Here is a 71706-nt window from a genome sequence, read left to right on the forward strand (position 1 = left end):
CAACAGGACACCCTACTCTCATAAAACCTATGACTAGTAAAATTCAAGTACAATTAATCTAAACCCGGTAACACACAGTACAGACTTAACATGAAATCAAGTTCTGCTTTCACCTACACAATAAGAGAGCGCTCACTGCTATTTTACGATTATCTTGTCAATTTATTGATATAATTACTTAATTGGTAGACGAAACATCAGAAAACCATGAAGAATGTCCATCACAACGAACATCTATATAAAAGGTGACATCAGCAGATGTCTTGTTTTGACTACCAGGCCAAAACACAAAAATATTCAATAAAGAAGAAAATTCTCACATTTGAGAACCGATTCATTTTCTTTCTATTGAGTAATCAACTAATCCCTGCAGCCCTACAATATCTGAGAATACATAGATGATACTTGAAATATTTTGTGGCTTTACTGGTCTAACTTTTCTTATTTAACTTTTACAGGATGAAACCTTTTCCAATGAGTCAGAGTCACTGGACGATCTTTTCTAAATCCAGACTACTCCAATTTAATAATTTAATAATAGCATCCAGAGCATAATTTATTAAATACATAAGTGGTTATTGATGATGTTGACAGATGTTGGAAATGTGTAAAAGCGTCCAGGAAAACCCAGGCAGTCTTAAACCTCACAGACTGAAAGGGAAGAAAGTTCTTGAGTGCCCCCCCCCCTCCCTCTTTGTCAAACCAACGGTTGCGCTGTAGCTCTCAGTTGGAGGGAAACTGGTTGTGTTTCAGGACAACACATCACTCACTGCCACAGTTGACATGGCTACAGTGATCTGATACTCCTCTCTGTCTCAACAAAGAAATGAAAGGAAGTTCTGACAAAAAACAAGAGATAAATCAGAGGCATGGTGGTAATGTGGGTGATGGTACATTAAGCACCAGGAAAAGAATTTGGTTTAATGGGAGATAATCAAATTCAAGATCAGTCAGGGTATTTTCAATCTTCAGGATTTGTCCTGAAAAAGAAAATAATAATAAATAATTAATATCAAACACTGGACAAGTGGACACTTTCTGGTGATTTCTAGAATCTACTTACTGCCTCCCATTAGTTAGCAGCCTTCTCCACCTGAACCCCAAAGTTCATTACTAATTAATAAGGAAGACGTCACTAATGGCCTCATGTTGCCACCATCAGCCTGCACACTCAGCTGTCCCCTCCTCAGAGCCGGACCACACCACCATTCATGTCTAATTCATGAGACTGTGAGAACATCTGACCTCACACCGAGTCATCTCCCCCTGCGATGCTAAAAATGTGGCTACTCTAACAGCTGGTGTGGAGGAAACTCAGGAGCAGAAAGGGTTAAACTGTCTGCCATCGCTGCGTTTATCTCTATTTGTGTTGTTCACGATCACCCCAGCTGCTTTCAAAGGAATAGTTCAATTGTTTATTTTGCAAATTTGCTTTGACGCCACTTTATAGTAGTTGGTTAGCTCAGTTTAGCTTAGCTTAGCACAAAAACAGAAGCAGAGGGAAACAGCTAGCCTGGATCTGTAATGCTAACAAAATCAGCCTACCATCACCTCTAAAGCTCACTAATCAAGACATTATATTTTGTTTGTTTAATCTGTACAAGAAACAAAGTCTATTTGTACAAAACCACAAAAAGTTTTTTCTTCAGTTCTACACTTACAACTGCTGGTAGGTGAATTTCAATGGACATACATCAGAGTGGTGCAACTCGACTCGTAGCCAGAGATAAATGATAAATCCATTCATACAGCGCTTTTGCAATTTAGTCAATAAAACAATTGCGTGACATTTACACTTAAGTTACATTTTTATACAAAAATATTGATATTAGCCTTACAGCTAACTAGACACAACTAAGCTAGCTCCCTATCTCTCGCACTGTCTCCTCGCTTTAGCTTCGTATTTGATGGACAGAGATGACAGCGAGTATCAATTCTCATCTAAGGTTGTGTAAAAAAAAATATATTCCTTTCAATATGAAGCTACAACCAGAAAATGATAGCATTTACTCCCCTGGAGACAGGGGAGAAATGTAGCTTATCTGAGATGATTTGAAAGCACAAATTTCTAATGTAAAATCATATCACTTTTTGTCTGAATTTAGAGGTGCTGGTAGGCAGATATTTCTTACCTTCGGACAGAGCCAGGCTAGCAGGCTAGCTGTTTCCAGTTTGTAGGCTAAACTTGCTAACCTTCACTTGTGGTAGCTTCATATTTAGTGTACAGACAAGAGAGTGGTATCGATCTTCTCATCTAACCCCCAGCAAGAAAGCACAAGTACATTTCCCCAAATGTCAAACCAATCCTTTAAAACTGAAGACACACTTTGTACTGTCATCCTACAGTTTACCTATCTGCGCTGTAACTGCAGTGAAATAGGTTTCAGGGGATTATGTTTGTGCTGCACACTCCAGGTACATAATCCTGTCTCTCTGAAGAAATCGGCTTCTTCGCAGTGATTGATTTGTGGTATTTCATATTCATTTAATTACATTTCAAACTGAATGAGGGGACAAAACCAACCGACAAGGCTCTAACTGACAGTCTAACATGATTTACAGAAGAGGCCACACATCTGTCAGTAATACTATACAGAGAAGCCCTGAGGGCCAGAAAGCAGAGACACTGCTTCCAGATTTCACACATCCACCTGCTGCCATGAATGAACACAGACAGATTCATCTAAAGGTCCACCTGTTGTCGACCCCGAGGCATTCCCACTTCTATCAGGCTTCATTACTGACAGGGAATACCCCACCCTCACACATCCTAAGCCAACAAAGGTCAAAGTTAACATGAAGAAAGAAATGGTTTCCTACAGACATGGGTGTGGGACCCCTTCCAAAGGGACGCACCATAAATCATAAGCATAGGTCCTGACAGGATCACATGGGTCCTAACTGAGACCCCACCCAGGACCCAAGTCAGGGTGGGTCTGGGTATATTGCTTCATTTTAAGGCCTGACAAGTAACAATTATTGGGAACCACAGTTCTATATAATGATAATAATAATAATGTCACTGATTAAAATACCGATTAAAAGCTCCAGCAGCTTCTTTTCTGCCCTTGGGAAAACCCTTGGGGAAAAATCTCAATAAATGAGTTCAGCAATTAATGAAGATGCTTCCATACAGAGCACGAGGAGTCTTTGAATGGTTTGTTGAGGATGAAAATGATAAGAAACACAGGCAACAGATCTCAACCCAATTTAACACCTATGAGAAATCTTGGTGTACAAAAGCACCAAATGAGGGAATATCTTTTGTTCATCCCTCTAGTCGAGTCCTGGAAACCTGGAGAATCTGAGACAAAGAGCACTGAAGCTGTTCTGGCAAAACCTTTCATGTCATCCAACTGTGGTTTCATAATAGACAAAAGGTGATGCACAGAGACCTCTGACTGCAGGATTTTGTTTCCTTTCTTGTTCTATAAAAATCCTTTCTGCAAAAATGAAAAGGATTTTAACCGGAGGTAACTGTCAACAAGTTTCCAGGGAGCCATCAAGTCTAAAACAAACAAAATCCACTTTAACTCACGAATGCGTAATGCTGAAGGTCAAGGCGCCACCGCCTGCTATAATAATCCCCTGTTGCTAACTTCCAGTTCAATTTCCTGAGGGTCAGTGAAGCCCCTGCAGAGTGGAGGTCTTTCACTCAACACCGTAGGGGCAAAGAGGCGCGTTCACAGGGGATTTGGCCGATCCTGCTCCATCATCATCACCATGGGAACGCTCGTTAGCAGAGAGCGGTTTTGCGTAGGGCTCGGTGGGGTGTCGCTGTCAGACCTGTTTGTTTTTGATCCCTACGACCACCTTGATCCCGACTTGTCCAAACGGTGGTGAAGGGGCAGGTAGTGATGGGATTTCAGAGGCACTGAGACTTTTTGACTTTTTTTCCACTCATGACTCTAATAAATTCTACACACTGGGGTTGCAGCTAATGATGATTTCTGTGATTAATCATTTGGTCGACAAAACGGCATGAAATGGCCATCACAAGTTGATCCTAATGTTACATCTTCTTGTCTGACCAACAGTCCAAACCCCAAAGACATGTAGTTTACTATGACAAAAGGCAAGAATTTAGCCTCTCCCAGCTTCTCACATCTTTTTGCCTGTGTGGTGTAGTCTGTCCTCTGTCCGTGTGCAGAACTGTACGTATGACATGTATTGCATGCTTCACCCTCTCTTAGTATCTCTTTTCTGTTCTCTGTGTGGTATCCTTGAGTTTGGCCTTTGTATGTGTTCCACGTACAGAACCTTATGTGCGGCATCTATTTCCTGTCGGCCCATCCTGTGGGAGGGATCCCTCAGGGTCTTCTTCTAATCCAAGCTGAGGGTCTATGAAAAGAGGGTGTTGTATGTGGCCAAGATTGTAAAACTCTCTGAAGCAGATGTGCGATGTGTGATTTCGGGCTGTTTGAATTAAACAGACTAGACAAAACACTCACAATTGAGAAGCTGGAACCAGAGAGAGGTTTTGTTTTTATTTTTAGCCATGGCGGCAACACACACGGCTCTGGGGATGGCAATGTCAGTCGGTCCAGCTTTTCTTTTTTTTTTTTTTTTTTTTTTTCAGTGGATAAATCCCTAATAACTTTGGTGATTTTTTTCCTCAAGCTCCACCATACGATTTGTGGTTCAGAGTGAAATTCATGTATCTTGACAACTATCGGATGGACTGCCCTGAAATCTGCTGGAGACATACATGATCCCCATCAGATAAAATGTAATAACTTTGATTCCCTAGTGCAGTCATCACGTCCATATTTAATTTTATCCAATATTTTGGTTTATACAAAACTCTGGACATTCCCATCAGCTTCAGCTGTACTTTGTGTTTAGTGCTGATTAGCAAATGTTAACATGCTAACACACGAGACTAAGATGGTGAACATGGTGAATATTACACCAGCACAAGTTCAAGTTGTCATCAAACTGGAGTTTCACCTCTTGGGATTTGTTTGCTTCACCCCTCCACCGCCCCACGAATACCAATGTCAAGGTCCTGTTTATGGTTCACGAGGGGAATTTCCAAACGGCTGCTGTTTGAAGGGTTTTACATCTGGAAACTGATTGAATTGATTAAAGAGTAACTGTAAGGGCGATAAACAAACACGCTCACACTCACCGTGTGGATTACGTGTTTCTGTGTATCATGCAGCAGCTCAGTGTTTTCTGGGACTCACTGGATGAAAAGGACTTCATGTCCAATTGGGAACTCTCTTCACAGCACAGCTTATCTCTCTGATTTCCATGTCTTGTTTACAATGGAGAGGAAACACAATAGAGTTGAAAATGTTCTCAGCAAAACACACATATACACACACACAAGCACACAGACACAGACACACACACACACACACACACACACACACACACACACACACACACACACACACACATCACACGGAAGACACACACAGATATACGCTGCCCAGGCTACTACTGCCCTGACACCAAAGACAAAAGAGCTGTGCTGCCAAAAATTCTCTGTTCACACACAGGGGATATGAAATGACACCTTTTAGGTGCGTGTAGCAAACAGTGGCAAGCGTTTACAGTACAGCGGCCCTTGGCAACAGCACAGGGACTGCAGTTCATCATTCAGTAGCAGAAGGTGACAGACTGCAGCAGGATCACTAATGTATTCAAGCCATATAACTCTGGCCTGTTACATAAATCACATTAAGCCTCCAACAAAATGTACTTATGTCAAATGCAGTACATGTCAAAAACTGACAGTATCTTTTTTAACAACTTTATATAAATTGCTCCTCTCAAAGTTTGTGTTATCCAGATAAATATCTGGTGAACTGCAGGCAATTTATCACCACGTGCCACTGGTTGTGTAATACACAAATGAGCACCAAAAAGCCCTGACAAAAACATGCCGGAAAACATGGTCTCTAGTTGGGAAATGCTGTGGACAAGGAACCTATTATTCAGGAAATCCTGGATTTATCAAATATTTTCAAAGACTGAGCGCTTGGTACCTTCATGTCTGTATTTTCTGAGTGAACCCTGGCAGAACCTGACTGACTAAATTATTCATATCCACATGAATAAAGTAAACTCTCCTCCAACCGAACCGCTGCTGTCCTGAGCAGATAGCTACTCAGGGATGCCGACCCAGAGTCACCTGTGTAAACTTCTGGTTTAGTGAAATATTGGATTGGAACTGAGGGTCTATGAGAAAAAGAAAGATAACTTATAAATTCTCTCTCTGAAGTCTCTAAAGTAGACACATTTTCTGCTAGGTGGCTTTTTCACACAAAACAACTGAACTTTTTTGTTAATTTGCTCTTTGCTCTTGCTTAATTAGCTCATGTGATAATCACCTTTGCAGGAACAATGAGTTAAAACGCTCAGCGCCTTCAGCCCCACAAAGCGATCAAGATTTGGACTCCGGATGAGCAACTACATCAATGAGCATGTCAGTACTCAGCGCACAACCTGTCAAATCAGATAATCCTCATCACAAGAGTCGTCTTTATTTCCTCTAGTCACTCCAACCTCTCTCCTTATCTTTTAACTTTCGTTCAAAGGTTGTCTGAGTTCATGACACTGCTCTACTCCTCCTGTGCGTATTTATCCCTAATTCAATCCACAATAAATAAAAAGAAGCCAGAAGCCAAAATTCAGGACCAAAGATTGAACTCGGATTAAAACAGTACTGCTGGTGACACTAAACTTCAAAATACTGTTGCAGAATGAATTAGGCTACATCAACCTAATTCAAGGTGACAAATATGCTGCACGTTCAAGCCGCCAGCTTCCAAAACAAACAGCCATGCGTGATAAAGCAGGCTCTGCACTGAGGGATTAATGTGGCTCGAACAGAACTCAACAGTTTCTTCACTCTTAAATCTGCAAAATCTGTTTTAAGGAGCTTATTGCATGGTGTTATTTGTCTAGAGAGGGGAACGCATTCCTAATGAGGCCAAGGTACAGTACACAGCACCTCATGCCATGTGAAACTAAACCTGCAACACTGACGAACATCGATCTTTCCATCACAGGTTTATCTGCTGAAGGTCAGCGGAGGGTGCACTCTGCCTAATATTGTCATTGTCACCTACTCGACATCTCGTTATGCAACTTTGCTGACACTAAGAAGCAGGAAGTGGGAGGAATATTCCTTAAAACTCTCCTGCAAACTGCATCTTCTTAGCGTCCGCAGTGCACTGTCCTCTTAAACTGATCGAAAACCCGTCGACGTCTCGCTTGATCTTCACCATGGCAATTAAATCCACCTAAAAAAACTGTCCCCGATGTTCCTCTACTGTGACTCAAGATTGGCCCACAATTCACAAAACGTCACTATAAATAGACCACAATCTCCCATCCAGCTCTCTCTGCATCAAAGTCCCATTCAGTGTGAGAGGAAAGCTGTCAGCTGGAGGTGACAGTAATGTCTTTCTTAATTCATAAACTTTAAAGAGCAGCTCGATTAGCAGCCTCTCTACCCCCAGTTATCGTGTTGTTCTGTAACTGAATGAGAAATGGCAGAAAACTGTAAGATATTTGCCAACAGGTCTGTGGTCACTTTGTGCCACCAGCAAGACTGAACCTGGGATTTATCCTGAAGTTCTTATGAGAGAAATGTGGGTTTCTGGGTTATGTCGTACAGTCTGGACCATACGAAAACACTTAGTGGGTTATTTGGGGCACTTAACGTTCTGATTAATGACCGCGTCAAATAATTATGACATTGTGTTCTGCTGCTTTTCCTTCAGTCCCGTGTAATAAGTCACCAAAATTAGTTGCAATCTAATGACTGAGCTTGTTTTCCTCGAAATAATGGTGGATTTTACCAATAACATTTATGGCATCTGCTAAAATTGCTATTAGAATCTGCATTTAACACCTAATTTCTGAGTAGGAATGATGTTGCTATCATTTTATTCTTTAAAGGAAAGGCTCTCAGTTTTTTATGTCTGAAAAAAACAACTGTAAGGTGCCCATATGAATCCTGAAACAGCTTTTTCTTGCTGTAATCACTGAAATGTTTCTAGGTACTTTCAATATCAGTGATGGGGGCCAAATCCACAGTCCTTCATCCATGCAAAAAGATATTCAAAAGTTTAATATGAGGCTTCTGCCATCACAATTAGACAAATCAAGTTCATGTCTTAGATTTCAGTGTCCATACGGTCACCTGACTATTGTTTTAGGACAGACTTGAAACACTGTGAATCTCTCCTATAAAGTAAGACTGTAACTTTTCACTGAACAGCAGCAACTGTGGCCTTCAGTGACAATTATGTTTATGTAAATGGTAAAATGTAGTGTAACAGAAGCACAAGTGGAGAAGAGTCTTACAGATAGCGACCTGTCTCAGTAATATCAGTTGCATGACAATATCTATCTAAAGTTTACTGAGATTAGCTAACATTAGCCACCATACACTACAGGTCATGCTAGACCACATAAGGCTGCAGCAGCAGAACCTCTGAGTGTGCTGAATTGAGAGAGGATCTGTCTTATTGATTATGAATTAAACTTTTCATTTGTAGGAGGAAGATTGTGTTATTTTAATCTTTCAAAAGTGACATAGCGTGAGTGTGCTCTTCTACCTGGCATACCAACCTCCTCTATAGTTATATAACACACTGATCTCAACATTGCACATTAAAATCCTCCGTTTCTGTAATCTTTGCTGCACAGAGAAATAATGTGTGACATTCTGCAGACTGCTGAAGCGACAATTATGCCTAACCAAGCATTTTTTCTATAAGAAGCCTTTGGAAGTGCGAAATTACTTCCTGATAACACTACAAGGAAATTATTGATGATTCATGACATATAGGAAATAAATGCTCGAGATTGCCAAAACAGAAGCACTGCCAACGCCGTCACAAATCACACTGTAGCCCACATCAGCTCTAAATCACAGGGTTACTGTGCCATATAATAAATATTGTTCTTTCATGCTGAAGAACAGCCTGTATGACAATCTAATGGAGATCGATTTTTACAGAAATAAACAGACTGTAAAAACCCCAAACACCAAAACTGTCTTGTAACTGCAGTCCCTTTACTGTGCATCAGTTTGTAACACAAACACCTGCAGAGTCAGCGAAGGAAGGATTTTGTAAAGACCATGTGCAGATGCAGTAGCCCCCAACACAACATATCCCCCAGGCTTGGCATAAATCTGCTAATAACAGCCTGTGTCTGAAACGAGGATTTCACATTTTAAAGATTAAAGCTGTCGGTTCGCAGAGCACGCGAGCCTGCTCTGTCAATGACTGTTTGAAAAGGCGTCAGACGGGGTTCAGCTAAGACTAATATGAATGACCATCTCAACTGTAACACAGGTTATATCATGCCTGAGAGCAAACCTGTAACTGAGGAGGGAATTGCCCTAATCATATAATCTGATTCAAACAAACAAGGAATCTCTGCTTATCCTTGTAACAACTGACCGGGCAGAAAAATGCTTTGAGCGTCTCGCTCATTAAAATTTTGTTGGTAAGCAGCAGATAATTCAGTACGACATTCTGTGTGAGCATTACAGGAGGAAATCTGTATTAACATGAACTAATCTTGACATGATGACAGATCAGCCTCAAACTTCATTCAAAGTGCATTTCCAGTGCTGCTGAAATGATTAGTAGATTAATTGATTAGTTAATCAACAGATAATTAGTTGACAATAGTTATGATATGACTGTTTAATCATTTTTTCCATATACTGGGAAAAACATTGCCAAACATTTTTTTCATCCCATGTAAAGATTTTCTGCCTTTTTCTGTTCTATCAGTTTCTTTGTAAATCTAATATTTTCAGGATTTGGTCTGGGGGTTAATGATATAATCATTAGTTGAAGCCCTAATTAAGCTTTAGGACAGGGTGATGTTTTGATGAACAAACTCTGAAAAACCTACTGTTCATTACCTGCTCAGCAACCAAAGGGGCAGACAAGGTTAGCAGCTAGCTGTTGGACATAGCGGAGCTAAAAGGAGAGTGAACTTTACTACACTGATGTCAGACAATAAATAAGATGATAAAATGACATCATAGAGGATCCTATCCATCTGGCCCCTTCCTAGTAGGACCACTACTATCCCACACAGCGACACAGCAGCTTCAAACCTACTTCAGACGCACATTACACGTCACATTACAAAACAAAATTGAATCTCCTAATAAAAAATACAAAGGAGTAAAAGTAAACCAGGCGAAACGACACCCACTCAGGCTGGGTAATGATGAGAGGGAGGGATGAGATGAGACGGGATACTTGGTCTGCGGGCCTTCAGATCAAAAACAGAGCTTCGAATCTTCTCCTGTTTGTTCTTGTGATCAGTGTCTGGCCTGTAGCAGACCACTGCGACTCTATTACCTCTGCCTCCGAGCTCCAATTGTTGCTTCAGCAATCTGAGCCCGGTGCCGAGAGCAGCTTCAGGCAAATCTCACTCTACCTCCTCGGCCTCACGGTCTTTTGCCTTGTCTACTTTCAAACCAGAGTCTGCCACAGAAGCTCACATGTTAATCACCACCAGTTTGAGCATTATAACACACGTGCTGTATGATTCAGTAGAAAAGCAACAGATCCTGAGTGACGCGCAGGTGATTATCATATACAAAGGTGACAAATAAAGCAGGTGCTCAGGTCACCATGGAGACAACAGCAGGGAAACATGGAGGGAATGCAAACATGTTTACATGGCAGTGGGGAAAAGTGTTTGCCCAAGGGCACAGAGACAGAACAGGCTTCATTAGAGTAGACTTTAATACCTGCGAAACAGTACTTACAGGCAGTGCGTGCACGTGGATCACATTACAGACTCTGTGACTCTGCCTCTGAACAATGTACACAAGTCCCCAAAAAAATATTTACTATTTACCCCTGCAGAAAAAGATGTTTCATAAAATGTCTTAGCCTCGTCTTTTCTAAACTTTTTATTTTGGGCTTGTTTTCTTCATCAGTCAGTTTATAGCTGTGAGCGTTGGGTGGTAACAGGGGATGGGAGTTCAGGGCGTGACACAGGAGACAAGCAGGCAACCAAAGATGCTTTAATTTTCTTCCTCATCTCTTTCTTCTTTTGTCATCTTTTTTTTTTTTTTAATCTTTTTCCCATTTTTCATTGCAGGTTGAAATTGAATTTATAAGACAAGGACAGATTTTTAGGCAATAAAGAACACTTGAGTTGACCCAAGTTGCCAACCGCTATTCAGCCCCTCCTCGCTCCCACACAAATAAATCAAGCCCCCCGATATCTTCCTCCTCGGGATGACGTCAGAGAATTGAGTTTTCCATGTTACTCTCTGTCTCCACAGCAACCGGGGGTGACACCGCCCTCCCCCTTGACCCGACCCGGGGAGAAACTCTTTTTTTTCCACGGGGGTATTGTTCCCAACACTTGAATGGATTGCCCTCTAATTCATCTCAGCTTGGATAATAGTGTACAAAAGCCAAGGAAGCTGGGGTCTGAGGTGCAGAACAAAACCAACAGGGGCAGAGTTATAAAGCCATACATGCTGAACTAAAAGGGCTGGGGCAGTAAGTTCTGTTACGACTCCACAACAGCCACCACAACAACTAACACTGATTCTTACTCCAGTAATCACTTTAACGTAAAATGAAAATGTCCATCAAAGTATAGGGCTATGTCGAACCTCAATACTTTTGTGGTTGCAACTGAAATCCATCCGTAGCACCAGATATTGAGAAATTTAAGGACAAAAGTTGGGATTTAACATCTGGTCACATCCATAGATGTGTTTGCTTATAATCTGATCAGGTATTTCCTGATTTAAATCAAAAATGTCTCCAGTTTTCAACAGTTTCATTCAGATAGAGTTCTTGTGTGGTTGCTTGCAGTGTAAATTTGAGAACTTTGGATACCTTTGTTGAATAAAACAAAGGTTGAAAATAACAAATTAGTTTGTTATTGAACACTGAAACAAAGCATCAGCGTGAACAGGACAATTTCAAACTATATCCAGCTCAAATACAATATTAATGGATCATGCAAGTAGGTAAACTGCCAATTCATCAAAACTTCTAGGCTACAGTCATGTGCAAAAAGAGACTTGACTGTTGGCAAGTGCCAATTATAAGGAAATAAAAGGTTATGTGTGGGTTATTGTAGTTCTGAAAAACAAACAAAAAGATGAAATTACTTTGATTCTATACTATAAAACACAAAATATGAAAACTTTTTATAGATACCGTATGATTACTACTTATACTATTAAATTAGAACGTGACTGCTTGACTGATAAGTGCCATAATATTTCAAAAACACTCACATTTATATCTATTTTACACCTTAGATTACAAAATCCTTCATTTAATCTGTAGTAATGCATATTTGGAGGTGTCTTGCAGCCATATTAAATGGCTATGGCTAAATAAATCTTGAAAGTACTGAGAACAAGCTGATGTTTCCTTTGTTTTTACACTGCCAACATACAGTAAATCAACAGATTCAGGCCTCAAACTACACTAAATCTTTATAATGATGTAATTTTGGACGTGAGCTGCATTGCAGGACACATTGTGTAGTCACCTTCCAGGCTCAGAGAGAGGTAACAGCCACAGGAGAGGCTTTACTGCTTTGCTAAAATGTACATACAGACTCCACTCTCACAGCACAGGGACTTTTCACAGCAGAGTTACAGCAGGTCGTTACATATCGCACATCCACACACAGCATGATGCGGCGGTACCGTCCTGCTTGACTTACCGGAGGGATGAGCAGGCTCGTCGGGACACGTAATCCGCTCCGACGCCGTTGGATAGTTAGTAGGAGATACTTTTCAGAGGAGAAAATCTGTGTTGCGTTTCAAGTTATCAGCCCGTCAGGTGAGCCGCTGCCGCCTGTCCTGACCGAGCCGCAGCACAAACACCGACACACACACGCACACACACACACATTCACTCACACAACACCACCAGCAGCAGCAGCAGCAGCAGCAGCAGCAGCAGGAAGGGCAGGCGGTGGCGGTGTTTGGAGCTTCCTCGTACGTGATTGGGCCAGGTGGAACAGGCGCGTTCACGTGTCCCATTGCGCGCGACACACGCAGCTTGTGACCACTGGTGCAATCACAAGGCTGCAACCAGTGGTGAGCTGGCGAAGGTGAGTCCATGCCACTAGGTACATTTAATCAGGTTTGTGCTGGCAGGCACCCAAGTGGGGATTGATGCTTCTTGTTGTACATGATAGTAAACTGAACATCTTCAAACTGATGGTCAGACAAAACCGGACATGTCAAGATATCACCCTAGGCGTGGGAAAATATAATAGGCATGTTTTAAAAACTGTTTTCTGACATCTTAGATAATTAGGAAAATAATGGGTAGATTAATCGTAATTAAAATAATCATTAATTACATTTCTAAGATATAGTACTTTTTACAATCTGACAGCTGTAGTTACTTTGCAGATTAAGATTTTGTATAGAGATAGAATCAGCCAGGAGTAGCTCCCTGTCCACCAGCCACAACAGTAAAATGCTGCCTGTACCTTAATTCATCTGTAATATTAATCCAATAAGTAAACTATATAAACACTCTGAATGGGGCTTTTTTTTACAAAATGCACAATTTTACTTTTGACACTTTGATGGTAATGTACTGTTACTTATGAAAAGAAATCTGAATTAGGACAGTGGAGTAAATGTGCACTGTGTGAGTAAAGGATCTGACTTCAGAGGGAATCTGTAGAATCTGACTTTTACCACCACATTTTTCTGACAGCTGTCAGGACTTAACATTCATCCCAAAATGTATCAACTGTTCAGGAAAAAACTGCCATTTCACCTTGAGGACACACTGGACTTTACACATTTTAAGAGCTTTACTTTGCTTTCCTTATTTTGGCTGTTCTATAACAAAAAAACAAAGTTTTAATCTGAACACTGAATATTTCAGTATATTTTACTGCATTTGTCATGAGTCAGAGATGTAGACCTACTGGACAGTGACACTAAGCAGTAACAAAAGGCCTGATTTGTAAGAAGAGGACTTATCAGCTAGTTTGTTGGTTGTTTGGTGAGCCCTGTGTAAAGGTAATAATTTACTCAACCTTTAGTTTCCCTGCCCACTGATTCTGCCTTTCAATGAGCATCATTCTGACATATCTGAGCCAGATAACACAATCAGGATCACAACTCAAAGTGTTGTAGTTGTTCTATTGTCTTAAACAGACTTTGTATTTGAATTAAATGGTGTTAGAAATAAGGAACTAGATTACCAAAAAAAGATTACTAGATTAAAAATGCTAAAGGCAATTTCCCTTTTATCTTCACCCACTTTTTTCAAAAGACAGACTTCTTTTGTAGGTCTAACTAGACGGGACATTTTCTTCACATCTGTCATATCACTATTTTTCAGTGCTATGAAAACCCATCCAGTTTTTCTACAATAGCTACAAAATGTTTCTCATACAATTATTGTCATTGAATAAAGTGCATTTAGTATAATAAAGTGGTTTCTATTTTGATCTCACACATTAACATGGTGCCATAAAATCTCTTTTGTGCATTCTCTCCAATTATCTGAATTTCTTCAATTATTCTTTAGTAATTCCTGTACGCAAACTGTGCATGACTGTTCTTGGTTCATTACATTGAAAAACTGCTGTTTTAGGTGTTCTTATGCTATAATCCTTTTTGCCCTAGCGTGGTGATCTGAAGAGCCAGATTTGATTGACAACGTACAGATAAACATGACACTGAGGCTGCGACCGACATCCTCAAGGCTTTTCTGAGGATCAACCAGATCCTGTCAAATGTATACATGTGGATGTGGTGGGTCTGCAATTATGAAAACTCAGAAGCGTTGAGTAAACAAAAGTCCCTCCGTTGGCCACAGTTTATCTGGAAAGGAACACTGATGAAAAAACAGGATGAGGCAGAACAAGTCTACTTGAAAAAACATTCTGCAAATCATTGTAAATTCTCATTTGGCCATGTAATGAGCTTTTTGTGTCCCATCTGTGACACTGTCTGTATCTTTTCTGCTGTAGCCCATTGTCAACAACAAGCCAGAGGTAGTATAGGGCTTCACCGTGATTCATGTTTCTTTGCTGACCCCTGGATGTGACTTTCCAAACAAGCTACAACCACAAAACCTCAACAAAAGAGACACTTAAAGAAAAGAAACTTTTATTTTCCCAAAGCGGTTACACAACTTTCTGGATCCTTTTTAACTCAACATTTGTTAATGTTTCATTATTACAAAAGGTAGAGATCAACTAGTACATACTAGTACTAGCATATCATTCTGTAGGTCTTCAGGAAAAAAAAAAAAAAAAAAAAAAAAAAAAAAAAAATCAAAAGCCAAATGGCTGCATTGGTCATAAACTACATACTCGTGGTAAAATAGAGAAAATTACAAATATATATCCACCTATTTCAGGGAAACAATAGATTGTTGTACAAGATTCACACTCTCAAACTGCTACAGTGAGCCATAGGAAAAGTACAAATCAACAAAGTGAGGACATGAGAGCTGGTTAGAAATACCAGAGCACAGAAGCCCCCCTTTGAAAAAAATACTTTTATATAGCCCAGTGACGGAAACTGTTAGCAGCTCAGGTAAAGAATGCTGGTCTTTTAAATTTACAAAAGACAAAAAGTTTCTCAAGTTAATTGTATTTTGGTTCACACCTTACATATCATACAGTTCTTACAGTTCTTTTTGTAATTAGTCTGAAATGCATAAATGTGCATATGTGCAATATGGATAAATACCTTTGAGAACAGCATGTCTTCAAATAGATTTACACTTTCTGAAGTTGATGGAGCTTTTTTTTCCTTTCAAACACAGCTATCATTTGTGTTGTATAGAGTGTTTAGATGTGATATAGGCTATCTGTCTATATCCCTGGAGTGTGTGTTTGTGTGTGTTCGTGCATGTGCTTGGTCCTTTCTCTTCCATTGAGAGTTGGTCCCGAAAACTGGTAGTGTTTCCAATAATAAGACCAGTTAGCATGAAGGGGAAAGACAGGAGCAAATTTGTGAAATCAAGGCACATTTAGTCGCATAAGGCTGCTCCTTCATCTTCTCTGGAATTTAAGAGAATCGACACACTCATTCAGTCATGTGCCATGGATTTGGACAAAATAGGGAAATGCTAAAAAAAAAAAAAAAACCAGACGGTAAATATTGATTAAAAAGCATGATGTCAACATAATCGTATCATAATGTGGCATTTGTTGTGAACAGCCATCACTATGAATTTTAAATCTGTTTTAAAAAGGACCAGTTTGACATTTTGGGAAATACTTGTTTGTTTTCTTTCTCAGAGTTATATGAAAAGATCCAAACCATACACCATACTCTCATGTCTGTCTGTTTAATATGAGGCTAGAGCCAGCAGCTCTTAGCTTAGCTTAGCATAAAGACTAGAAACAGGGGGATATTGCTTGCCTGGCTTTGTCCTAAGGTACTCAACCTCCCCATAAAACCTCAACTTGATTTTTTTTTTTACACTTTGGTTTTTATATTAGCGACATTTACAGGTGTTGGCAGGGAGAACTTTTTACTGTCAGACAGAGCAAGGCTAGCTGTGTCCCCTTGTTTCTGGTCTTTATGCTAAGCTAACCTAAACAGCTGCTAGCTATAATCAAATTGACAGATAGGAGAGTGGTGTTGCTCTTTTCATTAAACTCTCAAGAAAGCAATTAAAAATATTTCCCAAAATGTCGAAAACACTACTTTAATTAGAGTTTGCTGGTAAAAGTGATCAATTAGCATTTGCATGATTCAGAAACCTGAAAGCAATTTTGCCCCATTCATCACAGCAGGTGTCAAGTCAAATCCTCAAAGAGTATAAGTCGAAAAAGAATCTTCCTGATTAGACTTTCATAAAGCATTCATCCTCATCTCAGTCAGCTCATAAGAGTGATGTCAATAATGTGAGTGAAATGGCAGTCGTTTTGATCCCAGACGCTGCCCTTACACAGCCAGCATGTCCACCGTGCTGGGATACAACATTCATATGCTGGAATACAAAAGGCCATTTACAGTTTCCAAATGTGTTTACTGCAGCAACTCCTGTTCAACATTTTCGTCAAACAGTATAAAAGTGCGTTTCCTATGATTTGAAATAACTGCAAAAATGAATAGCATTCTTTAAGCTCAAGAGTAAAACAGATTCTGGGTTTTTTTTTTTTTCTTCCTTTTACCGCATTTCGTTAAAAGATTTACAATTCAGAGATTTCGAAAGGCAGTGACTGAAGAGTTGATGTGAGAAGAGGGTTTCCTGTAGTATTTTGTAGAATTTGACATCTCCTGTCAAAACCCCAAACTGTGCCACTATGGCTCTGAAAGGAGTGATTAGTGCTCTTCCAGCCAAGATGGACTGTCCCCACCTGGCATTTTCAACTTGATGTGGAACTGCTTGAGTGTCTGTTCCAGCTGCTGTTGGTTTCCAGCGTAGTATGCAGCTATGGCATTGTGGAACAGGATCAGCTGGTTATGCAATACCTTCACCTGATTGGGAGAAGAAGAGAAGAGGGAAAAAAAAAAAAAGAAAAAAAAGAGACGATGAGCACATTGAACCTGATTGCTGATAAGATGGCGCAGGTATGTAGAGCAGAGCTACACTCTAGATGACCTTGTTCTCCTCCAGGAACTTCAGCTTGACAGAAACATCGTTGCGCATCCTCTCGTACTTCTCACGGTGGATCTGGAACTGCTGCTGGGACAGCTCGATCTTGGGCATGGTGGTGGCGTCACGTGGCCCCAGATTCAACTCCTCCAAATCTGTGCGGTATGCATCATATTCCACCCTTGGGATGAGACATTATTTAAACACCATCAGAACTGTATAACGTGTGTGTATGCATCACAATATGCAAGGACACGCACATTGCAGTACATTACTAAGGGCAAGGTTACCAGAAATGAACCAATGACAAGAGTAACCCCTGAACCCCAGCTCCGGTCCACAAGTTACATTTAATCAACAAAAGGAGACATTTATCACCTGGCTCTGCTGTTCCTCTCTATGTTACGGAGCATTTTAGCACCTTTCAGCTCATTGGTTTGGTTTTACGGCCTGCAATTTTACTGCTGTTGTTCAGTGTCATGGCTCTCATCGGCGTGATTAGTCATCATGTAACTAGTAAAAACATTTTGAGCATGGAGCATTTGGAAGTTAAAGAGCCAGATATTTTTCTGGTGGAGACCAAAGTGAATACTGAACTTATTTTAATCAGGTGGAGAAAAACACTAACATGTAAACATGCTTGCAAAGTTTAAGTTTGACAGGTAAGGTTATTCAACCCAGCACCAAGCACTGACCAAAACATCCAGACAGGATAAAAATGTTTTCTCCAACTATTTGTATAGATTTTGTGGATTGGAGCTGGTGCACAGGCAGAACAAACATATTTTTTACCTGGCTATTTCATACTGTTTGATATTAATCATGGTGTCTTCGATTGTTTTGTCCACAAGTGTGTTCACACTGGAGATGAAGAAGTTGATGGCACCCAGCAGTGTCTCTCCATTTTTGGACAAAAGCTTTTGGGTGTCAGCGTTGTAACCAAACTCCTCCTGAAGAACACAATTGAACACACATACAGGAGTATTAGTGGTTACCGAAACTGTATGAGTGAATTTTGTTAGTACCACCCTTACAGATTAACCCGTGGGGAGGCCAATATTTCCACAGATTGAGCCGACCTACATGTAAAATAAATATCCAGTTAGAATAACAATTCAAACAACAAAGATACAGTACTACATATAGTATATGTATCACTGTCATGTGATGCTTCATTAAAATCAAAATGCACAGTAACAATAAACAGCGATAATAAGCAGTGATCTATGGTAGCTAGTCCTAGTAGCTTCTAGGAAAACAAAACTGTCCAGCACATGGCCCACAAGTCAATGCATATGCTTCACATTCTCTCAGACTCTCTGCTGGGACAATAAGTAACTAAGTTACACGACGATGATTGACTGTTCACTGTGTTCTACCTAATCTGATTTATTTCAATGTATCTAAATATATGGACTCACATGGAGTTCTGGCGACTTGAGGCTGAGGTCGGCGAAAGCGTCGCCCAGCTGCCTCTGCGTCTGCATCATCTGGGACAGCTGACTGGCCAGCGTCTGAGCCAGCTTTATCACATTCTGGTACTTTCTCTTGTTGTCACGCAGGACTTCAATTTGAGCCTCCAGCTCCAGGTCCACGGTCCTCGAGCCCCGACCCAGCTTCTCTGACAGGATCTGCCTGGTACACTGCAGTGGAAATCAGGCTTATTAACGAACAAACTTGTAAGAGGCAAACTGCATTTTAAAATACTATGGATGACTGTGGGGAGTTTGTGCTTTTATCAAGAGAGAAAGAGGAAATGGATTCTGAAAGAGAAAATTAAAAGGGAGTGGAGCCAAACAACAAAGTCTAAAGCAAGAAAAGTTATCAGTTATTGTAGTTGTCAGTTTGGGGTATAGTTCACATTTTCTGCCAACATCCTAATTAACTGAGAGAAGACAAAGAGTGATGCAAAGGCTGAGAGATGTAGCAGACAGGACATGAAAATAAATGAAGGACAGAGAGGATTACTTTATATGTGTTGATGCTCCACTTTCTCACGAGGTCCAGTTTTTCCATGGCTGGGTTCTTTAAGTCATCTGAAAGGACCAACGCTCCACTGTTTGGCTGTGCTTTCATTTCGCCTGGACAATTAAAAGTCATTCACTTAGTGAGTGATTAAGTTATTGGCTTTGCAGGCTAGAAAGCTATGGTGAAAATTAAGAAGGTACATTTCAAGTGTTATAATTATCAAACAGTGTAATTAGATTGTCGTGAAGACACTGAAACTTCAACAAAAACCACATGCTGAATTAAAAGGCATTAGAGGACACTGATGACATCAATGATTATTCAGTTCAAAATGAAAATACAATTAGTCATGATTAACCCCCCTAACAATCACAGTAAAAGTGATGAATAGTGCTTCATTGTGTTTTGGGCACAGAAAGGAAATACTGAAAGATATCCCAAAAAACAGACAAAATGTACAAGTCAAAAATAGATCTGACTACATCAATAAATAATATTGTTAAATAATTAGAATGTAGTGTAAAAAGATATGGCGCTATATACTTTTAGCCGAAAAGCTAATGCTAATAAAGTAGCTAGCTAACTACCTTTCATCTTCAGGTGTGTGTTTCTTGTCTTCATTGAGTTGGACCAGATTTAAAATTCGTCATGGATTTTAATTTCCCTTTTCTCATAATGACAAGCTAGCTAAACTAAAAACTTAGCCATAGCTTGCTAACTTTGTTAGCATTTGCTTGTTAAAATTATACACTCTGTAATAGCTAAAGCTTAAATGTTTGACATTATGTACATTGTAGCTTTATAAAGATTGGTAGCTTCAGTGAACTAACATTAACTGAATGCTCACTGTTTAGTGACCACAGTTTACACTTAAGGTTTGTGTTATGGTGGTAAAAATAAATAAATTAAAACATTTTTTTTACCTAAAGGCAAATTTATATTTATTTTCACACTGCATAGTAATTATTTGACTAACAATAGTATTCATTCACATACATTTCTCTTGCCTTACATTTACTACATTTTGTCAGTTTTGGGGCTCCACAGAGTGAGACTATGGGTGCCAACTTTTGCAAGGACAAAGGTTGCAAGCAGGGAAACCCACTGAGATTAAATGTGAAAGCAGTTTTCTTTCAGGAGAAGCAAATGCTTTAGGCATCAAGACATTGCATCAGATCTAGAAATCTTGAGCTCTAGATCTTAGGAAAATGACCCTAAAGGACTATATAAACACTTAGCCACTGCAAAGCATAAAACTACATCAGTTAGCCCGGACTTATGCAAAGGCAAAGTTTGGAGAGCCAATAAACAAGAAAGGAGAAGAAGAAAGGTTTGATTCTGAATGGAGCACAGCCTGTGGGAACAAGGAGAGGGTAAGAAACTGATGAAAACCAAGAAGGGTACAGTAGATTGTGGTTAATTTAGTGTGCAAATGGTGATGATTCAGTATCATCTTGTTCATGCTCCATCGCTGCGGGTACCTTTCTCAGCCTGACTATCGCTGGAAGAGCGCGCCAGGCGGCTAGCAACAGCCGAGCTGGGAGCTACAGGTGCCACGGGAGACGTGGGCAGGCTTGCTGACCCTGGGAGATATTCAGAGTTATGGTTCGTTAGTATGTCATGCTCCCACCTACACAAGTAAGGGGAATTTCTCATTGATGTTGATTTCCTGTGTGTTTTTTTTTTTTTTTTTTTTAAATTACGCTGGCTGTCCCCATGTTGCAGGATGAATGTTTTAATGAACAAAAGCCTACCTCATCCAGTGTAAATAACACGGAAAATAGCCATGGCAACATTGTGGTAAACGGGCTACAACAGCTTGCTGCTCTATGGGGAGATTTTTATTTGCATTTGTAACAAGGGTGTGATGATGAAAAGGAAAGGAGGGTTACAACCTGGAGATCAGAAGAAACTCATTAAATTCAATTGGATGTCCACCTTTACAAATTCAAATGTCTGCCTTTCAAATTTCACAGAGATTAAAAAACCAAAAGTGCAGCCACTGGAGATAAAGACGGTTTGTAAATACAGAATGCTGCAACACAATCAAATGATGTATGAAGCTGACAAGGTCTGAGATTGAGTTTTTGACATGCTGCTGCATCACAAAACTCAGAGTTGAGGATTGGAGTGTTTACCTTTGTATGGTCCTGATTCAATGATGCCCTCTGTTGTTGAAGCAAAGTTGCTGGAGGTGACACAGGACTCTGAGAGGTTCAGGGCTCCAGGGCCACTGGGGTAAGCGTCCTGTGGAAACATTCAAACAGGGTTTAGTGGTTCCCTGCAGACAGGCAGCAATTGCATGTAGAAGGTTTGGTGTACTTTCTGTATTTGTGTTGGTGGTTCGTGGTTGAGGTATCTAACCTTGGTTGAGATATTCAAGCTACTGTTTGGGTAAACAATTCCTGAACCTACTTCACGATTAAAGCCATTTTATTGTAAATCAGGTGAAAGACATGTTAACATAAACATGCTCTTCACATACCTGGTTTTTGCTGTCTGGTAAGTTCTACTCATTATTCAGAGAAAATATACTAAATTTAAAATCGAGTCATAAGTGTGATTGTGGGGGCTGCAATTATATCATTATGAATTGTGGATTGGGAAAAATGATTGATTGTACAGAAGCAAACATTTACTCTAATGATTGAGTGAAAGAAGAAAAGTTAACTCATGGCAAACCTAAATTAGTGAACTGCAGCTATGTGGTTCATAGTGACACAAATAATCAATGTGAGACAAAAAAATAGGTCAATATACAGTTAAGTCCCTCGGGGCAATTCGTAAATTCCCGTCTGAACTCATTTGATCAAAATTAAACATTTTAAATCCGCCTACATGCTTGTGGCTCCTGTGTCTTCTCTGCCACAGATTGTCAGTGTGACAGTGAGACATTTGGGATAAACATCTGGAAGCTCTGCCAGCTCAGTCAGATTGATGGGAAAGAGAGAAGGTGTTCTGAGGTCTCCTTCGAAATGACTTCTCATTGGAACGATCTCACCTTGAATGTCTGAGCACACCGCTGCTACACAGAATGAAACCTGTTTTGTAGATCTGTAACAATTTGTCTATTATTCAATTGCCACAAATTAATATGCAACTATTTAAAATATTAAATTAAATATTTTTCAAGCACAAATGTCAACAATTTCCTGGTTCTGAAATTTCAAGATTTTACACTTTTCTTTACCATATCACAGTAAACTGAATATCTGAGTTATGAACTGTTGTTCAAAGTAAAACAAGCAACCTGACTACATCTCCTTACGCCCCACTACTGCATACATTTCTAAAGAAACCAATTTTGAAAATTTGGTTGCACCGTTCATTTTTATCCATGAGTAGAGTGGATATCACAGACACAGGTATCATAACATCAGGTAGTGGTGCTGTTAAAGACATCATCATTTTGAGGACCTATTTGAGCTTTTGTTATGGAAGCCAGTACTTATATTGTCTATGACAGTAATATAGTTTTGAGGTGCTGTTCTCATAAGTCTCTAAATAAACTCTTACCCTCTGAAAAACTGTCTCAGGGCTCTGATCCAGGTCTCCATTGCTGGTGACTGGAATCTCAGCGGCTGAGCTTCTATGAAACTCCTCAGCCATTGTGCTTTCCTATAATGACGAAGGTGAAATGAAGAAGATTATTGCTCAAAGTATCCTCTGACAACATCAAAGAGAGGGACCACCTCTGAGACACAATAGCTGTGGACTGCCATCTTGTGGACACTGACACAGTGGATACTAGATTGAAATTGGATTCAGTGCTGATAATTATAGATACACAGTGGAGTCACAGTGATGACACGACAATATGTTAACAAGATGCACAATATTAAGTCCGACTGTAAATTGATCATTGAACAATCAATATCCTACAAAAGGTAAAAAAAAACAGGAACATAATTTGAAGATATGACTCACATTAGAAAACAGTTTAATGCAATGAAACAATGAAGAGTTTGATTATTTAACATTATACCTGTAATTACCGTATACGGATAAAAAAAGATTATGGCACTGGTATCTAAATTGTCCAATCCCAAACCCATCCTCTTTCAACTGTTCCTTTCATTCGTTTGCAGGAGAGGATGACGAGCTTTGAGAGCTTTATGTCAGTTATGTTGCAGCATTACAGTATTTCCCATGTAATGAAGTTCTTGTGCAATACCTGGCATAAACTTTCAACACTCCTCTAGTTTACCACACTGTTTCATTACTAAATACAGCACGTTTCAAGTTTTAGTATGTTAGCAAGATCATGTCACCATTCTCACCCTTTGCATACATTACTTCCTGTTTTAGTATTGTAGTGTTTAGTATTTAACACACATTATCTTATATTAAGTGAGCCATAACAGTTTAGTGCATAAGGCCACACACATGACGCTATGGAAAAAGCATCTGCTAACATCTGCTGCTCTCCATAGCAATGGTTTGGGCAGACAATATCTGGTTTGTTACTGCCATATTCAAGTCAGTAATTCCTAGCAAATACAAAGCTTCATGTTAATGCTACAGGAGCTCACATGGGACAAGAGTCTACTTAACCTTGAATATAATTAACAATCATATGGAAAAAGACCTGTTATAATACGTGGATCATGGTCCCTGTAGATTAAAATGACACAGTGACTCATTGGCTAGCTTAGCTACACATTAACATGTTGGCTCCTAGCAAGCCACAGGGTGGAGACAACAGTTTGTGGCCTCATGAGTTTTGTTTAGGCTATAATAAACTGGCTGCCCGTTGCTGCATGCTGAAGATACAGCTGTGCTAGTTTTAGTACATTTTTTCAGATCTAATCACTGTGGACTTGGGAACTAGGGCAGTAACCTAACAATTATACAGCTGTGTGTGCAAGCCTTGGAAGGCCTAACAATCTTCAGCTGGTTAATGTTCATTAACCACATCTGGCAAAGACGGTACTACTGCATTTATTTTATTTCAATAATCAACAAATCTTAATTTACATATTTGAGCACGATTCTTCACCTATGGACTTCAACCAGTGTGTAAATAATGCAAATAGCTGCCAGATCACCAGGTAACAAGATCTTGGTCTAGTCTAAACTGAATGACTGGTTTTACTGTGTTAGCAAAAAGGTGAGTTTAAATCATGGGTTTATATTCATAACACTTACTTCAATATGTTAAAGCATGCAGGTTTACTTACTTCATTTAGTAAATTATATCTTTAATGACCACAAGGTACAACTCCTCACAGTACTGTAAACACAGTAAACATCTGATTCTAGTGCAGGCTATGAATGAATAAAATAGTTCTAGTGCACAAACTGCACAAACAGTTGGAAATGTGAGGATTTCTGTAGTAGTATGCAACCCTAAAATGACAGGCAGCGTCACCCCCAAGTACAGAAATGCATAAACTGATAGAAACCATACATATATTAATAGCATGATACAGTATTTATAAGCTGATAGCTTCTTAAAAACAAGTTAAATGAAGAAGCATTACTTAAAATATTTGTGAAGTGGATCAACTGATTGATAATACATTACACTAATGCTTTACAAATACATTTAAAAAGGGTTAGAACTGGTCTCAGAGGAGAAGACTAGATGTAAAGAGTTGAGAGCTGAGTTTTGTATTTTTTGGATGTTTTCCTCTCTGGGAGTCAAAACATGTCTCTTTAAAACCAGAGTCCATAAGCAAAGATTTCTGATATGGCCAACCCGAATATAACATATTACAAAAAGACCAAAGTCGAGCTCTATAAAACGACAACGATTGAGTGTTGTCATGTAACAGACACATAAATACTTAAACGCCATATGACGCCAGCATGCAGGCAGGCAGCACAGACACTGCTAAGCTTGTCTCACCAACTACTGCAGATAAGACAGACTCCTGCCTGATAGTCCTCTCTGACACCAAGTTTAAACAGGCCGTCTGGCAGAGGCACATATCTGATTACATGCTTTTGAAAAAATAAGTAAATACAAACAGACTGTAACAAAATTTGCTGAACAGCATTGTTTTGCCTACATCTGTTTAGCTGCAGCTATACCATATCTATCCATGAATCTGGATTTAAGAGTCTTCTTGATCAGCAAAACATATTGGAACTAATTCAACAATGGCTCCACAGATGATCAGGGGTCTCTGAGCCAAAATGATCCCACCCACCATCTGCAAACATTTTGCAGGAAAGCTTGCTAATAGTGTCAGCCTAGTGGAGCAGGGATAGTAGTTAAGTGGTTGCGAATTAATCAGGCATATGAAGAGGGGGAAAGGTTTGGAGTGCCATGGTTTGTCGTTGCCTACAGTTCAGTATCCTGGATACAAGCAAACCTGACGTGGGAGAGAGGGATGGATAACAACAATGAGCTAATTGTACAATTAGCTGCGTCAGCCAAAGAGGAAAGAATCCTCTCTTGCCTCTCAAACTACGGAAGAGTGTGACACAACCATGTTGCACAATGATGGGTTCAAACTGTCTTATAGCAAGACCTGAACATTTTTGATTACAACTGTGCTACATTTATGGTTACTAAATGAAGACTGATTACAAAAAGAAAAAAAAAAAAGGAGTTTTTATTTTAAATTTTTTTGTAATCTGATGTGCAACATTGGCACTGAGCCCACAGTCTTAGGAGTCACACATTCCAGCAACACAAGAAATGTGGGACTGCCTGAGAATGTGCAGCTAGCAATCCAAATCCATCTCACTTACCCAGTCATGTGACTGACAGCATGTAGAAGTCAAGAGCTCTATGTACACCCAACTTACAAACAGGGAAACATGATGAGGAAATGGTACACTTTCACTTACACAAAGTCAATGTCAACAAAAGAAGGCACAAAGGGCTGTAGAGGAGTGTATACCTACTAACAGCTGGAATCAGGAATATTATAACCAACAAATAATGTCTCAATGTCTCAAACATGTCATTACAATACATATATAATACATTCACTGAGCACTTTATTAGGAACACCTGTGCACTTTCTTACTCATGAAATTATCCAATCAGATCAGCCAATCGTATGGCAGCAGTGCAATGTATAAAGTCTTGCAGATAAAGGTCAGGAGCTTCATGTTCACATCAAACATCAGGCTGGAGAAAAATGTGATCTCTGACTTTGACAGTGACATGATTGTTGGTGCCACACGGGCTGGTTTGAGTGCTTCTGAGCAAAAAAACAACAACAAAAAAAAAAAACACCCTGTGAGTAGCAGTTCTGTGGACTCAAACAAACGATGAGAGATGAGAGGGGTCAGGTCAGAGGAGAATGGCCAGACTGGTAGGAGCTGACATAAAGGCTACAGTAACTCAGATAATCCAAAAAGAGAATACCATGTCAGGTTCCACTCGTGTTAGCCAAGAACAGAAATCTGAGGCTGCAGAGGACACAGACTCACCACAACTGGACAGTTGAGGACTGGAAAAATTTAGCCTGGTCTGGTTTCATGAACATGACAGTGAGTTCAGTGAACACCTTTGGCATGTGGTACAACAGGAGACTGGCAGCATGGTTGTGCAGCATAAATCTGTAGAAATAATATGGGCAGTCATGTCAACATGGGCCAGAATCTCAGAGGAAAGTTTCCAGCACCTTGTGGAATCCATGCCACAAATTATTGAGGCCGTTTTAGGAGCAAAGGGAGGTCCTACACAGTATTAGCATGGTGTTCCTAATAAAGTGCTTTTGAATGTATTTTGTATAATAATAAAGATAAAATCACTTTGAGGCAAGCCTGCATTCATATAAGGCAGAAAATTGAGAAAGATTAGTTTATTCCCAAACACATAAGGAGCAGCACACAAACAACCAGCAAGAAAGGCACCAACTGCACCAGGAGCAACAGCTACACAACAGCTATTTCTCTAAGACCTCCAGCAAAGCTGAATGAAATCTGAAACACAACTACAAACACAAAAGGAAGAAACAAACACAATCACTTTATGGCTATGACTCCGGTCAGGTCAGGTGATTATTTCAGATAATGCTTCACATCAAAAGTCAATGTAGTAATAAACTGATTAAATAAGAAAGAGACCGCCACCACCAGAGCAAATCAAGCTCAAATCAGCAACACGAACAGATGCAGTAAGGAAGTGCTAGAAGATTGGCTAGAAGGCCAGCGCTGGAAGATTTAATGACCAAAGCGAAGGTAAATATCACCTTTGTTTCAGTGTGAGAATCTCCACTTTCCACTGGTGTTTCAGCTGTTTCAACATGATGATTTGTCTCGTGTCCCCCTTTGTCTACACTGCCAGACATGTCTGCAGCGTCACCATCCCTGCGCATCACCACGCTCTCCCTCTGATTGCCCTTATCCTCCTCCTGAACATCCTTGTCACTGTTTTCTGCATTTTCTTCATCACTGTCAATATCAATGTCATAGAGCTCCTCATCTGTGTAATCTCTTCCCCTGCCGTTGTCTACACTCTCCTGTTTCACATTCTCACTCAAACTCTCCTCTGCTTTGTCAGAATCCTCACAATCCATCTGAGGGTCCTCGGTTGAGGTCCTCTCCGATTCAGCCTCATGACTAACTTCAGACATACCTGAAAACAGATAAATAGAGGGGTAATGAATAGGTCCTATCAAGCTGGCTGATTCTTATGGTACACTTCTACCCAAGCCCCTGTTTTTGTATGTATGTGAATCATTACATTCAAGAGCTAAGCATCTGTTTTTCTGTAGGATAAATCCCTGTTTAACAACACTTACTGCTGTTTAGGAGGGATTTCAGGAATCCTCCAAGACTTTTCAAGGCATATGGATGAAAACAAATGTTGTAATACTGTTTGACAAAAAAGACCCAGACACACATACATAAAGTATATAAGAACTGTACACCCATTCATATATGCATACAAAAAAAAAAGATGGGCAAATAACATTTTGGTTTATTTCCTACACATCCAGTAAACTTTTATAGATCATTTCAGGATAATGCATGAGTAGCTCAAGCTGAGGCTATAGCACTAACCCTTGTATCTGCAAGGCAGTTAAGTGGCTGTGAAAAATAAATGGATTTAAAAGAATGTAAAGAAGCTGCTAGTTAAACTACATACCAACTAGAAATCACAAATCTTTATTACAAATATGTCTGAGAAGAATACTGCTGGCAGTACATGGGGTTTTTATCAGTTTTTAAAGCACCTTGACTTGCTTTCTTATATGTCTGTGCTTTGTAAATATACTGTATATTGCTTGATGATCTCAAGCTTTTATCAATGGAAATATATAGACAGGTGAATATCAACGGTCACTTGAAACATTAGAGCAATCCTTGCCTTTGATATAGATTAACAGATGTGAGCTGACTGCAGGCAAGGCAACGTTTAGGTGTGTATTTTCAGCTCACTGAAGGAAATTATGACCCATTTAAGTCGTGGTTACCCAGTTAAGTTTGGCACCCTGTTGACATTACATAAGAAACAAGGTGGAGGCTAAAGATTACAGCTGTTGTCACGATGCTTGCTCTGTATCTCTCTGTAATATCACACACCGGAACTGGCTCTTAGGTTTAGCAAGGTGAATTACCTGTTGCTGCACAGTCACGTGACTTAAGAGGGCATCCAAAAGTGATAAAAATACCTTTTAATTCTGGACACATTATTATAATACTGTTGTTAAGTTGCGTGATTAAGGATAAAGCCATAGACGGTGTTTGAAAAGCAAACAATCAGCAAATATTTCCGTGGCTTCACCTCCCAGTTAGTTAGCATTAGGCTGACCACTAATTTGAGTTAACGTGACTTCATCAGACCCGTTGACGTGTTGTTAGCTAACATTAACGTAGCTAAACAACAGATAACACAGATGACGAACTAATGGAAAACTTCAATAAACGACTTTAAATTGTTACAGTTTTCTTACCATTTCGCTAGATATGCAACTGAACGCCATACAGGAATGGCGATGATGAAAACTTTTGTTAACATTACCTTTCTGCGGCCGTGGCTAACTATTTAGCTGTGGGCTGTTAGCCGTTGTAGTAGTACACTTAAATCCTCCTCGGTGCTCCGTGCCGTGCCGCACTGGACGTTTTCTTAAAAGGTTGTGCGGCTGCTGTTAATACAAACGCACACAGATATACTACCAGCTTCTCATCAGTCCTTGGCTCTCCACTACCTCACTAGACTTGATGATTGAACCCCGGAAAGACTGAACCACTGTGCGGGCCCTCGGCTGTCATCTGAAGCAGACCACATCAATTGCTGAATGCGCTCTCCCCCTGCTGTTAAATTATGGTGTCTGCACTCTGTGCCTAAGGTATAAAATACGTTTTTTTTAACGATTTGAGTGACCGAGTAAATACTTATGTGAAAACGTGGCAATGAACGAATCAATAAGCGGTTCAAGCATTCATCATTAATGTTTATCCCAGCTTATTACAAATTTCTTCGTGTAGCTGGCCACAATGAGATATTCAACAACAAACTCAATTTCCCATAAGCCTCGGGATGGGAGACGCACACGTTACAACGCAAGCTGAAGTCTGGCTGAGGCAGTCCAGCTAGAGGCCATATTGGAATCTATGAAGTCGGCTTGCACTTTGATGGAATTGAGTGTCTGTCGTTTTGGGAGTCTCCAAATCGCTACCCCGGACTTATACCCGAGTGATTGCGCCAGGCATTCCACTTGAGACCCTGCCAAGTCTGGACGGCAAGTTGTCTCGCTTCTTTTGTGGAAAAAATGAGTCCCACCGATGCTAAACGAGGGGCTAAACGCAGGAAGAACAAGCGGGGCGGTGGCAGTAGCTGCAGTGCTGTCTGCAACACCAGCGGTGGCAAGGCCGGGGTTGCCACGGCCCTAGGCTGTGCGGGACCAGCAACACCTGCCTCTGTCGTCAGCTTTTTAACACCTGGGAGTACAGGCAACGGGAATATAGGGTCCATCACGGGCATAAACGGAGAGGTAAGCGTGTCACACAATGTTAACCGGTGCATGTCAAAACGGGGGCGACTAGCTAGCAGCGTTATCAACGACACAAATCTGATTTGGGCCCGATACTGATGCGAGGAAGGCAGCTAGCTAACTAACCTATACAACGTAGGTAGAAATTAACTGGCTTAATTATCGCTAATGCCGGTTGCTGTGCTTTGTGGGGCACCTTGCCAGCTAGCAAGCTGTATAAGTTAGTGATGTAGTTAATGTAGCCATTCTTATGTTGTAACAAATGCCGTAAACATTAGGCTGCTTTTGCCCTGGCCGAACGCTGACTACCACCGTTAGCTTAAGTAAGATATCGTAGCTGAATCGACAACAAATTAAACACCACGAAGCATTATTTTGAGCTAATACAGTCCAGGTAGGAGGAGATTTCATTGACCAAGGTAAGATTATTCTGTAGGACCATTATGTTCAACATGGTTGGCCCACAAGCTGCTGTTACACAGATAAACACTAATGCTAGCTAGTGCTAACAGTTGAGATTACCAACAACTTCAGCCCCGCCGGGCCTCGATGTGTTTTTACAAGCTGACCTTCCACTTTTTCTTGTTTATAAAGGTTTATAACTTGGTCATATCTGCTCCTTGTTAGGCTGAACAATCTGTCAAACTTCAGTTATCCAAGTTAGCTCAGTTATATACCTTAAGTTGGCACTAAAACAAGAGCTTACATTGACACCATGAGATGCTCGGTAGTTTCCTTGCAATTGATGTATGTTTAATGGTTCAACTCATAGTTGTCGATTTATAAGTTAGTTGCTTAGGTTCTGGGATCACCAAAATCACAAATGTAGCCTATAATTGTGTAGTCTTCCTGCATGGAGGTGAAAGGTGTCTTTATATTTTTTTGTGTATAATTGATGTGTTGTTGAAACTATATAAATATAAAAAAGTGTTTAACCTAGCAAATGCACATGTACATGTGTAGCCTATGTATTCTTTGGATGTTGTGACCGCTCCATCTAGACAAATCTTGCATATCAGAAGAATTACTTCCACTTCATCATAAGAAAATTATACACTCTGAGAAATGCTTTTTAATAAGATATATAAAGTTGGATAAGTGTGCTCACAGAGATGATTCCAAACTGTGATATTTGTTGACCTAAACTAATATAAAAATGTTTGTCTGATAACATGACATTAACTTTAGTTTTGTCTCAGCTGTCCATCCACTACCAAATATTTAATGTTTGGAATGAAGGGATCTGTTATGAATTTAACCAGTCAGTTTTACAATTATTTACAATTACCAAAAAAGCTAATAAAATTTAAACTGTCTGCATGGCTAGGTACTACTAGGTACAGGTGAGAAAGTGTCCTATTGTAATTGGGTGAATTGACTCTCAAATGTCCAATCATGAGTCATAGACACAATGTTTGCATAGTAGTCTACCTGTCTCTTACTGTAGGAATGTACAGGTTGGACTTTACTGCTTATCAGTTTTCTACCTTGCATGTGCACCACACACGCATCAAAACATACAGAACTCTACTTGACACGCTCACCATGTTAATCAGCGGTAGATCCAAAATTAAATCAGAAATCTTTACAGGTGATTGACTCTCTCTGTCCTAATATAACTTTTAGTAATTGTAATTAATCCAGCACATAACCAATTGGTCAATTCTGTGTTAACATCAATTTGTTTTTGTCCCTCAGGTCAACGTGAACAACAGTGTTACACCGCAGTTTACAGAAGGACCAGTGAACGCTGACTTCTCCGGAGTCCTACAGGTAAATTTACATTAGGTGTTTCAGAAGTCCATGTAAAGCCACTGTTGAATTTTTCTTCCAAAGTCATGCTCATTTTGCCAAAGACAATGTACATCATGCCAAATCTTTAGGTACACTAGAAGGAGAAGCACACTACAAGATGTCTCAACGATCAATTATAACACAAATTTCAGTCTTGGCAGCACTTTTTGTTTTCCTTACAACAGTGTTAAAGTGTTGATCACTCAGAAGCAGCTGTCTGTTAGCATTCAGCCAAATTTTAACTGACAGTCATCGAAACTTTTCCATTAAGGGAAGATTTAACATAAGCAAAACTTTATATTAATGCAATTATTCTGGTCAGGGACATTAATAGTCATAAATATAGAAAAGCAGCTAAACTTTAAATCACAGCATCTGAATGATTGGCGATAAAATTATATCAGAATATAATCATATTCCTCTAAGATCTCTGTCATAAACTAAGGCTACATGAATCATAATGTTTTTTCCAAAATAAATCAATCTGTTTGACGAGTCACAAGTACAGACGTTTCAACATACACATAACTGAGCATGTTCAGATATGCTGTCATGTTTACACTTTACTAAGTAAGTAATAGGGTTGTGTGTGTGTGTGTGTGTGTGTGTGTGTGTTCAGAATAAGACATTGTACTCAGCCCACATGGTGAATCAAATAATTCACCTCAGGCTTGTTCAGAATATATCATGTGGCTATTAACCTGAGTTACCTTATATTTTTGTCACTACACCCTGATGTAGTTGTTATAGTATAAACAATACTTGTTATGTTGCTAAAAAGGCTCCACGTGGATCAGTGAAAAATTGTTTGATTACTAAGATTACATATTTTTTAAAAATATATTGTAATAAATTGAAAGTAGAAATGTATGAAACATTATCAGGTACTACTTTTTTGGTATCAGAATGGATCTGCCTTTTGGTCACAAAATACCACTGCTGGAGGAATGGTTGAATTTGAGAAACCCACAGCAACCAAAGATTCAGAATTTCCTGGGAACTACTGGCACACCTGTAAAATGTTGCTGAAATTAATTAAAATCAACCTTTTTTTTTCAATCCTAAAACCATATTGCTCACAGACACACACTGTCAATATGGCTATCATGAATTCAAATGTCTGGCTGCTAATTATGTCTTTGTGCCACGCTGTGGTTCACTCACAGAGGGCTGTGCATTAGGTGAAAATTTGCAGCATCTGAATAGAGTGCAGTAAGGTGGTTTAAACAAACAGAGCACCCAGAGTGCAATGGGTTTCAAATAATAGTGTGATCTGGCTTAATATATTACAGATACTGATCAACCTTGGCGCCACTGTCAATCAAACCTAAATTCTAAACCAAATAATAAACCAAATCTTGTACTTTACTTTTTAAAGACAATAATTGGCATTACAAATCATATTGACTAACATAGCTTGATGTTCATAATTTTTCCCTCAACAAATAACTGAAATGTGCCACTGTGTAGACATTTTTAAATTATAAAATATCTTTTGTATTTATTTATATTTATATTTTAAAATATCTCTCAAAGTAAATTTTTTGTTTATATTATGTTTTTATGAACAGTAATTGCATTTTAACTTTTAGCAATTGCTAAAGTGGCTGCATACCTTATGGTATATTTTCTTTCTCTACTTCCCCCTGCTAACACATCCACCAAAGACCCCATTCACGTTTGGCTTGAACCAGCGGGCGCCCTACACGGCCGGTGATCGCTGCCTCTTATGCCGATGTGAGCGTAAAGACAGTGCCGTGCCTTCAGAGGCAGGGATCTCTGGCCAGAATGGTACAGCACAGCCCGCCAAGACACCCAGTGCCCTCCAGCTGCCTTTGTGGGTGTGCTCTGACTGCAGGCGCACAGTAGAGAAGGAGGATCGACACACTGCTCTGGAGCAGTCATTGGGGGTAAGTCACCTGGGTATAAAGCATTTAGAACTCTTTATAGAAGAGTGTTGAAGTGAAAAAAATGTTTGTGGCTGCAGTGAAAGGACTGTAAGTCCTATGGTTCTCTGCATGATTACTGATGCCACATTTCTGCAGTTTAACACAGCTGTGGCTGTTAGTCTGCCAGTGGATGGTGTAACTCTTCTGTTCTCTTGGCACCTCTGGTTCTTTGCCAGAAAGGTTAAAACAGATGCAGCAGTCAAATGTAGCAGCTGTTGCTGTAAAAAGAATGTAATAATGGACGTCATCAAAATTGGCTTGGTTGAACTATGGCTAAATGATGGTATCTAAGTCAAATATGCAAATACTATCAAGTACCTGGGACAAGGAGCACTGCAGTAGACAAACACTTTCAATACAATGTAATACAAATGCATACATAGAGACAATCATCATCATCATACATACAAAATCTTTATATTTTGTACTTCTTGGATTTCATCAGAGGAAATATTTTCTTAGACCTATGCTGTATAGATGTTATTATCTCTTAGGTTAATACCGCATATAAAAAGCTTTTTTATGTTGGACAGCCCGCCGGATGCACTCATCTTGTGTCTTTGTAAGGATAACACTAATTTAGCAGTGGAAAAATCTTGTGATTCAACACAGAATTTTTTTAGCTGGAATACAAAGTCACTTTTCTTCTTCTGGATTGTGCTTCAGGGTGGGATTATTGGTTGTAATTAATGTGGGTATTGACTATTAACAACTTTTGACTTTTATTTTCTTTTATTACAAATTGTTTTTTTTTCATGTCTGGTTTGATCAAGAGTGAAACGTAATGAGTAGGACAATGAGTTATTTGTTGCAAGAAATGGTTTATATATGGACATTATTTTTCAAGCCTCAAAGTCGTGTGTGTGTGTGTGTGTGTGTGTTTGTGTGTGCGCGCGCGCGCGCGCGCGCGTGTGTGTGTGTGTGCGCGCGCGCATGCGCGTGTGCGTGTGTGTGTGTGTGTGTTTTCACGGATTAACTTTGCACTACTGTACAAATGTACATGTGCTAGTGAATACTTTAAACTAACCAAAGTAGCATAACTCAAATCCTTCTTCAAGACTTCAAGTAGTTGTAAATGTTACATTCTCAAGCTTGTTCACATCTTATTGATCAGGCTTTACATTAAGGCTTGTCAGGTCTATGGTGGGTTTACGTTTCCTTGGTTGTGGGTGTGTGAGGCTTGGCTGTTGAGCTTGGGTTTGGTTTCCTCCTAAATGTATTGTTCCATTGCATCCTTACAAAAGGGTGGGCACTGTGCTGACTCACAATAACACGGTCCTGTAGTGAACAAGCCAAACCACTGGAAATCTTTCACTGTGAAGCAGCTGCAGAAAGTTTGCATTAACAGGCAAATGGCACATAATTATAGCATAGGTCTAGTAGCCTACCAGTGATTAGAAACCACTGAGGCTTCTGTCTTTGAGTCATTGAGGTTGGCAAAGTTTGTTAATGCTGACTCTGGTAAACAAAACGTAGAAATTGCTCCATATATAGATTCTGACAGAATCTACATCAGAGATGAAACATTACCGGTTTCACGCTATATCACGGCGTGCTAGGTGGTTAGTATTACCGTTCAAATTTTAATTATCACTATAAGCGTGGTCGATTACCATGGTTAATTACTGTGGTTAATTTGACCCACGTTAGGTTCTGTAAGGCATGGACCAGCATCAGTCTCCCAGACGCATGCACGTTAGCGGGTATAAGCGGAGTGAACCTGCTAAAAAAAGCGATTGAGGGGCGTCGAGTGGCGCAGTGGGTTGAGCAGGCGCCCCATATGCAGAGGCTACAGTCTTCGCTGCAGTAGGCCCCGGTTCGAATCCTGCATCGGACGGCCCTTTACTTATGTCACTCCCCCTCTCTCTGCCTCCCTATTTCCTGTCTCTCTCTACTATCCTGTCCAATAAAGGCACAAAAGCCCCAAAAAAATATGCTTTAAAAAAATTTGATTGACTACATTTGTAGCCGCGGTGTTTCTGGTTAAACAGCACCATGCTTGACAGGTGACGTGTGTCTACAGTGTCTGTGCTGTGAAAGACATCACAGCACAAAAAATTTAATAAATTCGCTATTCCCGTGTTTACGGAGTAGGCATGCAGCAGGCAAACCCACTACTGCTACTGGTCCCTTATGGCATAGACCTGTTGGAAATGTTATTATTTTAATGTTTAAATGCATTCACTTGGTGAAATGATTTCAGGTTGTGTTGTATTACTTTTTGAACATTTTCAGCGCATTTTAACAATATCGTGATAATACTCATAACTGTGATCATTTTTGGTAACTATAATCGTGATACTAAATTTCTATACCTTTTCATGTCTAATCTACGTATAGAGCAAAGGATGACAAGATGAAGCTGTGACAGTCGATCTTCACTCACAATATATGCTTTATTTTGGGCTTTCTGTATACTGCTGTTGACACGCCTGGTGTGTGCTGGTCATATGGTCTGCTGTTGCAGCATGTTTTGGAAAAACAACACGGTCATTTATAAGTTTCTTTAAAGCTTTGCTCACTTGTATCTTTAGGAAACTGAAGATTGTTTTGTATCTCAGACTGCTGTTTTTGATATTTCACACAGAGCCAGGACTTCCTTTTGCACATGCCTGTGGGTAATGGAAACCTGGGCCAGGAGGCAGCCACAGGGGACAGACTGACCACTGCTGCGCCTACACTACCCATGCTCCCTGCCCCAGACCTTACCGCACCAATGCCTGCTGATACAGTGTGCAGCTGTGAAGCCTGCAACGAGAGACGGTCAGTTCAGATTGATTATCCTTGAAGTAAATTTAGATTCTGTTGAGTAAGTTTAATTCTTTCGTGTATGTGTGTGTTAATGAAATCTTCAAAAATTCATGTCCTGACTTACAGGGAGATCTCTGCTGAGTCAGAGAGGGAGTCACAGCAGCTGCAAAACCACTGGTCGGAGGTTCGCTACCTGGTGCGCTGCATCTACCGTCAGACAGGAACACCACTAGCAGATGACCATGACCAGCCCTTAGAGAGAGACAAGGAGGGTATGAAGGAGCTGGTGGACAGGTATAAAAACAAACACAGCTTTGCCTCATTTCTATCTTTTGGGGTATGTGTCCACTAGGGGTCTCTATTGAACTGCAGAAGCCTCTGAGGATGCAGGAAACAAGTCTGTAATAACAATCAGAGGCCTGAAAGTCTATGAAAGCAGTGATGTCACCAAACTGACACTACTTCCTTCTTTACTGTAATTGGCCAGGTTGAAAGCTCCGTAAAATTAAATCTTTACTTCCTTTTTATATGGCATATTTCCTGTCGAAACAATATGTTTCATGGCCATTCCATGACTCACTGAGCGAACATTTTAAACTGTAGACAAAGGGGAGATGAAGGTGGGAAAACCAGTTTCATTCAGTTGGAACATCAATGTGTGGCATTTCCGAAAGTTGTTTTGGCTTGACTGTTCATTTACACCCACTTATTCAGTCCAAATTTTAAGATTAAGAATTTTATTGAGATTGATTGCTTTATTTTCCACTAATAGGCTCTGTGAGAAGGACCCCTACCAGCTATATCAACGGCTGGAGCAGCAAGCTCGTGAATATGTCTTGGAAATGAAGGTGCGGCTACTGAAGCACCTCTCAGCAGGCTCCAAGACTGTGGGACAATCGGGGACCGTGGCTGCAGCCCAGGGACCTCCTCAGGCCCACCAGTTCATCTCCCTGCTGCTGGAGGAGTACAGTGCCCTCTGTCAAGCTGCACGCACCATCAGCAGCTTCCTACTCACCCTGGTCAGTTTGTCCTTCTCTGCTGCCAGAGGTGGTGTGTTAGTGTCCTGTAGGTGGCATCAAATGCTGTGTTTGTTTTGTTTTTTACCCTCTGAAGAATGAAAAGGCCAATGAAACTGAACCAAGGGAAACTATACTGTCACATAGATTACTATGTTTGAGATATCCATTACATGCATAACCTTTGTTACTGTCATTGTTTTGACTGTAATCCAAACCTTTTTTTCCCTCAGGAGAATGAGCACCTTCAGAAGTTCCAGGTGACATGGGAGCTGCACAACAAGCACCTTTTTGAGAATCTGGTGTTCTCTGAACCGATCTTGCACAGCAGTTTACCTGCACTGGTCGCACAGCTGAAGTAAGACATAGACATTACCTTGACTGACACATTCATCCTTAGGATTTCTGTGCTACTACAGACCCAAATCACACTTAAACTAATCCTTTCCTGTGCCATTCAGCAAGTGTCTACTGGACTTTTGGCTTATTTTTAATTCCCCTTTTTTCAGACACGGCACAGCCTCCCACGATTCATACAATGAAGACATGTATAGGACCTTGTTAGAGAGCTACCAGCAGCTACAACAGGAGATGGCGTCAGTGGCTGCTGAATGGCAGGAGTGTGAGAAGAGGATTGATGACTACGTAGACGAACAGGTACGCAACATTCCAGATGATACATTTGGTACAGAGAATAATGTTACTTTTATCAAAAGGTGGTTCTTGATAAAGATGCAGCAATTAAAGGTCCAAGATTATGACTCTTTTGCAGCTGCTTTTTAAGGTGGAAGGTCAGAGTCTCACCAACCAAAGAACAGAGCCACACAAGTCCTTGATTAGCAAAAATGTAAGAGATTTTCAAGTTATATCTAAACCCTGCCATACAGTTTTTCCATTTTTAGTTTGCGGAAGTAGATGTTCCTTTCATTATCTGCCCATTTTCAGACTTTGAAGACTAAGCAGCGAATGCTGAAGGAAGACTGGGAGTTCTTTAAGCAGAGGAGATTTATAGAAGAACAGGTACATTATGAAAAAATGCAGCTACCACGGCTGAGTTAAATGTACATTTCTCTGCTTCAGAGCAGCTTTTTATTTTGTTCTATTTATAGTTACCCAACAGTAAGAAGTCCCCCAGCGGAGATAACAACTTCACAGACACTATGAGGATGCTCTCATCTCGTCTGAGTATTCCAGACTGTCCCAACTGCAATTATCGAAGAAGGTGAGTTTTGAGGATCAGCTGTTGTGTCATTATCTGGCCTGAGGTCAGCTGTTGCTCAGTTCAGTTGGATCAGACTTGATTTCACAACAGTACCAGGACCCTTTAGAGGAAGTGGTCTGGAGCTAACATGATCTGACCTAAATCTGACTCAACTGCAAGGTAAACACTGCAAGTATGACCTAATGGCCCCTGGAGTCAGGTGCTCTTTGCAAACTGGGGTGTGGTTGAGTGAAATCAAGAATTGCTAGCAGCTAGCCCAAGAAGAGAGAGCTCTGTAGTAGACTGGCAACAAAGTACAAAACCGTCTTGATATTTTGGCACATAGGATCTTCCTCAGGATCTTCTTTGTTTACTTTATCACCTGCTTAGAGAAAAGAATACTCTCAAACGTAGTTGATACTAGCTTTATTAACAAGAGAGGAAATTCATTGTTATGATCATTTTGTGTGAAATGTTTTTCAGTTTCTGAAAGATTTCATCCCTCACCTGTGAGTTGTCAGGGAATTGACCCCATTTTAAAATATATGTTCCTTCCTTTCAACTAACGAGTGACTTTAAGGATGAGATTATGAAACAGGCGTTGTTGTTCGACATGTATGGTTGGATTTGTCATTCATATTAAAATGGACTAACTCTTCCCCTTTTTTCCCACATTTGGGTCTTTGCAATAAATCCATTATTTTCTCTCCATACAATTGTATATTAACAAAACAAAAAGTTAACGTAATGAAATGTGAATGAATGAAAGTTTATACAGTGTGAATTTGTATACTACTAACTGACATTGCTGTGATGATTATTGCAATATTAACTTTGTCCTCATCACCCAACCCATCCAACAGGTGCACATGTGATGACTGTAGTCTCTCGCACATCCTGACCTGTGGCATCATGGACTCTCCCATCGCAGAGGACCTCCACATCAAGCTCCCTCTGCAAGGGGAACCTCCCCGGGACTACTTGGCTGAGGTTCACCCTCCCAGCCTCTCCTCTGGCAGTTCAGCATCTGGCTCCAACTCCAGTTCTCCCATCACCATTCAGCAACATCCAAGGCTCATTCTTCCTGAAGGGGATACCAACACTTTGTAAGTCAGCCCGTCACTGTCCCAACCACAAAACCTTCATGCACAGTTTAGTATTGTTTATCATCATAATTGCACGTCTGCTGAAAAACAATAAATTTCCCCTCTCTCATTTTCCCCTAACCTGACTACTCATTTTTCTCTCGTTTTAGTATTAGTGATGATGATGAAGTGCCTCCGTTGTCCAGTAAGTTTGGGGACATCTACCCTATGACTGGTTATGAGGAGAGCAGTGTTGTGACTGCTGCTGTGAACGGTCTCCACAGTGACATCAATGGGGAAGGGGAAAACGTGGCACTAAAGGCAGGGGTGAGTTCTGTATTGTGATGTTACTTCAAGAAAAATGCCCAAGAGTAGTTGTGAATTTCCCTGCCGAGTTTCTGGATGATGAAACCAATATTCATTATGAGTGGGTTACTGGCAGTTCGGTAAATATTCTGTGAACTATTTCCTAATTCATGGTTCATTGTCATTCCAATTCATTACATTTCCTAATTCTCTGTTTTACATACTTTTGTCTCAGTCTCCTCACATTACCAGCAGCAGTAGTTCATCAGAGGGTGACGAGGAGGAAGCTGATGGTGAAGTCAGTGGGGAGCCCCCAGGGCAGCAGGAGGAGCTTTCCTCAGGGAAGACCAACAGTCCTCCACCCGCTTACAATCACCAACAGGTATTCCCACACTTTCTTGTGCAGTTCATCATTTCCTGGGAATGACAAGACAAAATTGTCTTTTTTGTTTTACATGTAAGGGATGTTGTCTCATATTGGGGAACACACACTCCAGAGTAAAAGCAGACACTATGTTGTGAATTTGTGTTACCGCTCTCAGGTAGAACAGGTCCAGCATGCCTGCGAGTGCCACGTATGCAACCAGGACCCCAGCTCCTCCACCCTCGGCCTTGCCACATGCCTGCCCCCTAGTCGGCTCCACGCTGCGCCTCCCCCTGCTGTTGGACACCAGTTCTTCACTGACAGCAAGACTCCCCCCGCCCACCCTGCCCTCCACCTCTACCCCCACATCCACGGCCACCTGCCCCTACACAACTTCTCCCGGCCCCTACTGCACCCCACACTCTACCCACCCAGTCCTCCTCTCACACACAGCAAGGTGAGGATAATTCATGAGCCCATACACCCATGAGGCTAGACCTTGATATGAATTACTTTCTTTGTACAATGTATAAAATTAGAGATACGAGAGTTTCTTTAAGGGAAAATTGATTCATTTCCTTATCACTGGGGTTTTTTTTAAGGTTCCAGGAACAATACTAAGCTTAGTTGTATCTAGTTTCACTTAGTTTCACTGTCATTTTAATTGTCTGCCACAAGGGGTCAGACCTACCCCAATTTAATACAAATTGAAAGCAATCCAAAACTGAAGTGTATGCCAGCTCCAATCTCTTGATCTCATAAACCCAAGCTGATTTATTTTATAACATTTCTCTTCTTTTTATTCTAAAGCCTCTGCCCCCAAACCCGACATCAAACCACTCAGCAGCCAAGCAGCCTGCCTTTAGCCCATCACTACCAGAGCATGTCTACCAGAACTGCTTTGGCAGTGCAGGGGGAACAGGTGACTGGAACAGCTCACTGCAGTGCCTCTCACTCAAGTTTGAGAATCTGTGGGATGCTGCTGTGATGAAAAGCTGGAATCCATCTGTGCTGTTGCCCGAGTCCCTGCCAGGTGAGTCACTCACACATGAAAGAAATGTCCAAAAACTGAGCTGAGATAAAAAAAAAAAAAAAAACATTTTTAAAGTCTCAAAACCTGTTTAAATCATGCCGTCCCCCACATTTGTTGTTCATCAACAGGTGACATGCTTGGACCACCCCTCGCTGATGTCCCTCTCCCTCCAACATCATCCATCAGCCCGCAAGGGGAACACCCATCACTGCCCACCCCTTTACCCCCTTCCTCTTCCTCATCATTGTCATCGTCTTCTTCATCATCATCGTCGTCATCATGCTCCTCTTCAGAAGCCAAAGAGCAGAAGAAGAGTGGTGCCAAGAAGAAGTGTCTCTACAATTTCCAGGATGCCTTCATGGAGACCAACCGAGTAGTGATGGCCACCTCCGCCTCCACGTCCTCTGTGTCCTGCACTGCCACCACTGTCCAGTCAAGTAATAACCCACCCATCCACCTAGCATCTAAAAGACCCAACTCTTTAGGTAATATAGGAGGGTAGGAGCAGTGGTTAGGTTTGTATAGATGATGGGCCTTTTTTAGGATTAACCAATGGGCCTCTTAGAAAACCAGAGAGATTACTTGGGTGTGTTAAACCAACTAAGGAAAATGTTTTTGCAAACTGAGTTGAAGAATGAATTTTCACTGGGACATGACTTCTCTTGCTTCCCTTTTATTAACATCCTCTTCTAGACTTCAGCAGGATAAACATTCAGTTTTTCAGTGGTAGTGGTTTTTCAATAAATGATGAATTCCCAGTCATTTAATGAAATGGTAATAAATCAATAAAACAAAATCAGAAGTGAAAAGGAAAAATCAATAACCAATCAAAATGTCAATAAAATTGTTTAAAAAAAAAAAAAAAAAAAAAAAAATTACATTGCAAGACAATGAAATTAATTAGTGCACATAGAATACATTAAAAATATTGAGCAGTTGTTGTGCCCACTTAATATCAATAATACCATTAAATGAAAAATCACAGGAAGCTAAACACAGAAGTAACTGACAACATCAAGCAAGAAATAAAGGAAGACAATCATCGTTCATGGACCTGCTTTTAAGTCAAACTGAAAGTTGAATTCTTCTCACTTTATGTTAAGGAGTTATAAACTGATCCTGCAGCTCTTGTGCATAATTTTCCATTTTTCAAAAGGACAAAACTACATATATATATATATATATATATATATATATATAAGTGGAAACAGTGTCTAAGACTCTGGGTGGGTGTTTCTCCTGGCAGCAGTTGAGTGACATTTGAGGGCGAGCATTGCCAGGAGACCGGCTTTCAACACTGCTGAGTGGAACATGGCAGAGCCCTGCGTAGCCGCGAACACTGATACATGACCTCACCACCACCACCTTTTTCAACATGTCTAGCGTAATGTTGGTTATGCACAGTTGATGGTTTAGGACATCTGTCCCATTACAACATTAAACACCTCCTAGTTAGCTTGGCACGCAAGCAATCTAGGCTGTAAGTAGAAGTCAGATAGCCTAGCTTGCTAATGTTAACACTAATGTAGGGGGCACTATCATCAAAGAAAAGTTAATAAAACTCAAAATCATACTATTTTTTTTTTTTTTTTAGAATTTTTTTTTAGAATTTTTTTTTATTTCATTTGACTTTAAACAAATCTTCCTTTCTTATATTAAAACATGAATCCTAGTTAATTATTTGATATTGCTTGATTTCTTGTTTCATTTTATGGAAGGTCTGTATGTGACCATGTGTTGTAACAAAATTGTTTTTGGCTTAAGAGCAATGGTCTCATCCGGTGCATCTTTGTCTCCTCTAGACGATGTATTTCACAATCTAGGTAAAGAGGACCATAGGCAGCCTGCCCCAGTTGCCCCTAGAAACGGCTCCACAGGATTGACCTCCCTCCCTCCGCTCTCGGGCCCTGCCCTGCCCCCAGCACCCACCACACACCTTCCCACTATGGGATCACAACCCTTCCCAAAGATGGCCGCTCCCGCCCCAGACTTTGTAGAAGCCCATCAGGGTTTGTGTCTCCCGCCTGCAGAGCCTCCAGCCTCCTCAACAGATGGTCCCGTCAGTGCCCCACCCAGTGTCTGCAGGTAAGCCATTAATGAAACCTAATATTAATGACTGAGGCTGATTGGTGGTAAGGATGATTTTGTTGTCTGTGATGAAAAGGTAGTTCTAAGTATCCATCTTTTCAGTGATCCTGACTGTGAGGGCCATCGCTGTGAGGGGAATGGGGCGTACGAGCACCAGCCGTACGACGGAGAGGAGAGTCAGGACGAGGACAGTTGTTCCGAGCATAGCTCTTCCACCTCCACCTCCACCAACCAGAAAGAAGGAAAGTACTGTGACTGCTGCTACTGCGAGTTCTTTGGACACGGAGGGGTAAGACGCATTTATTGTTAAGTGAAATCAACATGTTACCCTAAAATTAGCATCGTTTTCTGGCAGATAAAAATTACAAGTACTAGTTAGTGTCCTTATTGTTTGCATCTCTTCCTGTTTCAGCCTCCAGCTGCTCCTACCAGTCGAAACTATGCAGAGATGCGGGAGAAGCTGCGGTTGCGCCTGACAAAACGTAAGGAGGAGCAGCCGAAACGCGAGGAGCAGCAACCAGTGATAGAACGAGATGGAGGGGTGGAGGACCACAGGCGGGTGGAGGACCTGTTGCAGTTCATCAACAGTGCTGACAGTAAACCTGCCTCCAGTTCTAAGGCAGCCAAACGGGCCAGGCATAAACAAAAGAAGGTGAAAGTCCCAAAAACTTCAGAGGTCTTTTTAGAAATGTCACAATAACCTCTGGTCTATAACCATGATCCATCTATATACGTGTAACTCTGCTAGTATATAATTATGGTTTAAGTTGTAGTAATGCTGAAAGTGTGCGTCTCTATGTGCTTCAGATGGAAGAGAAAGCTCGTCTGGAGGCAGAGGCCCGTGAAAGGGAGGAGCAGCTGCTGTTGGAGGAGCAGCAGCGGCGGCAAGAAGAGGAAGAGGCGGCGCTTCAAAAGGAACTGCTTCGGTTGCAAGAGCTGCAGCAACATCGTGCTGCCAAGAAGAAAAAGAAAGAGAAAGCAAAGGAAAACACCGCACCCCCTCAAAACAACCCACAGCCCCTTAAACAGACAGCTCAGAACGTCCTAGATAATCTTCAGAATGGAAAGTCACAGCTGCTTCAAACCCTCATCCGCCTCCCCGACCAGAGGGAACCAAGATTTGACCCCGTACCCCAGCCCAACACACAGCACAGCCCAAAACGCACCAGTGACAAGGGGTTTTCTGCTGAGACCAACATCCCAAACTCTCCAGCCAGCCTCCACAATGGCACTTCTCCATCTCACCTCGAGGTCAACAGTAAAGTTAAGGCCAAACAGTCTGCTAAGGTGGCCACTTGTGAGGCTGCAGTAAAGAAAGCCCCAGAGTTACCCAAGAGCTCAGATGTGACTGCAAAGCTCACTAACGGCACCACCCCCACCACTACAACAGACACCAAAGCACCACAGATCAGGCCTGCTGAGGCTCTAGTTCCTCTCCCAACCACTGAACCGAGGAGAGAGGACAGGAGTAACAACAGAAGTGCCAGTGGAAAAAGGCAGCAGCAGCAGCAACAACAACCCCTGACCCAAATAAAGGAAGACAGGAGAAGTCCACCTGTGTCAAACCCCTCCCCGTCTCCCCCTCCAGCCCCCCAGTCTGAGCAGACCCAGCAGAATGGTAAACCTCCCAGTGCAGAGTCCCCACAGCCCAAAGGCAAGACCAAGAAGAACAAGAAGAAGAAGGGGGACAAGATGAACAGTTCAATAGGTTGGTATTATCAAGATTCACAATTAGAAGATTCGGATGTGTGTTAACCATAATGGTTTTCTCTTAATCTCTCTCCTGACCAGCTTTCTGATACAAAAGATATCGTGCTAGGTGAGGGAAATATGAACTGTCCTAAACAGAAGACACTTAGGGACAGCTTTACTTGTCTGCATTACACCAACATCTATTTTCTCACTTGTCTCTCGGGTATTCTGTGATACAACCACTGCGTTACAGCATGGTTATTCAATGTGTGCAGGGTGCAGATTGCTGCTCCCCTTTGCTCTCACTGCTTTGAGCAGGGAGTATGAGAAGTTACTTAATGTAGATCAACTTTCTCACATATATTCGTGTTGAATTTGCACTCTTACAGCCCTGTGATGTGACAAGTGTGCGTGGTGCTGAGGCCACAAACAAAAAAAAAGAAGTTAACACATAAGACCTAAGCTGTTACCATGCATGTATTTTATTTTGTTTTAGATGATGTATTCTTGCCCAAAGACATTGACCTGGACAGCACTGAAATGGATGAAACAGAGAGGGAGGTGGAATATTTCAAAAGGTATGTGTATTAAAGTTACCAACTTCTACTATGGGATATTTCTGAAATCTTTTCTCATGGTGTCAACCTTAAACGTACCCTGTAGAGTGTTTGACCACTAGTGGTGCTATGGAGTTTTTCATGCAAGTCCCTGTTTGTTTCAGTGCTTAGTGTTTTAGTGCTCAAAAATGTCTGTGGACAGGAACAGTTTCCGCAGTTTATGCTCTTCCGCTGACAGTTGGATAGTAATGAGACACATGTCTGTGTGCCAGCAAAGGCGAGGAAGAAGTCGTCTCCTTGGAAGCAAACATGGATGTAAACTATGCAGGTTTTAAATAATCAAAACTTTTTACTTCCCTATAAACAAAATCTTGTGTAGGAAAAGAAATGCATTCAACATATATTGTAGGCCTCAGGAAAACGCAAAAGGTAAACGTGTTTGGTTGACATGAAAACTCCACAGGGTATCCTTGCTATTTTAAATTAAGGTGTTTTTTTTTTTTTTTTGTTTGTTTGTTTTTTGTAATGTCTCCTCAGGTTTTGCTTGGATTCTGCTCGACAGACCCGTCAACGACTTTCCATCAACTGGTCAAACTTCAGTTTGAAGAAAGCTACGTTTGCTGCACATTGAGGGTGTTAGTGAGTGACTGTCAGGACACAATCAGTACCTTAACAGCTATACCAACCCACACGTTCCCCACCCAGACCCATCCCTTTTCCTCCACCCAACTGTTGTCCTCCCAGAACTTCTCTCCTGCTGTGCCCAAATCACACCCACGCTGCCTTGCTTTGTTCTTGTCGCTGTGTGGTTCCAACACAGACCCATCTGGACTGATCCACCCGCAGAACTAAAACAAAAATGAAATGAAATGACACAAAAAGAATCACAAAAATGCTACTTTACATCTGATTAATTTTCCTTGCGTGCTTGTGTGCTTCTAGTCTGAGTTGGGCATTTCTCTTGACTGAACAAGCCATGGTCTGAAATTATTTTCTTATTCTGGCTTACCTGTAGTCAAAAGATGCTTACTATGTCTGGATGGTTTCCTTCCAAAAAAAGAGACAATGGAAACTACAAAAATATGAGAAATGTAATGAATTAAAAGCTGTATTTGAGATATTGTGGCTTACTATCCCATTGTTTCCCGTTCCTAGCACGGCATCTCATCCACATGATTGACAAGGGAATGGGCTTGGTCAGCTGGTTTCCACTCCCTGATTCCCCCCACCCCCACCCCCNAGATTCCACAAGTTTAACTGAATGTACAAATGGACAGTGCACGATCGTGCAAACACACACAAACTGTCGGACAGCCAACGCCAGAGATATTGGCTCTAAGAGGGGCGCTCTTATGCAAATGGAAAAAAATATTAATTCCCTCCTCTGAAATTGCCCCCAACCACACCACAGCCTCACCACCACCACCACCACCACCCTATTTCACAGAAAGGAGGAAGGCGTAATACTTGACAATGTTCTTTTTTGGTTTTTAAGTTCTGTTTAACAAACTGTTGAGTAAAAGTGTACCAGTTACAGTTTTTGTTTTCTTGATTTTTGACCTGTAGCCAGCTTGTATCAGAATACTTTCAGAATGAAATTGAAAAAGAACAATACTCACACTATCAATCTGTTATAGAGTGTATATTGTATTAACACTGAAGCCAAACTGGCTACTTTTAACATATTGTTAAGTAATATTAAATCTTGTCTTTCTTTTTTGAAAGATGGAATACAGTAGTATGGCAGGATTATGTGTCTTGTGTCAAACCTTATTTCCTACATGCAGCAGAAATTGTGAACAAAGGACATGGACACTTAAAACTACACATACATTTAGGGGAAATATTCACTTTCAAAATTGATAACTCTTTAATATCTGTCCATGAAATATAAGGCTACAGTAATCACCTGGTTCGCTTTGCATCATGGCTGGATTAACCTCCCAGGGGGCCCCAGGGCAAAGATTTGTTGTTGGGCCCCTACTGACCCCTACTATACATTTAAGTTTTATTTCCCCAGGAACCCGGAACCAAACAGCACATTAAAGCTGAAATGATGAGTAAATGAACCGATTAGTTTGATGAACAGAAAATAGTTATCTTGGTATTGTTTCATTTTTTTAAATTTTTTTAAGTTAAAATGCCAAAAATGCAAAGATACAGCTTCTCAAATGTGAATATTTGTTACTATATATATATGTTAATATATAGACTATTTGTAATAGTTTTCTGTCATAGTAAAAGTTTCTGACTGTCGGTCAGACAACTAAAGTAATTTGAATATGTTCACTTGGGCTTTAGGGAATAATGATGGTAATCATGTTTTCTGACATTTTATTTACTGAACAATTTGACAATGATTATCAAAAAAAAAAAAATTTCATTTCAACACGATTGTTCCCATATATATGGGACCAGACAATAATGTGAACTGTTTGCACTGAGGCAGGAATTTTACCTATTGTTGCTGTCTGCATGTTTGCGGCTACACAAGGTTGCAGGGTGAGTCACCCTCGGATATGTGTTCCTTTTGGGAAATCCACTAATTGATAGTCATATTCAGTCTAGAGGGCTAATGTAACTGAGTCATGTAGATCCCGGAGTTGTTTCAATTCGACGTTTGTAGGTCAAACAAAAAAGGCAGCTGCCACTAGGCTACTTCTGGCATTTACATGTAGCACTATTTCATATATGCACATGAAACTCTAGGGAAAATTGAACTCAAGCAGTTATGAAATCAAGTACATTCCCTCAGGGTAAAGTGAGCGTGAAATGAGGTCATGCTATGGCTTATCTAGATGTAGATGAGCTTATGCATACCTTTCATAGTGTATATCAGCTGTGGTAATGCTGTTTAGCGTTTTTACACTAGTTTGTTTTGAATGGAAAAGAGGCATAATGATATTTTTGTAAACTTTTTGTAAGCAGTTAATCCCTGCTGAGCATCCCTTTCTGCCATTTAGTGCTAAAAATATGTTCAAGTTAATGTGTAACTGATCTTGACTTTCAATTTGTAGTTCATTTTTAACTGTTAAAAACTATATTCATATTTTCGTTCTTTCTTAAAAAGAAAAAAACAAATTTTAAGCAACTCTTGATTTTTAAAAAATGTCCAAAGCTTGTGCTGTGAAAGTACAGTATGTTCATATCTTATGTTTAGAGGCAACTGGATAATGTGGAAGAGGAAGTGGGTTACAATAATGTTCTTCACAGTGACTGCTTCCTCTTAACTTTTCCAAGAGTAACTTTCTTAAAACCCAGTGATTTCACTCTGAAAAATTACCATTCTTACAAATTTGATGAATGGGAGAACTGTGGTAAATGCGCTTCGTGTAAGCTTAGACAAAAAGGTTTTGGTTTGTGAGAGCTCCCACAGCAGATATGACTCATAATTTATTTCAGGTATGAATGACTGTCTGGCTGTTTGTAGAGCGTGCTCGCTCTCAGTCACCAGTGATGTAAGATCGGATATACCACATTTAAGCAAATGCCCCACAAAACTACGCAAATGTAGCCAAGTCAAAATCACCGAGCAAAATGTCTGAGAGGCTAACATAGGCCGTGATCTAAATAAAACATCAAAATAGCGCAGATTTCTGTTTTTTGATACAGGAAGGGATAAGAGCCACTCAAACCAACCCTTTCCCTTAGTTAATAAAACATTTATGTCTGTAGAAACCACCTTTTTATATATATATAAAAAAAAAAAGCTTTCATCGTGTGTTCTTTGAGGAAGATTTCCTTGATTTGTAATTTGCTGTAAAAATGGTCTTGGTTGATGAAGGAAAACACAATGGTGCACTCAGCAGTCTGACAATGACAGGGGAGAGCGCCAATAGGATTATTAAAAGGGATCAGAGCTGCCTTGTAGCTTGTAATCAGAACGCTGATCTTTTCATCGTCGACCGCCTGGAGCGCTTCAGGATCACATACATTTCCACAGAGGGAATCCCCCCCTCTTCTTTCCTGGCTACGATCTGCCACCATGCTGCTTTTGATGGCCAAAACCTTGGACTTCCTTACCAAAAAGCCTTGATAAAACAGCCAGCATTAATACCAGCTACCTCAACCAACATACGTTGAATTAAAATGATCCGCTCAAGTCGACAGCAATCCATTTTCTCATAAGCTTGTCTGCTTTTTTGGGAATTCCCTTGTGATGGCGGGAAATTCCCATTCTTTTAGGATATACACAAGATTAAAGGCCGTATCTATCCATTCTTTATTTGTCTGGATAAGTGTCAGGCTGAATTTTACCCTCTCTGTTAAAGTATACGACTGCTAGATCAGTACATCCTGATGCTTTGAAACCTGGTTCCAACAGGAACTGATCTACCACCGTCACCTGACTTTTCTTACTAATTCTTTGTCTCTTAGAAAAGTTCCCAGACACTCAGGTGGGGACTTGTGACCTATTTTTTTCCACTCTCAGATTGGTGGGTAGAGCGTTGTGGAAGTTCAGTCACATATAGACCCTTTTGTAAATGCGTAGGTGTATGCTGCTGGTGGTGGTGGGGGGGGAATCCCTAGAAGACAGCTCATGGCCTTTTTAGGGCTTGTGTGTATTTCTGCCAATGTGCCTGTGGTCGACTTATAGACGAGATATTCAAGTTGCCCTTTAAAGCCAAAATTGGACCCAGTCATTTTGTAGGCACAAGAATTTGAGGCAGGCTCTTGTGTTATGTAAAGGAAATAGATGTGTTACAAAATAATTCAGCCACAAACATTGTCCCCAGTTAGTTGACGAGTAAGTTATCATGTGATGTCATTTGAACACTTGGGGACCTGGGTGATGTACCAACTTTCAAACCTCTTCATTTTGTTTTCAGAAGCAGACCTTTTCAACACTTCTAATTTTAAGGATTAATATCTTTAATTCTAGTATTGGTAGAAAAATCTGTTGAAATTGATCACCAAGTCAGAATTTTACTCTGAAAATCTTAATTAAAAGAATAGTTCAACATTTTGGAAAATATGTTTATTTTTTTGGATCACAGATAGTTGGATGAGAAGATTGATTCTACTTATGCCTGTACCATTAATGTGAAGCTACCACTGGCAGTTGGGTTAGCCTAGCTTAGCATAGAGAATGGAATTAAGGAAAGCAGCTAGCCTGGCTCTGTCCGTGGTTACAAAATAGGCAGTTTATCAGTGAGGCAGGCTTGCAGTTTCTTCGTTTCCAGTCCGTGCTTAGCTAACCGAATACTTGGTAGCTTCTTGTTTAACTAACCTCTTCTCATCTAACTTTATATGGTAAGAAAGTTTATAGCTAATTTCCCAAAATATAAAAAAAATTGCTTTAAAGCATGTAGTGAAAATGTAATGAAAACCCAAAATGGGCTTGTTTTTTAATTTTATCTAGAAATATATTTGATAATACAGTGGTATTTAAATCCAGATTCAAACTTTTGCTGAATAGCATCTACATTTACTGTACTGCTTGTGGGTTAAACTTAATTTCGTAACTGCTCTCTTTTGAAAGTTACAGTCTTCCTTTAAATGTGCCATCATCTGATCAGAGAACAATGCAGCAAAAGCCGATGCGTTCACTCACACGTAAATACCACTGCTGTTTGGCTCCATCTTCTTTATGCTCTGCAACTGCCTACTTCCTTTTAGAAGAGGGGATGTCCAGCTTCCTGTGCTTACTACACCAAACCCATGACAACTGATTCACCAAACAGCACTGTTTGTGTCAAAATGATACTTCACAATCCACTGACTGCAGATTTTTTTTTTTTTTAGTCACCAACTGATCTGCAGGCAGTTGTTGATGGTTTGGGTGTAACTTGAGCTGCCATACCCCTGTAGTGTTTGCTTCAGCCACACAACAGCTGGGAATCTGGCTGTCACAGTACAGCGTGCCCATTCAGGCAACGCTGGGAAGGGGTTTTCCACTGTGCACAAAACACACACGTGACATAGATGGACACACAAACACACACTAAAAGACATGCACACAGACTTAGATTAAGTAGCGCCAACATTTTCTTGGTTAGGCTGTGATCTGTGGTTACAGCTTCAGGCTGCAGACTGTCACAAGAATTAAAATATACCATGCAGGAATAAACATATTGAAAGCTATAAACAATCTAAACAATCTTTTATTACAAAAATAATGTGCCAGCTTGAGAAAAACAGCACCAGATTTCAGAAAATAAGCATATTGTCAGTTAGGATGCAGTCTTTGCATACACTGTTTCAAAAAGTGGACATTTTTGATCCCAAAAGTTTACCAGGAAGTAAAATTTCATGGCTTTGGTGAAAAAAATAGGCAACAAAACATTGCACGAAAATCCAATTATATATGCAAAAAGAATAAATATTAATATAATAGTTATATATGTTAAATCTGTTTTAATATATAATTTACAGAACAGAAATATGTAATGTTTAATCAAAAATAAACTACTAATAGCACCACATTATCAACTAGATGTCTAGGACCAAAAATAAGAAGCTTATGCATCATGAATCTTTGAATTGTACAATCCTACGATTAGTTTTTGGCTAAATGTCAAGAAAGTGCAACAGGTTTGTAATTTGACACATTGAGGTATATGATATTTGATATATTGCATTGAAATCCTCTCCCCCTCCACAATAATCTCCTGCATTGCCACAGGAGAACACTCAGAACCTGACACTTAAAAGAAAACAACAAAAAAAAAAAACTATGCAGACTTAGAAAGGCCTGATGAACTCATTTGTCTTGCGACAGGGAACTGTGGATTGTACAGTTTTGCTTCCCTATGTACAAACATCTTAAGTCAGTTGTTTAATTTGTAGTCAAGCCTCCCCAAATTGGAAACTCCACTCAGGTTATTTTCTGCCGTGTAGTGCTGCTCATCAGTGTTCATTTACTGTCAGCAAAAAGATAACTGTCTTTTTGAAGTGAGTGTTGTTCTGTTTATAGTTTGGCACACTCTTCCCAATGTTTCAGGTACTCTGCAGTGTCCCTGTCGTTGAACTTGGCCTGGCATAGTGGGCACTGTAACTCTGACTGGCCTGAGCATTCACTCCAGGCGGGGCTCGGTGTGGCTGCTGCAGCTGCAGGCTGTTGCTGTGTCTCAGCAGTGGTCCTCAATAGGTGCTCTGCGTCGTCCTTCTGTCGCCTTGAGGAGATCCTGTGTCCTATGTGCACACGACACATGGGAACCACATCTCTGTTTTCTCTGCTAGCTCCCTGCTAAAAAAGCGTGAGACATGTAGGCTGTTAGGATTGCACCAGCCACACATAAGGGAACATGCTAACCGTAAAAGGAAGAGAATGCTATGTAGGCATATAGGTATTGAAGGACCGTTGTCTCACCTGTTTGTGTAGCTGCTGTTTTAGCTGATGAACCTGCTCCTTCAGATCTTGGATCTGGCCCTGTGCTCGCTCTCTATCAGTTCGCTCAGACTTGAAGTCCTCTGTATAGATGAGGACCTGAGGAAGGAAAATAAAACTTTACTCCTTATGTTTCTCTAAAATTCAGTTTAGGTTTGTTAAAAACATCAGATGCTACTAGAGCTGTATACAATAAAATTATACATGTGCACACACTGCATCAATGTAGAAGATACACTGAGACAATAAAATAGTACCGACCTGCTGCTCCAGTGTCTGGATGCGCTCTTGGTCTTGCCTCCTTGTCTCCTCTCCTTCTCTACCCAGTCTTGCACATTCACTAATCTTCTCCTCCAGTAAGCCATTGAGCCTGGAAATCTCCTGATGAAGCAACCCTGTGCTGACAGAACCCAGCCCAGGCATCAAGCCCTGCCCAGTGGTCTCCTTCAGCCTCTGACATAAACCTCTGATATAGTCCTCCCTGCTAGAGTCATACTTCTGCCACTGAGAATTCAAACCTTGTACCTAAAAAAGACAAATTATAAAGACACTGTTGGATATACGATTCAACTGATTTTGTATTTAAGCAAATTAGTATTGCACTTAGGAGTAATTAAAATATATCTTATAAAAAAATTAAAAAATCATTATTGAGAATAACTTTCTAGTTGACTTACATATGCCACTCGCTGCTTTAGCTGTTTATTCTCCTCCTGAAGTTGGTAGATTTGAGCATTAACACCACTCATGTCAGAGGACTCTGCTGTCTGTGGAAAACGGTGAAGGAAGTTACAGCAGGGTCCTCCAGAAAAAAAAGCAGTACTTAACACAGCATTTAAAGAAATGTGGGGATTTTTTGTAGTGCGTTGAGCTCAAGCTCCACTGCAACAAGTGAATAAAGACACCAGGAGCCCCATGAAGCTGAGGCATCACACACCTCCTTAGGCTTTTGAAGCTGAGCCATCTCCTCCATTTCTCCTTCTCCCTTCTTCTCTTTCTCTAGCCTCGCCAGCAGCTCCTGGCACACCTTCACAGTTGCACCGAGCTGGCCACGGAGCTGGTCAGCCTCTTCCGCCAGGGAGGTGCAGAGGACGGCTCTGGTGGCCTCGGACCGATCCCTCTCCTCCAAGGCCGACCGCAGCCTCTGAATCTCCTGGTCCTTCTCGTGGTCTGGCTGACACCTGACACTCTCCAGCTCCAGTTCCTTCTCTCTGAGCTGCACATTCAGCCTCTGGATCTCCTGGGAGAAGACACGGTGATGAACTGCATGAGCACATTAGTTTGTACTGTGTAGTCTTTAAGTGCATTTTATTTATTAAAGATGCGATACAACTAAAATTTATTATTCTAATTATTGCTACTGATATTTGCTCTGTTTGATTTTCTTTTAAATCATGAGTATTTGTTTCACTGAGGATATCACTGAAAATATTCACTAAGATTTTACTATTAATACAACATGGACATCACAATTGCATGCAGGTCAAAACAATAAATCCAGCAGGGTGACAAAAACTTAAAAGTTGACATGTAGACTTAAAGGGTTTTGAAGCTTAGTAGTTCTTGCTGATGGACTGGTGGGAAATGTCCCTTCATTGGACAGACCTGCGCCACTATTCTAACTTCTCTTCAACTTCAGGCTCCAGTGTCCACACTCATCTGCAAGGAACAACATGGTAACAATATATTATACCTCTTCTTGTCGAGATGCCTTGAACTCCATATCGTTCCTCTTCTGTTTCAGTTTGCATATTTCTTTACATAAGCTCTCCAGCAAAGACTTGGACGGCCCTATGACCACAGACTCTTTATCTCCCACGTTCATGTAGATCCTCTCATATCTCCCCAGCCTCACTTTCAACTCTGCAATGATATTGTCCTTTACATTTATCTGTTTGTTCAGAAGGTCGATTTCCTGCCGAGTCTCATGATAAAGAGTATTCAGCGTGCTGTAGCTCCGGATTTTGTCTTTCACCATGTCGTTATCCGTGTTCATACTGAAGTTATCCATTGCAAGTTTAGTAGATTTAACAGAAAGATCAACTCTTAATAATCCAACATTTGACACCTCTGTTCCTAGCCCTGTGTCTTTAGAAATGGACCGAGGAGGACGATTGTCGGAGATTTGGCGCATCAGTGTCGAGAATAATATAACAGTCTGGGGGGATTTCCTAGGGAACTTCCCCACGTACTTTTTTGAGCTTCGTCAAACTGAGCCCTGCCTGCTCTCAAAGATTCATCGTCGACCGTCATTAGGAGGTAAAATGGTTTTATAGCCCGTTGGCACAAATGGTAAAGAACACACATAAACATACATTTTAACTACAGGCTAAAAGGTTTTAAGCTAGGTTCCACCAACGGCTGGAAAAGTAATTCTGGTGCTGCGTTCACCACCGTCGTAAACTCGAACTCTCCAAGCGAGAGACGCAAAGAAGTGCATTTGATTAGCATTAGCAAGTGCTCCTAGAAGAGAGTCGTTTTAGTTTTAGTTTCATAAATTAGACTGGGAAAGAAAAAAAATTAAGTTAAGTTTAAATCCCACTTAAAGTTTGTCGTCTTGGGCTTAAAGATAATGTAGCCACAAAAAGACCTATAGAAAATGAAGTCCCCTATAGTATTTTGCAATCAGTACAATTCTAAAGCATTAATTTTCCCAAAGGTAGTTTACAGGGTTTTCACGCATCTCGCCCCCTAAACGTCACACCAGGGCATTTCTATTGTCATAGCAAATTCCCCATATAGCCTACGCCTGTCATTATTTTAGGATTGTTTATCCTCGCCCCACTGGTTTTATTTTTTCCCACAGCATTGAAGGCATCATGACTGCTGGTTCCTAATACGGATACAACCAGTGTGTGTGCGTGATTGTATTCTAGCTGTCCAGACTATTACATGATTCATACAGAATGAGTTATGACTGATCATTGGATGGCTCTTAATGATTCTCTGGGGGTATTTTGCTTTCTGAAACTTTGGAAATATCTGTTACTGTAACAAATTACAAATTGACTGCAATATTATAGGAGTACTTAGTGCCATTATTACCTCGTGATGCTTTAGTTTTAGCCTATAATTATCACTATTTTTGTAATATGCCTGTGATATCAAGCTGGTATTTTACATGGGAAAAAGCGTGCAATAATTTAAACATCACCTCTCCTATAAGGTGTTAAATTGACTAGTCCACAATTGAAAAAGTTCAATTAAAGATAATTAAATTAGGGCTGCAACTAACTTTTTTCATTATCAGTTAATCTGCAGTTTATGTTTTCCAACTTGGCCTAATTATTCATTTGGTCTTTATAATGTCAAAACAAAGAAGTGACCGAGGTGAAGTCTTCAAATGTGAATCCTCTGGGCAGTCCAAAAATATTCCATTTAGAATGATGTCTATAAAATTAAATTCATTCATTCATTTATTAATTCAAAAGAAAAAAAAGGAATAAGGATAGCATCACCAACAGACCTCACCCTTCTTGATGCTGCAATTTGTATTAGGCTACACATTAGTTTGACATGTATAGTACAGTAACATTATTACATGGGAAAAATGCAACATTTATAATGTAGCCTATGCAGGCTAATGCATGGAAGAAGTATTCAACTGCTTTAATGGTTGTGCACAATGTTCCAAGTCAATACTGAAGATATTGTATATCGTTGATTTGCTATAAGTTGCATTTTGGTTTTGTAGCTTGTTATAGTGGAGATCATTTTAATTAGTGTTTGTAGTTTAATCAGTACTGCATTGTATTTTACCAAGTGATCATATGTTTTGAATGTATAATGTTGGTCAGTACCTACTAGCAATAGCTGTCAAAACAAATGCAGTGAAGAAGAACACATGTATTGCCTTTTGCAGGAGCTTTAAACACAATACACATTTCTTAATACATATAAGCCTCTTGTTAATACTTAAGCTACTTGGCAAAACTCCTGACCAACCCTGACCAACAAGAACACTACTTCTGAGCCTTGGCAGGTCAAAATGAAACCCCTGTCTAGACTGTAGGAGTAGGGTTAAAGGCTTTTAGGCAGGCATACAAGAGGCTTCGTCAGTTCTATTGGCCGGTGGGGAGTCCCAGGTATTTCTGGGTCAATCACGCTATAATGTCACATGAAATCTGTAGGTGACTCATTGAAGTCACATGGTAGTCATGTGACAGTTCAAGGTGTAAAGTGGTATAGAAACCATGTAGAAGAAGTGAATGTGAGGACAGTGTTTTAAGTCAGTGATACTTTAAGTCTTTTTGGCAATACCAGCTACAGTTCACTTTCATTGCAACACCAGTGAGGAGTCTGAATGTGGTGTTCTTTCCTCATGAGAGGAAGTCATTTAGACTGTAGATTACAACTCATCTCTTTTGGTTCACACCTTGATTCATATAACAACCCTCAGCAGCTCATGTGCCAGTGTGATTCACCTTGAGAGGTGAAATGTCTGGGACTCCCCATCAATTGGCAGAGCTGATGAAACCATAAAACACGTGGGGAAATCTACTCACACAGTCCAGTGGACTGATTCATTTTGACATGTCAGTACAGTCGTAGTCATCAAGGTAGCACAATACCTGGATGAATGAGAAGAATCTACAGATACATACTGCGGATGTACTCCACATCACTCAGTGGATGGCCCCAAGTAGTTTGCTATAGTGAAACGATTAGTTGACAGAAAATTCATCCACACGATTAAATCATTTAAGTAATTCTGAGGCTTAAGTTGCAGACTTCTTCCAGTTTCTCAAATGTCAGAATTGTATGCATTTCTGGTTTATATCCTCATGGATGCTTTGAGATTTAGACTGTTGGTCACAGAAACAAGCCGTTTGAAGATGTAAATCGCTAGATTAAGTCGTATAGTCTGTCTGTTTCAGATCTAACATTGTGCCTGTTTTTCTTAAGTAAAGACTTTGTATATGGCATTTATCAAAATAAAAGTTACAAAGAGCATCTCCCAAACAAAACAGCAAGAGAGCACTCATGCGTTTAAAAGTACGACATAAGAAGTAAACTTAAGAGCAAAGATGATATGTGGAATATTTTAAAAAGCATTGGGCCTTGCAGTACAATAATTTCCCCACAGTAATCAAAGTAGTGAAAAACAAATGAGTATCAGGAACAAAACAGGTGTCACATTTCTTAGATGTTTCTCAGAAATGCATGGTCAAAACGAAAGAAAATAAAGCCATGTCTATAAGCAAGCATGAAAACACTACATTCAATATGACTGCATGACAGATCTTTTAAAGCATTATAACCCCCACTTAAGTTAAATAATGGTGCAAATATTTTAGATGAAAAAACTGTAAATAGTCATCCTTAGACGCGGTGCTAAATGCAACAAAAGGATTTGTCTGCAGTTACCATAGACTTCCACTAGATGGTGGCATTTAATAATACATTCTGTAGATTTTTTTCCATCTTCTAACTACGGTCATCAGGATTTTTTTTTAAACTCCTCTTTTATTCATGAATATATTGGTTTCCTGCTGATAGTCAAATGTGAACTTGACCTCTATATGTTAGGATATCTTATTTTTAGAACTCAACACTCTGTTCATGAGTAATTTCAAAATGTGTTGTTGGCAGCTTTTAATAGCTGGAAACTTTATACAAGAATAAAAGATAGTATTTGATATTTACACAGTAATACTTTCAAAAAATACTTTACATTGCACACATACACACTGCCACATGGTTATTTGCGCTTATCAAGTTACTGCTCATCAAATCAACACTATCAACCATAACTCAGATATTCAGCATTAATACAATTTGTGTTACTCATAAAACAACAGGATGAAGATGCAAACCAAAACTTTACATAAAAGTTTAAATGACATATGAAAGTCTGGAGTAGAAAAATATTTTAGTTTTATCATACTGTGGTAGAAAAGTATGCAGTTGCTCAGGCCTACAAAAGTTTTATCAAGAATAATCAATTGTTGAACAGGAAGAGAATATAGCCAGCTATCTCTCATTTTTGCTTGAGAAAACGGTAGGAATACAAAAACACAAACATTATTTTGTCTTTGAACATCACACTACACACACGGGGAATCACAGCTTCACTCGGTATGCACCACACACAATGACTCCATCTTTGTAACTGTGTCTGTAGAACTAGGACAGAAATGAGTTTTGATACCTTATTAAGGAAGACTCCCTCAAAATATCCCGACAGAACTCTTAAAAATCTTAATACTTGAATTGTGAAGTCCTGTCTCAAGCAGTCAGGGCCTTTGACTCTTTTAATGTAAGTTGTTTTTTAATAGGAGTTTTTAATAAAGCTTGACCACTGCCCTAAACAAATTCTGCCGAGAATTTAACCCTGTTTGAGGCCCCCTCAAAGAAGGTAGAAAAACCCTACTTTCTGATAACGGAAGAGAAAAGAAAAGTATGTTAATGTATGATAAACTACATCTGCAGGATGTAACTGTAGGCCACATCTGCCAATGATTATTAGAGTCAGTCATTTTTAATCCTGGATTCAAAGCGCTGCTAGTTTTCACTCTAATCATGTAATTAGTGACTCCTTTGTACCTGGGACACCAGCTTAGTGCAATTAACTGCAATTAATGAGGTGACAGCAAAAAAGACAGCTCCCAGGGAAGACACTTGAAAACTGGCCACTAGGGGGCGGTCAGTGCAAAACGAACAAGAGTGGATGGATGAAAGTCACAGAATCTCACATAACTCTACCGTTAGGGACTTCTCTTTCTATATTTATTTACCTTTGTATTTGCACCAGATATAATTGGTGTTTTTAGCAACCAAATGATGGCTCTTAAAATATTTTGATTAATGTAGTTTGAGTGTATTGGGGCATAGCACCTTTTGGAAACTGAAAATCCATAAAATTTACAGTGGAGAGTCGAATAAATGCAAGCTATTTCAGCCATGCAACCCTATGTGTGCCCCATAACACCTTGTTTTTAAGATTTAGGATATTAATGATAAACCAATGGAAGACACATGGCCAGGGAAACGTCTTTGCTGGGCTCTATAGAAAGATATATTTGACTGCAAACCAATCATGAAAATTTGAACGGGGAAGAGCTCAACTGAACTTTATCTTCAACAGTAACACATGCAGTTTTTTTTCCCTTCCTAGCACTGCAGCTTGCGGATACTGCGGGAAATCCTCTTAAACTCACGCTGGCCCTTCTGCCAGCGCTTCAGCGAGGTGATGACCAGATGGCCGTCCATCTTCTGGCCCATGACCAGGTAGGCAGCGTTGATGTCGTTCATCTCCTCACAGATGCACTGCAGGCCGTCCTTCAGCCACAGCACAGTCTTCCTCAGGTCATGCTCCGTCACGCCGTTCAGCTTGTAGATGGTCTTGCTCTTGGTCTCCGGCACTATCTTGGTGTCACCGTTGATGTAGGAGATCTCCTTGACTTTGATCTTCAGAGCTTAAAGCATGCAGCAGAGAGAGGGTTGGGGAGTGGCACACAAATATTGTATGCAGATCATCTTTTTGACATGTGCTAATGAAAGCCATCTGTATTTACATGTGGTTTGATGCTAAAATGCAAGAGAAATCTTGGTCACAATACACACACCCCTCCCTCCCTTGACCTCTTGGGGCCCCTGAGCTTCACCTTAGGAACTACTGCTCTAATAAAATGAGTGGGCGCGTACTTACCAAAGTCATTCTTACACAGATTGTCAACAATTTCGTTGTCATTTTCATCTGTTTCCTTGCAAGCATCACACACTCTGGGCACTATAACAAACAAATTAGACTGAATTAACAAATCATTGCTTAGCAGTTATAAGCCTGTCAGACTAAACATGTCATGCACAAGCGAATATCACTTGAGCAGTACAGTGCAGGACACATGAGTTAATAAACTGAATAAAAAAAAATCATGCTGTTCACACATTCATTTTATGAAACAGTAAAAGTCCATACATGATCTATTATTAGTTATGTGCCACTAAGTGAATTTGGCATTTATGCGCAGGACTTGGGAATGGTAAGTTTGCCTACATTAGACAAAACCTCACCTTCTTTGGTGACTGGCACAAAGTTGTCGATGCCTGCAGGTGGTATGCACAGGTCATTGTCTAGAGGGAAACGGTCGCAGTCCAACATCTTTGGCCAGGGGAAGCCAAACGCGGACATCACGGGCGCGCAGCCGTGCTTGACGCTCTCGCACAGAGACCTGCACGGCTGTATGGGCTCGTCCAAGTCGTCCAGACACACGGGAGCGAAAAGGGAGCAGAGGAACTTTCTAGTGTCGGGGTGACATTGCTTCTGGACCAGCGGGATCCAAGACGAAGCTTGCTGCAGAACTTCGTTCATGGTTTCGTGTCCGAGCAGGTTCGGGAGGCGCATCTCCGTGTACTCTATGTCGTGGCACAGGAGGAGGTTTGCAGGAATTGGCTTACAGTTATTCTTTTTGTAGAATAACTCATGCTGGCCAAAATTGTATAATCCCTGAATGGCTTCCGTGCAGGGTATTGCTATCACCCACAACAACGCCACTGTTGAGAAGAGGGCTCTCATTTTGCTTGCGCGTAAAAGTTGTAAAAATATGAACACAGGAGCTTAATCAGGGGCTGTTGAGCATCAGTCGGCGTGGATGGAGCTTGTGTCAGTGGCCAGCCCCTACTGTACCAAGAGGTTTTTCTTCCAGGCATGTCTGGGTGGAGTCTGTATATTGTGCGTAAAGACCGCTTCTCTATTCAGCACACTCGGTTTCCTCATATCAGGTGAAACTTCTGGATACATTTGTCTCCCAAGTCAAAGAAAAACGCCCAAATTCTCACTTGTTGGGTCTGAGAGACATTTCTCATTTATAATTATAGCTCATAGTATTTTATCACCCGTCATTTTTTTTTTTTTTTTTAACAATTTCCCTCTCTATTTCATCTTCTGCCCTTCATGGAAATCATAACAAAACGTGTCTGACAGGTTTTCCTCATTACGCCCAAATCAACAGAAATATATCCTGAGTGATCCTTTAACTTGCTGCTTTTTAGGCCCACGCTGTAAATAGTTTGGAAATGTTGTCAGTGGGGGCATTTAGCTCTGTTCAGTGGAGCGTTAATTTTCCATCATTAGGAGTATAGTGGTGAAATCCTCTGGGCATGTCTGCAGGTTCATACCACATGATGAAATATTGTTCGCCCTGGTGTGAGAGAGGGAGACCTCCACTCAGCACACCCAGGGGTGAAACCAAATCTGCCTCCTCCTGCTCTGCAGCTCTGGCTCCTATCCGCTCTCAGACCCCCTTGAGCTATACAGTCTGGTCTGCAGACAAGCAGTGTGGTTCTTCTCAGGCTTGACCTTCCTCTTGGTGAAACAAGTGAGCACTTCAATCTTGGATGTAAAGTAAAAGCCTTGAGGAACTCCATGCTAAAAGGGTCAGTTCACCCAAATTACGAAAGAATATTTTCCCATATGGCCCTTGTTGTTTCAAGATATGCGGATATTTTTGCTCTCACTTACCCAGACTTAGAGATATGTTGCTGAGATTTCTGCTGCCACCCCAGTACAATGGAGCTAAATTGAATTTATGTTGCACCTACAGCAATATGTTTTTTTTTTCTCCAAGAGGCAATGAATGTGCAAAAAATTACTGTGCAAAGTGGCACATGTGGATTCCAGTATTGTCTCTCAGAACCTCCTGCCTTCTGCACTCAGCAGCTCCTTCGATCACTCAAAAAGGTTATGAGTCATTTGTTTTAAAAATGTGGAGGAAAAAAAGTGTTTGAATTGAAAACACAGTTGCAGTTTATTTGCTCTGAATTAAACTTGTCATTAAAGTTTATAGCCCTACATGTGCCAAGCTTTTTTTTTTTTTTTTTAGCATAACCGAACAAAGAGGATATTTTGGCAAAAGGTCCCACTTCATTTGTTTTTTTTTTTCCGTACGAAAACAAGACAGAACCTATAACAATTTGGGTGAACCTGGCATGTATAAATAGTGTTTCATGAATAAAGTGCTGCACCCTCAAATTAGGTGTTACATTGTGTTACCACTGGAGATACAGTGAGTGTTTCCCAACCCCTGAACAAAGGAGTCTGAAGATGCCCCATAGTGACTCATGAATCCATATTACTCACTTCCAGGACCTGATTAGACCTACTGTACAGGAGAGCAAAGCAACAGTGGAGGACACATGTTGTAACTGCTGACTGATTCAACAATGTGCTTTACTTACCTGGAATTTTATTGTTATTCTCTCAGCCATAGATCTCTTGTTGTTGTTCAAAAACTAATAAAAACACATAAATGAGATGCTGTTGCACTGAGTGGTATGTTTCTTCAACACAATTAATAATGAATGTATTTTATTTAGAGCAAAGTGCTGTAAATACTCACTGTTACACCAAATGTATATAAATCCGCCACTTAAAGTAGTCCCCCAAAAATGCACAATTTACCCCTGTTGAGTAACATTTGCTAAAATCTACAGTGCCCAGCTGTTTTAGGACGCTACGTTGCCTTTTTATAGAATGAAACTATATTTTTGTACCTTCACATAGAGTGAATGGGTCTGGGACTGAGTGCAACAGACACGAAAGGGAAGTGAGAAAGACTAAAGCATTGTTGTTGTTTGGGAAATTACTTAGCTTCTTTTAAAAATGAAACTATATATTTGTGATTGTTAGGAGGAAATGAGCTTGGGGAATTTGGAAATTAATGAGAGCTAGACGAATGTAGTGTTAGTTTTGGTCTCATGATCTCATTATTTGTTGACAAAAATATGGAAGAACAGCCTTATCCTTTAATTTTGCAATCTTGTCTCCTAGAAATAATGTTTATATATTACTAAATTGCTTTCCCAATTACATTAAGGTGAGGTGAATGTATATTGCTTCCTGGATGTCTTTAAAATATATCAAGATTAACTGCATGAAGAGCCAGGGACTTAACTGGGTTAAGGTTTAACTTGCTTTTATTGGGGCAACTTTCCCCCTCTTATATCCTTTCCTTCAAAGTTTGTTAATTCTATTTGGGTCTCTGTAGAAACACTTATACAACCATTTAAGGGCTAGAGCCCCCTGTTAACCTGCAACTGGACCCCTTTTAGATGAGCAGTAGGTCAGCTGGCTAAACTGTACCTGTGGTGTGGTAGGTCATATGCTAACCTTTCTTAGCATAGGGATGTGATCAGCTGTAAACAGATTCCTGATGCACTCTTGAGGCATCAGATACAAAACATGTGGTAAACTAGTCAAACTGACACATCGCGGATCCTTCAGTTCATTGTTTAGAATTACAAGAAAGAAAGGCGATAAGTGATGGAAAGGAACCAAAAGGGGATAAATGGACTGCGTTACCTCACTTCACAGATAACATGCACCCCCTATTAACAATACAGTTTCACAGACAGTTAAGGTCAGAGGCTCAGGATAGAGGTAAACTGATCCTAGGCCTGTGCCTAAAGTCACCCCAGCGGGTTCTCATTACAACTCTGTAAAATCAGACACAGCTTGTCAGACCTTCTGGTCCATCTGTGGGCCGGTAACCCTTCGCTCTTACTCTTTACCCTCCACCTTCTCCGTCTTTTTTTCATAAAGCATCAAGGGTTAGACTACTGCCAAACAAAAAAAAAACAATCACAGAATGTATGGGGCAGGTTCAAAGGAAGGGCAAGCCCCAGTGGAAATGCTTGAGGAATCAATTTATTGAATGTTCATGGAGAGTCATCTTGATATGAGGAGCATCAAAGCCATCAGGGCTGTTTATAAAGTAAACCAGTACCATGTTTTTAAAAAGTCCTCTTTTTTGGTAGATTCCCAATAGCCCCATACAGGATGTTGGGATTTAGGGAGAATGACATTTGATCAGACTGAATTAAAGGATAGGTCCAGTGATATTCTATACTTATCTTACTGACAACAAATCCCATTAGAAGCCAACTCCAACAATGAATTGATCTTACTGACAGATGGTGTCTGTGTTGCCCAAACCGGATATAACTTATTCTTCTGTGCCATGGATGTCCATTGGTGCATTGTTGCACTGGTTGACATGTTTAGTTCATTAGAAAGAACATGGGATACACCAAATTCATCTGCAGATGAGTACACATCTCCAGCTGTTTTGGGCAATTACTCAGACTATTTTAAAAATTAAACTATATGTTTGTGACCGTTAGGAGCACATGAGCTTGGGGAATTGGAAGGTATTGAGAGATGGACGAATGTATTGTTGCTTTTTGGTCTACAAAAATATAGAATAATAACAGCCTTCTCCATAATACTTCACTGGTCTGAAATCACTGCCAGCTTTAAGTGTATGGCAGACACAACAAAATGCTTTGTTTGGATTTTGTAAAAACGGTCTGCTGTCACACCTTTACCAAGATGGTGTTAACTCACCTGATAAAATATGGATTATTTAGTAGACCACAATAAAAAAAAAGATCCTCAAGGCTTCACTGTTAAAACTACTGGTTTCTACTTATCTTCCACAGCCCCATGACTGCCAACTGAGAATCAACCATACAGCTCTGAACATTGTGCTGAAGTGCACTAATGAGCTTGTTAACTTCAATCACTCTTTCTACATTGACATTTGGGAAGGAATTTATCCCATCCAAGAGGAATTAATCTCATTAAAGCTCTGGAGTCATATAGATTGTCCCTGCTCGGCGTAATTGATGTTCGCATTGTACCGGTCTAATTGACTCAGTATGGGGTTTCAGAGGAGCTGTGGGATGCGATGACTCTACCAGACTTTGGCATAACCAGATGCATATTAAAAATATGTAGCAATGGACAAATATGGGGAGAGGGTCCAATAATATTTGTATTTTCTTTTATTGAAATATGGAAATGTAATGAATTAATGTTAGAAATAGGCTACACTCTGTCATGTTAATTGATCAGTCATTTATCAGTGATTTAAAGCAATTAGTTTATATTTTTGGGAAATATGGTGATAGTTAAATGAGAAGACTGAAACCACTCTTATGGCTGTTCAATAAATAGAAGTTCTACAGCTAGCAGCTAGTTAGCTTACCTTAGCTTAGTTTAGCTCAGCATAAGGACTTGAAACAGCTAGCCTGGTTGTGTCCAGAGGCTAGAAAATCTGCTAACAAGCATAGCTAAAATCCACTAATAAACATGTTATACTTACTTTGTGTAATCAGTGCAGGAGCATGATTGTAAAAACTTAAAAGTAGCATTTTTACAAGCGGTTATGTCCCGGAATATTTCTTGGCTGGAAGCAATAACTTTTTTTAAGTGACCAGGTTTTGTTACTTTCAGACAGAGCAGAGGCTAGCTGTTTCTTTGTGCTAAGCTAAGTGGTTCCTTGCTATAGCTTCATATTTTCTGTACAGACATAAAACTGGCACCAATCTATTGCTTTAATAGCTTGTGATGACTATAGAGACATGCAGGCATCGAGACACTACTTAGTATTTGAAGCCCTTTCAGATTTTGTTACAGGATCCAAAAAGAGTGTCATGTACCATAAAACACAGGCAGGTTTATACTCGCAGGATGTCCCTGCAGGTCAGTGTGACAAGCAAATTCTTCTGCAGGGCCCTGCTCTTTGAACCCTGACCGATCCTGAAGTTGGAAGACTCACACTGTGAAGGGCTCCGAGGGATATTTTACAACTTAGACCAAAGAACAAGCAGCTCTGCAGTCAGAGAAGTGTTTTCCGAGTGACCTGTACCTCATCTCCACCCCATATGGAGTGGGGGCAACCCACAGTCCTGCCCCTTGCCACCTTCACACATTCTTCACAAAAAGGATTTTGCTGGGGTTCTTTTCCCCTAAATGAGCTTTTATGGATTTTTGGATGAGAATCTGATAAAAACAACAACAACAACAATAAAAACATTTAAACAATTAAAAAAATACCTTGGTTTCAGCAATTTCTTCACTTGCAAATTTCAGATTTTCAAACTTCCTACAACTAAAAATGCTGAAGTGCTGAAAAATGCTGAAAAGTGACTTTAGTTGGTTAATAGATCTAGATGACTGCAATAGAAAAATAGTATCAGTGACTGTACAAAATATCATTAGTCATGACGAATAACTTGTTGAAGCAATAAGCATAATTCAGAATAGGGTAGTTAGGCCTCTTTTATACATTGGATTTGCAAATTTGATAGGATGTTACACCACTTCCTCTCTTTTTTGCATTTATCAGGAAAAGAGATCAAAGAACACAGATAATAAAGCTGGCACTGATTTTGTTTGTAGTCATTGTCTGCTACAGTCAATGTGGTACTAAATTCTCCAGTTTTGTTTTTGTCTCCATTTTAGTCAGTTTCCTATTGTTTAGCCTGTATTTCCATATTGTGAATATACTAGGTTATTAATTACTGCTGGACATATACATGATTCTACTCAAATCTACTTTACATATTGCATATTCATTTCGCTGACTGAAAAAAAGGTTGACATCAACAATTTGGCAGATGTAGGGTAAATCCAGCTGTTCCTGCTCCATCATTTCATCATGACACTTAAATTTGCTCTTAGAGGTTATTCTTGGTCAGAATAAGTCATTTGAAACATATTTTGGCTCTTTAGAGCATTTTTAGAGAAATTTGATAAATATGAACCCTGATCTGCAAGACCAGCTGATTAATATTACATTTTTAAACTATTGTGCTGTAGAAACTAGTTAGTTTGTTTTTTAACTTTGAAATAACAAATTAGGAGAGACAATCCTGATCTTGAAATATGTGTTTGAGTGCTTTTTTTCCCTTCCTACAAAGACAAGTTCTCCATGACATGAACAAATTACCACTCTGGTAGAAGTCATGGATCATTTGCCTTTTGACAGTTTGTGTTGTGAAATATAATCTCACATACCTTCATCCCAGGAATTTGGGGGTTACAAAAAAGAAAAAAGAAAACGCACCCCTCTTAATTTTAGCGATGGTGGCAGTGGGCTAGTAAGTGACCCACAGTGACCTCTGGAATACCAGGCACGGGCTCAAGTGTAAATAAAGGTTTGGTATTCATTCACAGTTGTGACACCACAACAAGGACACATTTTGTTTGGAGGTATAGTTGAGAAGTGTGTGTCCCCTGAACAGAAACAGACTTTACACCAAGTTAAGCCCAAACTCTGAACAACCTTTGCTCACCAATTCAACCCCTAAACTTCCAAACAGCCACTCTGAACCATGAAACAGGATTTGACTCATAGCTGCTTTCTACAGTTTCAAGAATGGGGCAAAGCCATAAAAATATAATTATCTCCTATATAAACCCGCATGGTACAGAAGACAGATTTCCAACATGATCGTTTGTCATTTTCCAGATGTACGGTATGTGATTTTTTTTTTGTTCTTACACTTTAAAATGTTCTTGTTTTTCTACAACACATAAGACTTATAACTCCATTCAACTTAAGTAAATGTAATTTAGCATAATTTTATCCAGATACCCCTGACCTGCCAAAAACTACACACATGCATGAGTATGCTGAGTATGCACTTTATTTGAATTTGAAAGTGCTGTGGAATGTAAGGCACCTAGATAAGAGCAGAAGGAAAACACCTCATGAAATTATATTTATTGTGTTTTAAATGTATATATGATGTTAATATTTGAACACAGTGTGTTTTACTGGTTGATCTTGAGAAACAAATATTAAAAAATCCAAACATTTATAAGGAAGCCAAACACCCAAACAGGAAATGCTGTTCAGCACTTTTGTAATTCCCTGAGAATAAAATACATCACAAGACATGAAAATAAATCAATACAAAGTCAAGATATCAAGATTAAGATAAATGCATGACAGAAAAGAAAGTTATAATGGGGGGAAAAACATAATTTAGTACCTATAACACTCTCATTCACATTATGGAATGATGCTTATATCAAAATCCACATTAAAATCACTGTCTGTATGGACTCTAATGTACGTAATATAATGTATTTCTCTTTCAGTTTTCAGTACCCTGAAACAGAAACAGTGTAACAACAAGGCTTAAACTAAACAAGATCATTTTGATCAGTTTATTTGATAGAACTTTTTTGTTTATTGATCTCTTGTTTTAAAGGGGTTACTTTTAATTTTTCTCAACCGCAGAACATGGTTGGAGTGGTTGTGATGGATAGAGAGCTTCAGCCATCGTCGTATTTATACTACAAGAGGTTATAATATGCCCTCTGAGCAGTGCTACGTCTTCAGGGGAAGATTGAAAGCTAAAGTGAGTTGTTATTGGAAACTGATGAGACGGGCTAGAACCGGCTGGAGCTAGCTGGTTAGCATGCTAACTTAAGTTGAAGAAAAGACGTGATAGAGACAAGAGTCAACACAGATGTTTTGGTGTCTTTCCACCACTGGAGACAGCTCTTGGTGAGTACAAGCATTAAGTTTGGTCACAACATTTCTTCTAGACTGGTAAGTAAACAGCTGATAATACTAACATTGGTTATGTAGCAATAGCAAAGAATGAATGCGAAAGAAGTGTTTCCATTTTACTTTTGCAAAATATTGCTTTGTCGAATAGTCTCAAAAACCACCTTGTGAACATATACATTTTTTGAAACATTTGCGAGTTTTTTCAAAATTCATGTGTTTCCATTACTTGTTTTTAAGTTCGCAATTTCAAATTGGGCATTAAGCAGGTTAATGGTATTGCACCTACAGACGCATACATACATTATAGCACATAGATACTATTTGTAGTATTAGACATAATGATGCTCCTGAGGAATAGTTATCATCTGAGAGGCTGCAGCCTTTATGACAGTTTGGTTTGAAAGAATATACAAATGGTCTCTGTTTGGAGAGTCCAAAGTGTTTCTGAATAGCATTAATGACTATAAAGGAATACTTTGACAACACAAAATAAAATTCACTAAAAATCTTTCCTTTGGGTATCAAACACTCTCTCACTCAATATCTTGCTTTTCCCTCGCAAGAGTTCCAATGGATTCAAATCGCAGCACAGTTTCATGGTGAAAAATGTCCATATAACTTCTCAAACCCCTGCTGCAGCATAATCCACTTCTCTGCTGTCGGTCTGACATTATGTTCCAAACACTCATATCTTAGCTCAAATATGGCTAAATACACTGCTTCCATTTATCACCAGCACAGTTAGCTGTTTATGTTTGTCATTGGCAACCAACACAAGCAAATATGCAGTAGATGTGTGCAGCAAAGATAAACAGCTAACCAAAGTAGCAACGAATGAAAGGTGTATTTAGCAATATTTTGTTGAAAATGCTGCCCTCCATGTAGGACTCCACTGAAATTTCTTGATCTATTTATTCATTTTACTACAAAAACTGTGCATCTGTACATCATCTTTTCATACTAGTATATAATGTCTGGCAATCTTATTTCACTAGGCTGTAAACTTTATTTTATAGTTTATAGTAGCCAGTTTCCAAAGGTAGACATTTTGTCCTCCATAGGAGTAAATGCTTTAGTAGGAGTGCCAACTATTAAACTTAGGTAGTCTAGTGGACCCACCAACATGTCATCATTGTTTTCCTGTTGTTTTCATATGAAGGGGGAAACATTAAAAACCCCACATGCTGAATTCTCCTATGGTGGTACAGAGGAAAGCAGCCAAATGCAGTCAGAGGGAATCACCAAGCCCTTTATTATTCTTAAATACACTCCCAGAAAAGAAGAGCGTGTTAGCACTGACTTACAGTAGCGTCACTACTTTGTGTATATGAGTGTGTTTCAGTCTAATGGTGTGCGGAGGTGGATGGAACAAGCCTGAGGCGGTGCATATTAAACCTGCAGAGTCCTGCTGAGAGGAGGAGGAAAAGACCCAGAGTTATCCTAAACTCAAATCACTGCGCACACACTTAAAAAAACTGGCCTCACATTAACTAAATGATGGCTCCCCCTGTAATGCAGAGGGCTTCTCTGACCTCAAACATCTAACAAAATGACCTGTTCCAAAGTGCTTCTGCTCTAATTGTTTGAAATTCTGGTTGTATTTGTCACACAGAGCTGAAACATCACTCCACCACAAGGGCACTTTTTGCACATGACCAGAAAGTAAACATGGTCATGCTTATCTTTCTCTGTGGTGGTAATTAAATATTCTATACATTTTTGCTTGACAGTCCTCGTTCAATTATGGCTATGGCACAATATCGACTTATAGCGTTCCAACCAAAA

The 71706-nt window shown here is 40.1% G+C and overlaps 4 protein-coding genes across 7 annotated transcripts; 1 reads left to right on the forward strand and 3 right to left on the reverse strand.

Annotated features, from left to right (window-relative positions):
- Positions 1-15107: 15107 nt before the first annotated feature.
- On the reverse strand, positions 15108-29723 carry arfip1 (ADP ribosylation factor interacting protein 1). Of its 3 annotated transcripts, XM_022738220.1 has the most exons (10): positions 29473-29723; positions 27698-28083; positions 23058-23159; positions 21680-21788; positions 21023-21124; positions 19542-19654; positions 18995-19216; positions 18366-18523; positions 17580-17754; positions 15108-17455 (listed from the first exon to the last, which is right to left on the reverse strand). In XM_022738220.1, exons 2-10 carry the CDS (start codon positions 28079-28081, stop codon positions 17300-17302), a joined length of 1521 nt encoding a protein of 506 aa, XP_022593941.1. In that variant the 5' UTR covers positions 28082-28083; positions 29473-29723; the 3' UTR covers positions 15108-17299. The 3 variants fall into 3 exon arrangements, with proteins under 3 accessions (XP_022593941.1, XP_022593944.1, XP_022593943.1); XM_022738223.1 differs by lacking the exon at positions 27698-28083; XM_022738222.1 differs by lacking the exon at positions 21023-21124.
- Positions 29724-30062: 339 nt separating this feature from the next.
- fam193a (family with sequence similarity 193 member A) lies at positions 30063-47520 on the forward strand. Its single transcript, XM_022738316.1, has 24 exons — positions 30063-30445; positions 32144-32218; positions 33907-34149; positions 36776-36951; positions 37066-37233; positions 37712-37958; positions 38189-38313; positions 38465-38612; positions 38728-38802; positions 38901-38975; positions 39065-39177; positions 40020-40262; positions 40412-40568; positions 40783-40929; positions 41090-41368; positions 41722-41944; positions 42073-42429; positions 43747-44029; positions 44135-44321; positions 44445-44684; positions 44840-45740; positions 46221-46302; positions 46819-46920; positions 47437-47520. Exons 1-23 carry the CDS (start codon positions 30224-30226, stop codon positions 46910-46912), a joined length of 4860 nt encoding a protein of 1619 aa, XP_022594037.1. The 5' UTR covers positions 30063-30223; the 3' UTR covers positions 46913-46920; positions 47437-47520.
- Positions 47521-52367: 4847 nt separating this feature from the next.
- tnip2 (TNFAIP3 interacting protein 2) lies at positions 52368-55956 on the reverse strand. Of its 2 annotated transcripts, none has more exons than XM_022738381.1 (6): positions 55305-55956; positions 54549-54851; positions 54289-54378; positions 53873-54136; positions 53594-53710; positions 52368-53467 (listed from the first exon to the last, which is right to left on the reverse strand). In XM_022738381.1, the coding sequence occupies exons 1-6, from the start codon at positions 55743-55745 to the stop codon at positions 53192-53194; spliced, it is 1491 nt and encodes a 496-aa protein (XP_022594102.1). In that variant the 5' UTR covers positions 55746-55956; the 3' UTR covers positions 52368-53191. The 2 variants fall into 2 exon arrangements, with proteins under 2 accessions (XP_022594102.1, XP_022594101.1); XM_022738380.1 differs by having other exon boundaries at positions 52368-53470.
- Positions 55957-60724: 4768 nt separating this feature from the next.
- On the reverse strand, positions 60725-62129 carry sfrp2 (secreted frizzled related protein 2). Its single transcript, XM_022738337.1, has 3 exons — positions 61628-62129; positions 61263-61343; positions 60725-61029 (listed from the first exon to the last, which is right to left on the reverse strand). Exons 1-3 carry the CDS (start codon positions 62127-62129, stop codon positions 60725-60727), a joined length of 888 nt encoding a protein of 295 aa, XP_022594058.1.
- Positions 62130-71706: the final 9577 nt, after the last annotated feature.

Source organism: Seriola dumerili, unplaced genomic scaffold (genome assembly GCF_002260705.1).
Source record: "Seriola dumerili isolate Sdu_G_001 unplaced genomic scaffold, Sdu_1.0 BDQW01000035.1, whole genome shotgun sequence".
NCBI classification, from domain to species: Eukaryota; Metazoa; Chordata; class Actinopteri; order Carangiformes; family Carangidae; genus Seriola; species Seriola dumerili.

Excerpts from the sequence above, each read along its gene's own strand:
- arfip1 (XM_022738220.1), bottom strand. The coding sequence starts at position 28,081 with ATGTCTGAAGTTAGTCATGAGGCTGAATCGGAGAGGACCTCAACCGAG. Across the intron at positions 19,217-19,541 it reads GGAGCATCAACACATATAAA|TGTACCAGGCAGATCCTGTC; the intron begins GTAATCCTCTCT and ends TTTCCACTGCAG. Across the intron at positions 17,456-17,579 it reads AGTTCCTGGAGGAGAACAAG|GTGAAGGTATTGCATAACCA; the intron begins GTCATCTAGAGT and ends TCTCCCAATCAG.
- tnip2 (XM_022738380.1), bottom strand. The coding sequence starts at position 55,745 with ATGCGCCAAATCTCCGACAATCGTCCTCCTCGGTCCATTTCTAAAGAC. Across the intron at positions 54,379-54,548 it reads AGCTTCAAAAGCCTAAGGAG|ACAGCAGAGTCCTCTGACAT; the intron begins GTGTGTGATGCC and ends CGTTTTCCACAG. Across the intron at positions 54,137-54,288 it reads TAAAGCAGCGAGTGGCATAT|GTACAAGGTTTGAATTCTCA; the intron begins GTAAGTCAACTA and ends TGTCTTTTTTAG.
- sfrp2 (XM_022738337.1), bottom strand. The coding sequence starts at position 62,129 with ATGAGAGCCCTCTTCTCAACAGTGGCGTTGTTGTGGGTGATAGCAATA. Across the intron at positions 61,344-61,627 it reads TGTGCCAGTCACCAAAGAAG|TGCCCAGAGTGTGTGATGCT; the intron begins GTGAGGTTTTGT and ends TGTTTGTTATAG. Across the intron at positions 61,030-61,262 it reads TCTGTGTAAGAATGACTTTG|CTCTGAAGATCAAAGTCAAG; the intron begins GTAAGTACGCGC and ends GCATGCTTTAAG.
- fam193a (XM_022738316.1), top strand. The coding sequence starts at position 30,224 with ATGAGTCCCACCGATGCTAAACGAGGGGCTAAACGCAGGAAGAACAAG. Across the intron at positions 38,613-38,727 it reads ATGACTACGTAGACGAACAG|CTGCTTTTTAAGGTGGAAGG; the intron begins GTACGCAACATT and ends ACTCTTTTGCAG. Across the intron at positions 40,569-40,782 it reads ACGTGGCACTAAAGGCAGGG|TCTCCTCACATTACCAGCAG; the intron begins GTGAGTTCTGTA and ends CTTTTGTCTCAG.